Source organism: Vulpes vulpes, chromosome 8 (assembly GCF_048418805.1).
Source record: "Vulpes vulpes isolate BD-2025 chromosome 8, VulVul3, whole genome shotgun sequence".
Lineage (NCBI taxonomy): Eukaryota > Metazoa > Chordata > Mammalia > Carnivora > Canidae > Vulpes > Vulpes vulpes.
This window is the reverse complement of record NC_132787.1, coordinates 35,917,303-35,989,391: the sequence shown is the minus strand read 5'-3', so window position 1 is coordinate 35,989,391 and position 72,089 is coordinate 35,917,303. Positions and strand designations below refer to the sequence as shown.

Genomic DNA, 72,089 nt, shown 5'->3' with positions numbered 1-72,089 from the left:
ACAGTCCACGTGGGCAGATTTCCTTGACTAGACCCTGCTGTAATACCAGGTATCAGAGGTATCCTGTTCCCTCTTTATAAAATTAGGGGTGGGATCTACATAGTCTGCAGGGGCTAGTAACACCCATCTTTCTAGAGACAGTGCTCCTCTGCTGCAGAGACTTGTCACTTAGTCAAAGTGGGGTTTTGAAGCTATGGCAGGGCGAATCGATGGAACATATTGTCAGTCCATTCCTTGCTATGAAGAAAAGTTAGCATAATGTGCTATCCTTTAGTGAGCAGCTCTGCTTGGGGTAGGTGGGTGGAATGCTATATACACTGCTAGGAATGATTACTTTATGGGGGTATATCAGGTGTCTGGCCCCTTCTAGAGCTGAGACCACAACCTAGGAGTATTCACTCCTTTTGCTTCTGCCACTGTGTCCAACACATACCTTGTGGAGTGATGGAAACATATAACTCAAATGGTAGTTCTGCTTGGGAGATGCCCAAAGCTTTAATCTATTTCACTAGTACTTTTGCCTTTTCAAAGACAGCATGTTGCTCTGATCCTTGGTCCCATAGATGTCCTTTCTTTACCAGGAAGTATAAGGGATGCATGCCAAGTAAGGAATAAAAATCCTCCAAAGCCCCCAAATCCCTACAAAGGGCTTGTTCACATTCACATTCTTCGGGGTTGGATAGGCTTGCCCCTTATCAATCACAGCTTCTGGGACAACACAGCTCTCACCCAACCAAAAAACTTCCCAAAGCTTTATAGTTGTGCCTGGCCCTTGAATTTTCTGTGGGTTTGTTGTCCATACTCTCCTTCACAGATGTTCCAGCAAAAACTACAGAGTGTCCTGCAACAAAGGCAAGTCTTCACATGTCAACATTATATCATCAATGTGATGGACCCATTTTACTGATGTGGGGGAGGACAACAGGGACAGATCTTGGAGTTCCATCCTATGACATATGATGGGGTTGTGCAGGTAACCTTGGGGAAGCACTTGAAAGGACCATTGTTGCCCCTCCCACATGAAGGCAAATTAATTTTATGACTCAGTGGCCAGGGGTATACTGAAAAAGACATTTGCTAAGTCCAGCAGAGCAGGATATACTCCTAGGACCCTGGCCAAGGTATCTAAGATGGCAGTAATGTTGAGCACAGCTGCATGGATGGGGGTACTATATTGTTCAATTCTCAGCTGTTCACTGTCATCTGTCACAAGGCTTATTTACAGGCCATACTTGATTATGGAAAACACTATGGGCAGGACACATAGTGCCCACTGAGGGCAGTTCTTGCATAGTTTTTCCTATCTTCTTATGTCCCCAGGAAATTTATATTGTTTGGCAGTTACCACTCCTCATGGGGACAGCAGGCTTACCAGTTCCCAATTGGCATTTCCTCTCAGCACTGGTTTGATTACCCTAACCTAGAGGTGGAATTCACTGATATAGGTTTGCAGAGTTTGACTTTGGATGATATCAAGGCCCAATATGTTCTCAGGTATTGGGGAGATAAAAGTCTCATATTCTTGGGTTGGGGTAGGGAATACCCAATTTGCAGTGTCAAAGGCCCTCCCTGACTATAACTGTGAGCTCTTCTTCATATCTGTCAAGTTCATCAAGGGAGCCAGACAACTTCTGAGGGTTACCATGCTGGAATATCAGCTCTTGTGTCCACCAGAGCCATCACCCTTTATTTCTGGAGGACCAGTGAATAGTGAGCTCTATATGAGGTCTCAGGTCACCCATAACTGCTCTCACCTGGAGGCAATCTCGGCCTCCAACTTATACCAGGGCATAGAAGGCACCCACCCTGACTAGCATTGTGTCCCTGAGGCCCCTGCTGGAGCGGATGATGAATCAAGGATGAAGGGGGCAGGTATGGCAGATCTGAACTGTTGTTCAGGCTTTAGGGCTTTCCACAGGACAAACAACACAGAGTTTGGTTGTTCATCTATCTGTTCAGATAGGGTCTCCACAGCAATGAGGTCAAGCCATATTTGTTTTGGGTTACATTTACCTGACCCTTTACAGTCAATTAAGATAGCCTCTTGGCTTCCCGAGCTCCTTCTCTGTCTTGGGTCTTTCCCACAGCAAGATTTGTCAGTGTCCCCCAAATAACCAATGGATTCCTCATCATCACAAGATTTTGTTCTACAACTGGACTTAGCATGGTTATCAGCTTACCATACCAGGAAATCGTATTGTCAGGGGGTCTTTGTACTCACCCTGCAGTCCACAAGCATCTAACATATGCTTACCACTCCTTCTCACACAGAAGTTAATAGCCAATATGGGATTTTCCCCACAAATGCCTCTTTCCTAAGGCCATTTCTCCAGTCTTCCATCTGGCTCACTAGTTGTTGGTTCACAATCCCTCCAGGTGCTTCCTGGTAAAATCTGAAACCAGTCCTCCATATGTGGAGGGCAGGGAGAGATCAAGGAAAGAAGCAAGCCACTCCAGATTGTAGGCGGTAGGTTAAATAGACAAGGGGACTTAGATGTGCAGCTTGTCTTGGGCAACTGCATGATGAGTGAATCCCTGTACCTGCCCACCATATTTTAATAAGTTGATGTGGAGGCCTTACCTGGGTTCAGTCATGTATACCAGCCAGAAGCTTTCAATGCCAATGACCATCTCAAAGACCATGTCCTTGGGCAGCTTCTGGGAGCAGAAGCCAAGCAGAATTTGTATTATAAGGACAGAGGAAGGGATGAGGAGCCTTTGATTGAGGAGGTCGAGCCTACAGGTCAACCAGTGGTTACATCTTCTTGATGACTCACTCTACCATGCCCAGAAACACAAATGCACAAACACATATGAAGATGTGTTTGTCACTGAAGAAAAATCAGCAATGAATCTTGTCTGTGCTGAAATGTTCAAAGGACAAATGTAACACATACATTTTAATTTCTGTGAAGTTGTGGCAATAAGATGTGATTTGACTTAACAAGGATACTGACCCAGCATTATTTCATAGTAGACACAAACATATAATTTTATCTAGTTCCTATTACTGTTTGTTGGTGTAAAATGTTGTAGTTCAGAAAAAGCAAAATTTGAGTATCACCAGTGGATTATGTACTGAAACTGGGTGACCAGTTTCTAGGAGTATATTAATAGCATATGCAGTGAGAGAGATTTCATTATCCTCCTCCCCTTGAATAAACATAGGGGTGACATTTGAATCCCTTGGAATTCAGAGGAAGGGATACATTTCTTTTTAACAAAAGGAAAATAGTGAAAATTCAGATTGGTTGCTTTCTTTCCACATTTTTTTGGGGTGGGGTTTTTCATATCTTCCAAAGGTTCTGCTTATAATATCAAATAGAGCTTATTTATTAAAATATTTTAACATTTATTTTAAATTTATTTTATTTATTAAATATTTATTTATTAAAAAAGAAAAAAAACAAGGAATTTATAGAACTAGGAACACAATTTGTAAAATAACTATATCCCTAAGGAGGTATTTAGAATCAAAGGAAGCATAGAATACTCTAAAAAGCCCTCATTAAACCTCATCCACATCCTAGAAATAACAAAGAAAGTAGCCTAGAAAATACATGTTATATTATTACAGTAATTAAAAGAGTATAGTATAGAATAGAAAGGCTGGTCGATCAACAGAGTAAGTAGAGAAGATAGCAAGCAACATAATAAAGTTAGTCTCAAAACTCAGGACAAGCAATATTAGCTGACAAGAGGTTTCTGGGTAAATAGTGACCTATTTAGAAATAAAATATATATATATCATAGAATAACCTGAAATAATTACTAGGTTGATAACATTAGTTACAAATAAATAAAGTCAAAGTAGACCAAGAAGTTTCAAGGGCAATTAAAAGGGAGAAAATAAACACTGAAAATAATGATTTAAGGAATAAATCACAAAAAAATCATATAAAAAATACAATGAGTCTTCCAGACTCATCGTACTGGAAACTAAAAGGGACATGAAGCATAATATTTAGTGCTCTTTTATTGTGAAGAATTTTAATACTTATATTACTCAATGCTAATGATAGTGCTATGAGTCACACAGACACTTTATATGTAATGGGAGTTTACGCATGCACAACTTTATTAAACATCCATACCTAATAAAACAAAATAAAAACAATAAAATTACAGGGATTACTTACATTACAGAGATTAATGTCATTATTAATTTTTCAGCCTGTTTTGAAACCTTTCTTTAGTGTCTAAAACCATTAGTGCATCTACATTTAAATAACCAATTATTTTAATTTTAGTTTCTGGAGGAAATCTAAAATGATGTGATTTTAATTGAGTTAAATGCTTTAGGCAAACAGATTTTAATTAAAAAGTTAGAAATCAACAACATATAGCAGTCATATATTGAAGTCACTAAGACACAATACAAAGGAAGACATTAAAAAAAGAAATAAAATGATTGATTAACCATTAATTAATTAAATTAATTAATTATTTAATTTCTTAAGATAATATTTTGCATCTTTTAGCTTTTCTGCATTTCCAAAATGTACTATAATGAGCATACATTGTTTATTTTTTACTTTTAAGTTATAAATTATCTTTATTTTTATTTTATTTTCTTTTTAAAAATTATCTCTATTTTTAATTACACAAAGTATGTATATGTTTTCATTATTTTTTAAACTTTTTTTTATTTTTAAAAGTTACTTACAGAATAATTAACATACAGTGTTATACTAGTTTCAGGTGTACAATATAGTGATTCAACAATTCTATACATTACTCACTTGACAGATGTACTCTTCGTCCCTTTCACCAGTTACCCATCCTCACATTCACCTCTCCTCTGGTGACTATCAGTTTGTTCTCATAGTTTATGTTTTCATTGTTAAAAAATCAAAACAATAGGTAGAAAAAGCAAAGAGCAAAGTTGTTTGTAAGGAATCATAGTAGATTCCTCTGGGCTACATTCTATGTTTCAGTCTCATCGTCCACTTAGTGATTTTCTACAGTGCTATCCATTCTCCTAATCAGTCCATCTATATTTTTTAATCTTAAAAATCAATATGCTGAATTTCAAGATCTTTGATTATTTTAAAAAGATATGTTATGCACTAATTTCTGAGTATGTCAATTTTACTTATTACTAAATTCTTCTCTGGTGATCTTCAACTGTTTTCTCAGTTGTAAGCTATTTGTTTTTCAGTTTAATATCTTAATTTCAAGTTGTTCATCTTTAACATTTGGTGATTCATGTTTATGTTTGGGGATTTCCATCTGGCCTGTCTCAGAGCGCCTGTCTGTTAATTGCAATATTTCTCTAACAAAATGACACAGATGTTGACACACAACCAACCATGGTTGATGCATTGTCTTGGTCATCTAGGCTTTGGGGATTTGCTTTGTCCAGGTGTTTTCCCAGCTACCAGAGTAATTTCCTGCCCTTTCCCCAAGTATAATGGGATTTTCCTGTCTTGTACTTCTTTTGCCTCCTCTTGCTCCAATGCTAGAGGTGAAGCCCAGGGTAGGGACATAAAAAGGTCAGCCATGCCCCTTCTTTACCATTACAGACTTCCAGCCTAAAGCAGAGAATCTGGAGAATAGGTAAAACTTTAACCTTGAAGTTTAGCATGCAATTTTAGATGACTAGAATAAGACTTTCCTTATAAATGGAAATCACCAGGGCACTTTTTATTTCTAATTACCAAAAAGTAAAAATAATGTAATATACATGTAATTTGATTCATAGAGAATCGATCCTTGCATCAGGTCTGGGGAGACAATGCTTTATGTTTATAACCAGCTGTTATTGCTGGTTACACAAGCCCGGCTATGCTTCTGCACTTACTGAGGAGGTAGAAAGAAATTAGTTATAACTACCTGGCTAGTACTCCACCATACACCAGTTAAGTACCTAGTTATTTGCCCCAAAGTGACACTGTTGATCTTTGATAGTCTCCACACAGTACACCAGAATTACTCAGGAGTCACTTCCAGCTCTCATAGTGGTTTTCTCTGGGAATTCTGAACTATGATTTATCTTGTAATCATGTAATATATGAAGATTAAATCAAGAAAGAGAAATTACATGATACCGTCTGATAGAAGTTTCTGGAATGATGAGCTTGTTCCATGTTCTGTGTCTGTGCTTTCCAATTCAGTAGCCACATGTGGCTGGTGAGCACTTGAAGTGTGGCTGGTGCAACTGAGAGATCGTATTTTAAATTTTATTTAATTTTAATTAATTGAAATTTCAATGGCCACATGTATGAGTGTACAAGACACTGTGTTATCTTGTGATGTAAATAAGAAAATAGCAGTTTTTACTATTACCTAAAACAATGTGCCATAGGCATGTATTCAAATAATTACTGACATATAGTAAGAATTCATAAAATCAACAATATCATTTCACACTTTATTACCTTTGCCTTTATATATTTCTATATTACTTCTTTTTAGTTGTCATCATCTTTTTTTCTCATGTTTTTTTGTAAATGCCTCATTTTGTTGTACACGTTTTTTTAAAGATTTTATTTATTTATTCATGAGAGACACACAGAGAGAGGCAGAGACATAGGCAGAGGGAGAAAGAGACTCCCTCTGGGAAGCCTGGTGTAGGACTCGATCTCAGGACCCCGGGATCACAATCTAAGCCAAAGGCAGATGTTCAACCACTGAGCCACCCAGGTGTCCCTATTGTGCAATTTAAACTGACAAGGCACAGACATTAACTTGGAATTCAGGGTCTGCAACTAAGATACCTTTTGATACATCCATAGTCAGTTGGGTGAGACTATCAGTCAAAAGAAAAAAAACTTAAATGCATTCGTATAAAGCAGTTTTCCACTTAACAAATCATGGTTTTTTTTTTTAAGATTTTATTTATTTTTTCTTGAGAAACACAGAGAGAGGCAGACACATAGGCAGAGGGAGAAGCAGGCTCCATGCAGGGAGCCCAATGTGGAACTCGATCCCGTAACTCCGGGATCACGCCCTGAGCCAGAGACAGATGCTCAACCACTGAGCCATCCAGGCGTCCTTCTATTACTGAATTTGATTAACATGTGGATTCCAGAAAAAAGAAAGTGTATTTTATTGCATGCTGGATTTTCTTTTATTTATTCAAAAATGTCAGCAAGCAGCTTCCCAGTTATTAAGATTCTAACCTACTGATTCAAAACATAAGGATGTCTGATTCCCCAGGGGGAATTGATTACTCTCCTGTCTGGGGTCTGGTGGCTACATATTTGTAGCACTTAGCAGATTTTTAAGTTGCCAGGTTCACAAATCTAGTTTCTGCATAGCCCCCCTCTAGGGGCTTAGCAAGCTTCCATGTAATGGTGCTCAGCTGAAAGATTGATGTGGAGACCAAAGTACAATGGTTAGCTCTAACATGCTGGATTCTAAAACACAGGAAATGAAATATGGAAATATGTCAGGCATCCTGACAGCAGCTTCATTCTCTTGGAAGTCATGACTCATTTCTTTCTTTCTTTCTTTTTTTTTTTTTTTTTTTAATATTTATCCACAGGAGACATACAGAGAGAGGCAGAGACATCGGCAGAGGGAGAAGCAGGCTCCCTACCAGGAGCTTGATGTGGGACTGGATCCCAGGACCCCGGGATCATGACCTGAGCGAAAGGCAGATGCTCCACCACCGAGCCACCCAGGTGCCCCATTTCCTTTTGATCATTTTCATTATTATCACCCTCTTGTGAATAGTACTCTCCCATTATAAAACATTGTTTTAGACTATCATCACCATATTCTTACTATTTAATCTCTTAACTGCAGATCGATTTCCGTAAAATAATTCCTCTGGATTTCTGGGTGTGGGGGGCATGTGGGGGTGGTCTCTTTCCTGAATGGGTAAAAAGACGTCTCATTTTTCCTATTCTGGCAGAAGTAATGAGTAATTTTTGAAGAGGTCTTGAACTCCTTCCCCAATCATTTTATTCCTCTACTCTAAGATTCTTTTATTTTTTTTATGATAGTCACGGAGGGAGAGAGAGAGAGAGAGACAGAGACAGAGACAGAGAGAGGCAGAGACACAGGCAGAGGGAGAAGCAGGCTCCATGCACCGGGAGCCCGACGTGGGATTCGGTCCCGGGTCTCCAGGATCGCGCCCTGGGCCAAAGGCAGGCGCCAAACCGCTGCGCCACCCAGGGATCCCTATTCCTCTACTCTAAACACAAAGGGTGATTTTATGACTAACTGTAACCCAAGTGCCTTCACAACATGGCACCGAGACTCTTCCAAATTTTTTTCACCGTGACTTCTTGTTTGTTGTATGTTTCAGCAGAGCTGGATTATTACTATTCTCAACGTTCTCTTGATTCTCCACTCACAAGACTTCACTAACCTTGTTCTTTATGCTATCCTCACTCGTATCATCTCTATTCTCTACGGAGTCCCTTGGAGTTCACCGTCCCTTTGAGATGCACCTGTAGTGCTGACAGCCAATTCCCCACCCACGCGTCCCAGATCCCTTTTACTAGCCCTAGGCCCCACTCTCAGCTTCATTATGCTTCGCTTCTAACAGCTTGCCTCTGTGAACTTTTTAAGAGGCCTGTCCCTGGGGTTTTGCCACTGCTTTGGGGGTTGCCCATCACTAGTAACTGCCTGGTGATAGAATAAAAACTTAGGTTCCTTTCTTGGACATGGGACGGACTGAAGTTAAGACATTGTCTAAAATCAAATGCCCCCTTGACTGGTTTCTTTCCTTCCCTTGCTTTCCCTCACTTTTTTTTTTCTTTTTTTATAGTTTCTCCCCGGTGGCACTTTCTTAATAACTCCCTGGTTCATTTCTTTGTATCTCAGAATCTGAGTCTGGGGAAGCTGACCTAAGATAATACATCTCTTGATAACTAAAATATGAAGCATCCATAATATTTTCATTTACTTATCACATAACTCACTCATTATATAATATTCACTCATTACACAATTTATTCATTATATAATATTAAGAGCCTACTGTATGCCAAGTCCTATTCTTCCAGATATCAAGGACACAGAATTGTGTTTTGTTTATTTATGATTTCTTCATGTCACTTTGATTATGGCTCTTTATATTCTTTTCCACATACTTTTTTAAAAAGTATATTTATTCGAGAGAGAGCAAGAGAGAGCGTGTGAGTGTGCAGGTATTCAGAGTGAGGGGCAGAGGGAGCCAGAGAGAGAATTGCAAGCAGACTCTGCTGAGCAAGGAGCCAATGACAAGGAGCTAGATCTCACCAGCTTAGATCATGACCTGAGCAGAAATCAAGAGTCAAACGCTTAGCTGATTGAGCCACCTAGGCACCCCTTCTTCAAAGACTTCTCATGAAATCATTTTGAGGGCAGAAAGATTTTTTCTTTTGAATTCACCTTAGCTAGCACAGTCTTTTATATGTAGTAAAGGTTCAGTAAATTAGGAATCTTGTGAGGAATTGGGAAATATATTTAACTTTGCTGACCTGAGAGAAAGAAAAGAAGAAGGGCAAGAATTCTATTTACTTATTTACTTATTTTAAGTAAACTCTGCTCTCAGTGTAAGGCTCCAACTCATGACCCTAAGATCAAGAGTTGCCTGCTCCACCGACTAATGGGTCATAAAGCTACGAGGAACACAGAATCAATAATTAAGACTGGCCTGCCTTATTTTTGCAGATTCCTTTTAAGACATAAGAAACAAAAATGTGCATAAATACCTATGCATTTCCATTTTTAAAAGATTTTATTTATTTATTCATGTGTGTGTGTGAGAGAGAGAGAGAGAGAGGCAGAGACACAGGCAGAGGGGGAAGCAGGCTTCCTGCAGGGAGCCAATGTAAGACTTGATCCCAGGACCCAGGATCATGCCCTGAGCTGAAGGCAGATGCTCAACCACTGAGCCACCCAGGCATCCCTGTATTGCCAATTACAACTTAGAATTTCTTCAACATAACTCAAAACATCCAGAGACATAACTCAAAACATCCCTGAGAAGGATATAATGTAAGGATAGTTTTTTTGTGTGTGTGTCTTAAGAGCTTTCCTACTAAATTAATTAAATCAGAAAGCATTAGCTTATTGCAATCTGAGACATACAATTGATTTCTCCCTTACTCCAACACCATTTACTCATTGTCTTTGTTCAAGACATACCCTTCTTTGGTCTCTTGCAACAGTCTCTAACTCTGCCATTAGTGTTGCTCTAATCCAGCTAAGTCTTCCATAGTTATCAGTGCTAACCTTTCAAAAATGAGCTCTCTTCTCTTTTCTCTGCTGAAAGCCTTCCATTGCATAAATGTCAGTGTCTTCATATCTTGGTAGGCAGCTGGTCACACATTGCTTTTGTTAAAGTACTGGCCTATCTTCTAAAAGCTCCTACTCAGCCACTCCCTAGGATACCACCTAACCTGGGGCCACAAGGCACATCTTTCCTACAGTTATTCCTTCATTAGTGTTACCTATACTTTTTATTTATTTATTTATTTATTTATTTATTTATTTATTTATGAGAGACACAGAGAGAAAGAGGCAGAGACACAGGCAGAGGGAGGAGCAGGCTCCATGCAGGGAGCCCGATGTGGGACTCAATCCTGAGTCTCCAGGATCATGCCCTGGGCCGAAGGCGGCGCTAAACCACTGGCCACCAGGGCTGCCCGCATTACCCCATTTTTACAATGTATTTGCTCCTTTCCCTTTCCAAGACTATTGCCCATTATTTTGTGTTACTCTGGGCCTTTGACTAAACAAGAAACTCTCAGAAGACAATCTTAGGACTGCTGTGATCTCATGCAGCCCAGAGGATTTCTTCTGCTGGGCTCTGCCTCTAATATTGCCCCTTTACTGAAGACAGTGGGAAATCATTTTATACCACCAATAAATCAACTTTTTTCCCCCCTAAAATGCAAATTAATGATATTATGTCCTGTTTAAAAACTCTTTAATGGTCCATACTTAGGTACAGGATAAATTCAAAACTCTTCAGCACCAAACTCTTCTTCTTAAGAAGATTCTTAACTACCCTGCCCACTTTAGCACCATCCACTTCCCTACAGATGTACTTTGCTAATTTCTATGAAAACACGAGCAATTTCTTACGTGAGCCACACACTCTGTCTGTGTTTATGTATGTGCTACATCCTGTAGAATGTCTCTCCATGACTTGCTTTCTGCAGCTCTGTTTCTTCTCCTTCATGGTTCACTTTAAAACTTCACGAATCTCCAATGGAAGTAGTTGGTACTTTAGACTTCTATAATAACTCAAATATATATCTCTATTACAGAGTATCATGTTCCCATGTAAATGTTTTCTTTTATGTTACATCTGCACATGGCTGTCAGAATCTCAGAGGCACCGCTGGTATGTTTTATTCATGGTTAATTTTCTAATAGTGAGACTATTATGAGCCCTTAATAAATGTTAACACTATTTTAAATATTTAACAAATGCAAGCACCTTCTGAGTTACTTATAGCTTTTCGTCAGCTTTAGGTTTTGCATAGAATTTTGCCCCAGCTCCCAACTAAGCATTTCTTAGGGAGTAAAGCATAAGAGTTTAATTCTAGCAGGAAAGAGAACTTCTTCCTATTCACTGAACCCACCTTATGACGTGTTTGAAGCACTTTTTTTTTTAGTTTTATTAGGATATAATTGACATACAGCCCAGTATAAGTTTAAGATGTACAGTATAATAATTTGACTTACATATATTATGAAATGATTACCGCATTGTTTTATTAACATTCATTATCTCATATAAATATAAAAAAAGAAAAAGAAGAAAAAATATATTTTTTTCTCATAATGAGAGCTCTTAGGATTTGCTTGACAACTTTCAAATGCACTATGCAGCAGTCATCATGGTGTACATTACATTACACTATTCTTTTAATAGGGAAAGATACACCTCTCCAACCAAAAGTGTCTTTTGCTGGGTTCCCACTGTTGCACATTCCAGATAATAAAAAGGACTAAAGTCAATCACATCTAGTGTTCAGATGTGAAAATATGTTAAGGAAACCTAACTCAAAATTGCAGTTAGTAGGGGTGTCTGAGTAGCTCGGTCAGTTGGGCATCCGACTCTTGGTTTCAGTTCAGGTCATGATCTCAGGGTTGTGGGATGGAGCCCTATGTCAGGCTCCGCACTGGATGTGGAGCCTGCTTAGGATTCTCTCTCACCCTTTGTCCCCAACCCCCAAATAAATAAATAAATAAATATTTTTTAAAAATTGCAGTTGGCAAGCCAAGAAAAGAGGGCTTTTATGCATGTACACTTGTCACAGCTTGGCCAACAGGAAGAAGGATAGTTTTCTTTTAGCAGTAACAACAAGGTGCCCTTGTCTGCAGCCAGTAAGAAGCTACCACTGCTTCAAACTCTCATTTTCCTTCAATAAACTTTTGCTCAAAACAACTCCTCCCAACTTCCCCCTTTCCTCTATAAAATGATGCTGTCCTCATTTGTTCTCTGGATTTGCCTCTGGTTCACCATAATTTGTTTGTGTCGAATTGTGACTCCTCTGCTATTTTTGAATAAATTCAATTTTGCTGGTTGAATTGTTTACCCTTTTCTTTTACAAGGCTGACATAGGGTATGGTAAACTTAAGGAGGCATTAACTTGTGTTTTCTTCTTGTTATATTTTCACTCACCTCTTTCTAAAAAGACAGCCTCATGTTGTATATTTCTTTACTTTGAGGATTTGGGCCAAATCTAAAGAAAATTGGTTCCAGTTAGTTGACTAAGACTATGTCTTTAACCTAATACTTCTCTCCATCACACATAGGAAGCAGTTTCAGATTGGTGATCATTTATGTTATCCCTTATGAAAAGCAACAACAAAAATCTACTGCTCTTCATGTGTTTCCATTCCTTAGCATTTCTTTGCCCCTTGTCATAACACTTCCTCCAAAGTGTGACTCTGAAAGGGTACTTACATTTAGAACATTTTTATTAATTAAAATGCAGAGTATAAATCATACCAGCTGTGGGACATATCTGGAAATCAAATGTTTTCTAAGACTTTATTAATATATTGTAATTTGGATGCTTTAAATCTAACATCAATTAGAGGAAATTCAACATGAGGAATTTTTAAAATACACGGTAATTACTATAAACATTTAAGTTTGTTGAAGGAAAGGAAAAATTTGCAAGACACTTCCTTTTAATAAGGTGAATTGAATTTATATTTACACATGTACATGTAATCTGACCTGATTTGGCAGAGACAATCATAATTATTAAATATTTGAATAGCTACCCCTCTGATAAATAAATATATATCTACCTTTAAGCTAACTAAAGAGACTTCCCCATATGAGAATTCTCTAGATTGCCAATTAGCAACAAAAATTTGTAGTATCTACCCTTATAATTTTCTATCTGGGACTTATGTTTGGAATTATGGTTTATTTTCTTTTTCCATGGAATTATGATACTCGGAGAGTGATTCTCTTAATCTACTTATACTTGCCTCTGATTGTAGTTCAGTTGCATCTGACTGAGACTATGATTGCTTCTTGTTTTGAGGTGTCCTCCTGGGACCTCCAAAGTGAATTTTGCAGAATAGCCATTGTGTGTATATGTGTGCACATACACATGTGCGTGTGTGTATCTCCCAAATACACCCTCTAAATTTGGTATAGTTATCTAGCTGTTTAAATGTGAAATTTAAATGTGAAATAGTAACAATAACAGAAATATGTATGCACACAAAAATACAGACACACACACAATGTTTTTGGGATAAATTCAATGAATAAGAATGCCATTTCAACAGGGAATGCTGAACAGTTGCTTCTGATTCTCAGCTTGGGTTTTTCATCAGGCAAAATTGGTGTCACACTTCCAACATATGGGAAATTCGCCTTTTTCTATTCACATACATTCCAGTGTACATTTTTTTCATCCTGTAAAGCAGAGATTTATTTCATCATGAAGAATAAATGTGCAATGTTGGAATAAGGCTTCCTTGTAGTTACTAATAAAGAATTCCAAACAAAATCTGTTTTCAAGGTCATTGCTCTAGTCTAAAATGTATCTTGGAATTTCCTTTATGGTAAATGTTTTCAAAAGAGCAGTGGCTTCCTTTATAAAATCAAGAGAATGAGTCCAGTAATAGTCAAATGAAATATAAAGAAGATGTAAGTCCAAGTCTGTATATTTATGAATATATTGCAGTTATTGATACTGTGTGCTTTTATTTCAATATATTCATATATTTACTACACAAAGACATTTTATATCCAGTTACTGTTGTCTACATAGAAAAATTATTGAAAAGTATATAGGCAATATATACTAATAAAAAGTAAGTAGATAATAAATACTCATGAAAAGTCAAAATAAGAAAGAGGAAATTATATTTCCCATCTTAGTGAAAATATATTCTCAGTTCCAAAGTTAGTTAGTTTTGAAGTGTAACTTCTCTTCTGTTCTTCCTTTCTTGCTTCATTTTCTTTAAAGTACAGGTCCTCAGGTGGTATCTATAATTTTTAACATTACAATATGAAACTTCAATCTTAAAAAAAAAAAAAAAGGGCAGCCTGGGTGTCTCAGCGGTTTAGCGCCGCCTTCAGCCCAGGGCGAGATCCTGGAGACCCAGGATCGAGGCCCATGTTGGGCTCCCTACATGGAGCCTGCTTCTCCCTCTGCCTGTGTCTCTGCCTCTCTCTCTCTCTGTGTCTCTCATGAATAAATAAATAAAATCTTAAAAAAATAAAATATGAAACTTCTGGGAAGTTCCCTAACCATTTTGCCAACTTTAACTATCATTACTTTGCATAACATTCAGTGTTAGGGTAGAGGCTAAAGGACTTAAAGAAATCTGCCAGGAAATTAGTACAAGTCACGAGTCACGTAACAAATGAGAACTTGTCCTGCCCTCTGTAGAACCTGTTCATGACGAGAATTCTACCCATAACCTCAGTAGGCTGATATTTCATGCAGTAGATGGTAAGCAATGCTCATCTGTGTTCTTCTTTCAGACCTCTCTTTGTGTGAAGACCCACAGAGTATGTGCCTGCGGTGGGGCTCTGTCAAGGGTAGCAAGCTCACAGTGTTCTCTTCTGAGGTACTGTTACAGAAAATAATAAGGTGTCTGTAAACTTGTTTTGATTTTGGCATCAAAGTTTCTCTAGCAAGTTATAAAAATTTCCAGAATCTTTTTGCCAGTGGAGGCATACTTAGTCTTTAAGGCAGAGTGTGACTGGGAATGAATGCACCATGCTGGGAATGGTTTGCAATAAATGCAACCTCTTTACACAAATAAAGCTCTACTTTTATTGTAGCCCATAGGAAAACACATTTACTCAACTCGTCTTTTCAATATTAGTATGTGATTTGTGTATAGAATTTTCCTTCCTTTCTTTGCAAAGCAGTTATAGTGCAAAGTCTCTAGAGTCTGAAAGCCAGTGTTTGGATCCTAGTTCTTAACAGAGGAAAGACCTTGAATAAGTTACTTAAATTCCCTGTGTTTCTCTTTCTTTGTCCATAAACAAGAATAATAATAACAATATTTTATAGGCTTGTTGTGGGGATTAAATAAATTAATATATTTAAAGTGCCTGACACTTAGAAAACCCTGGAAAAGTCCCTATCAAGATATCACACATATGCATGCATGCACAGCTCCCCGCCCAAAAAAAATTCTCATTGTGAAGAACATTACTGTGAACAATAGGGGGGTTCATGTCAATCAGCACGCGTACTAGCCCCTCTTCAAAATGATTTCCCTGGGGTTAGTAATCTAGAAAGAACTTTAAAAAGGGGACATTACAAATTCTATATAAAAATATGATAGGAAAAAAAAGGCAAAGAATTGGGAAAAAAAGATGAGAAAATCTTTAAGAGCTGTATGTAACAGAATGCTGATCTTAAAAATATCAAACATTTATCTCTTCTGGCACAAATTCTGAGGAGGGTGGTATTAGCACTGGTTCAGCAGCTTACCATGCCCTCAAGGCATTTCTTTCATTCTTTCTTCTCTGCCACTTGGTGGGTCAGTATTTTTTTTTTTTTTTTTTGCCTCTTTAGTGGCAGCTTGGCTTCTACAGTAGCAAACATTATGCATTCCCAATAATATCTCAATCTTAAAGAAGAGGGTCAGCAGAAAAAGAGTTTTCTTCTCCTGAATCTCCTGAATACCTCTCTCTCTCTCTCTCTCTCTCTCTCTCTCTCTCTCTCCTTTCTCTCCTTTTCTACCAAGGAGCAAAGTCATTCCAGATGCTATACCAGGAGACATCCTTGTATAGGTCCTTAGTCTGATTTGGTTCTTATATCTCAGTGCTAGACCAAAGTAGTGATCTGTGGTGTGTCCTTTAGATATTCTCTATGGCAGAAATACTCATAATCCCAGCTGCTAGAAATGCTGTTGGCTCTCAGATGAATTCAGCTCTGAAAATCTCCCTCAGTATAAGAGAGACTTTTCATCCCCTTAAGGTATCCCATAATGGGTGCTTTTTTTTAATAAATTAATTTTTTTTGGTGTTCAATTTACCAACATACAGAATAACACCCAGTGCTCATCCCGTCAAGTGCCCCGCTCAGTGCCCGCCACCCATTCACCCCCACCCCCGCCCTCCTCCCCTTCCACCACCCCTAGTTCGTTTCCCAGAGTTAGGAGTCTTGATGTTCTGTCTCCCTTCCTGATATTTCCCAACATTTCTTTTCCATTCCTTTATATTCCCTTTCACTATTATTTATATTCCCCAAATGAATGAGAACATACACTGTTTGTCCTTCTCCGATTGACTTACTTCACTCAGCATAATACCCTCCAGTTCCATCCACGTTGAAGCAAATGGTGGGTATTTGTCGTTTCTAATGGCTGAGTAATATTCCATAATGGGTGCTTTGATGCTATAAAGACCTAGCTCCCTTACCTTAAGATGGGAGAATTCTAAAGACCCATTCTAGCACCAAAGAGCTCAATGGTCTGGGATTTTTATTGGGATTCATCACAGCTCAACTCTTCTCTCTGTATAATCCAGATTCTTTTATCCTCCACTGGTGTTATTCTTTAAAGCCCTCTTTAGTCAAACTCCCTACCCACAAATCTTTACCTCAGAGTCTATATTGTAGGGAACCTAGACCCCACAGACACCACTCCCTTTCAGTGGGAACTGTGATAATGTGATTGGCTTAATAGTTATAATTCATCTAAAAGTACCCTGCCCGAGGCCAGAGCTAAACACAAGTTCCTGTTTTTCTAGTTTTTCTCACTGTCTCAGACATCTATGCAGTTAACTTCCTCACCTCCTTCAAATCTTTGCTCAAATGTCACTGCTTCAATGAGGTTGAACGTAAATCTACCTAGTATTTCAATCCTTCTCCTTATCCCATCTCCCTGGACATTCTGGATCCTCTTACCCATCTCTACAGTTTTTATTTTCCAACAACACTTATCACCTTCCAATTTCTTAAATTTTGCTTATCTATGTTGCTGATTTTATGCTTACATTTATTGTTTGATTATATTACATGTATTGTATATCTCTCCCATTGAAATGTAAGCTCCACAAGGATAGCCATTTCTTACTATTTTCATTTACCAATATAGCCTGACTGACCAGAAGAGGTTTTTGGTGCACATAGGCACTCAAGACTGATGGTCTGAACTAAAACAGCATGGCAGTGTGGATAAAAGGAAGTGGATCAATGAGTTATTCATTTGGTAGGTGAACACTGGGTCATTATCAACAATGAATGAGTAGAATGTGAGGGACGAGGTGAGATACTTAGATAATTCTTTAGTGATGATATTGTCACACACTGAGATAGGGTATCTCAGTAAAAGAACCTGGTTTAGGGGTAAATGATGGATATCATTGAGGTGTCTGTGGGACATTTGACTAATATACAATAGACAGTGGGATTCACGGACGCTGAAAAGTAGATAAAAGGGAGATAAAAGGGAAAAAGCTGATAGAAAGAGGAGGAGAACGAAAAGGATGAGATTTCTAGGAGACAGTAAAGAGGATGTTAGGGCTTGGTATTTCATGTACTTGTTAAATGTATACATAACTTATTTCAAAATGCAAAAAGGGTGTAATGACTACATAAAAACATGATAGATGGAATGAATTATTCCTGTTGTCCAAGTACTTTGGTATAGAGGGGCAAGAGGGGCAAGTGTCATGTGATACTTGGATAACACGAGCCTCATCTAGATCAGAGCTATACATCATCCTCCATGAAATAGTCCATGGCGGTCTAGTTTACTAAAGATCCCTTCTTAAATACACACGTGTACACAGAAACACACACAGTCACATTGAAACTTGGCATTTCCCATTCAACACTCTAAACTAGAACATCTGGTATGTCCCATTTTATATTCAAATGTAGACCAAGGAAATGATTTTGGTTGTCTGTCCAATATAAACTAGAAAGAGGTTTCAATGCAAGGGGCAAGTAACAGAGCTATATTGTTCATTAATAGTCTTATTATTTAGAATATATTTAGATCCCAGTTCCCTGTCATCTTTCATACTTACCAAGAAATTTTGCAAGTATAAACATTAAATTCTAAACTTTATCTGTGCCTTGAGGCATAGCTGGTAGCAGGCCTCCCCATAACCTCTTTGGCTGCTTAGAATTTGAAAAACAATTTTATTATACCAGCAGACTAACTATTGAATATATGCTAAGTAAAATGGGGATTTAGAATTATTTACTTAGGCAAAAAAGAAGTTTCCCACAAAAAGACATTATTTACCACAAAGTAAATTCCCTTCATTTTACTTGAACCTTTAGCATAAAATGTACTAGAAGAGTCATATTTTCCTTGAGTGAAACTCTTGAGTATGTATAGAGCCTAGGGTGTTTTTAAAAACTATGAATACTGATGTCATATATAAACATATGATGTGCCAAGTTTTGATAAAATAAGAAAACTTAGAAGGCATAAAAAAATTCTTAACACAATGAAATAAACTTTTGTAGCACCAGATATAGATTGACACCAGCAGTTTATCTATGATAAATCGATTAATAAACATTTATTAAGGGCCAAGTTATAACGTGGGCACTATAAGCAGTAGACACTGGGCAGAGAGACTACAAAAATAAGTAAGTCTAATCATCATCTATTAAGACACTGTATTTTTAATTTGTGGGGCACTGATGACAGAACACTGTTTCCAATTTTTTTAACCCTACAGCTGGAGAACTAATCTGTATCTTTTTCTTGCCTGTACCAGTATTCTCAGCAGGGTTAGAAGCCTGTATTAAAGTCAGTAGAGAAATTGTTTTCATTTCTATCCTTATTTTCTCTAATTTCTTCCTGCCTCTGTTTTCTCAATATTAATTTATTGCTTTATCAGTAGGGTTAGGTTGAGCAAAGGATAGACATCGAATGTTGCTTTTCAGTAATAAGAGACAAAATTAGTACAATAAAAATGCTTTTTAAAAAGATAAAATTCCCTTGGGACGTGTGGGTGGTTCAGTGGTTGAGTGTCTGCCTTCAGCTCAGACCATGATCCCAGGATTTAGGATCGAGTCCCACATTGGGCTCCTTATAGGGAGCCTGCTGCTCCCTCTGCCTATGTCTCTGTGTCTCTCATAAATAAATAAATAAATAAATAAATAAATAAAATCTTAAAAAAAAGATAAAATGCCCTTGGATTACCCTTTCAATCATGTGTGGAAACTCAATAAATCCATCAATTCATTTATGACTTCCTTAGTATTTTTCCCCCATTCTTTGATGATCTTTCATGGAGAAGACTCTGTGTGTTTTGTGTTGCATGTGTTTATTTCCTTGAGCTCAAATGAAGTCCTCTGCAACTTAGTCTCTTTCCCTCATGTCCACTGACCCTGGCTTTCTCTCTTTTTCTCTGTATGTTGGAGGATTCCATATTATGTACATCACAATGTCTAAAAGCTTAAATTTAGAATTGATGACAATAAAGCAAATTATGAGAGTTGTCTTCAAAGAAAATCTTGAGTTTTCTAGGATGAAAATTCTGTATAATATACGGAAAGAAAAGAAAATCACAGACTTAGATGAGAAATGAGAGCATTTTATGGAATAATAATGAAATAAAATCTGATAAGAAGTCATGGCAGATTGCAGTATATTCAGTACAGGAGGTCGTTCATGGTTTTCTTCCAGGTTTGATACAGAAGAATGAGTTAGGGGATCCCTGAGTGGCGCAGCGGTTTGGCGCCTGCCTTTGGCCCAGGGCGCGATCCTGGAGACCCGGGATCGAATCCCACGTCAGGCTCCCGGTGCATGGAGCCTGCTTCTCCCTCTGCCTGTGTCTCTGCCTCTCTCTCTCTCTCTCTCTGTGTGACTATCATAAATAAATAAAAAAAAAAATTAAAAAAAAAAAGAAGAATGAGTTAGTTCATAGTAAATAGCTTTCCACCTGGGATATAAAAACAGAGTTTAAACGATGAATAACTATGTGTGTGTGTGTGTGTGTGTGTGTGTGTGTGTGTGTGTATACATATATATATAGCTAAGAAAACATACATACATACACACATACACAAACACACACATACATATATGATATATATGTGAATATGTATAAATATAGGTACATATGTATTTAATGACCTATCGATTTTATAAAACAAAGATGAGTGATTTTTAAAAATGAGACATCAGTAAAAGTCACATATATAGTTGTAAATTCTTTTTTTTTTTGTAAATTCTTTTTTTAAAAAGATTTTATTTATTTATTTGAGAGAGAGAAAGATGGAGAGAGGGAGGGCACATAAGGAGAAGCAGACTCCCCGATGAGCAGAAAGCATGATATGGGCCTTGATCCCAGGAAACTGAGATCATGACCTGAGCCAAAGCCAGACACTTAACCAACTGAGCCACCCAGGTGTCCCATATAGTTGTAAATTCTTTAAAGCTATTTTGAAGAAAATAAAATCTTAATGACTATCATAATACGCATCTAGAACACATAAACTATTCAAACTCTGTGATGTATCACAGACTTCTCTTTGCTTCATCCATTGTATTTTTTTTAGGTTTTCCTTTTAGTACCAGATGTATTTTCAATGGTTTCAATGTTTTCAATATTTGTAATTTTCTTACCTCTTCCTGGGCTTTGTTTTGTCTTACTGGGAAGCTGAAACACTATTGATGTTGTAAGAAACAAGGGCATATTCATCTGGAAAATAAAGAGTAAGTTCACCCATCTTAAATCTCCAACTTTCTATAACCAGATTATGTCAGACAATATAGGTACATCAGGCCTAATCTTTCCAAAATCTTTACAAGACAATCAATCACTTCCCCAATTTCTAAATCCAAAAATATCCTATTTAAGCTTAAGGTATTTAATGAAGTACATTCAATTAGTAAATGATAGAGCAGGAATTCAAATACTTGACAGACTTTGTATGGCATTCAATGAGAAACTAATAGCATTGACTTTCCAGGGAAAATTTTTATGGTCTTTATACATCTGAATAATTGTTTTGGAAATTAATCTATCAAGACTTTCCTATAACATTTCAAAATATTCCCCCCCTTCTCAAATCAACGTCCATAAAGGTAGCATGAAATGTAATTCTTGGCATTGACAACAAAAATAACAACAAAGAGATCTTAAAGCTCAGCAAGTATCTCAAGTTAAAGGGGAGCCCTCTCACATCACAAGGATTCTAGGCATTGAAAAACTCTGGTAACTGGAAAATGGCCCAGACAAAATTTATAGTAGGGAGAAAAAAATCAATATATAAAGTAAAAGCAGTCATCATTTAGTCTTTGATGACGGAGGATGATTTTGGAAAATGTAGAGGCTCAGGAAGTCAGTAGCTTTAGGACATAGGCATTGCTTGCCTACCTTTTTCATAATAATCATAGACCATAACTGGGGCTGGCTGAATGTTGGACACAAAGTTGGTTTGCTCAACAGTGAAAGTAAAGTGGTTTGCTGTCCCAAAAACCTGTAAAGATGCAAATTATAAATATGTCAGGTCTGCATCACACAAAGACACAAATTATAAATACATTAGGTATAAATACATCAGCAACAAAAAGAAAATCACAGAACAAATTATCTCTGGGAGTTCATTATTTACTTAATTAAATAGATCTAGGGTATCAGGATCTTACATAATGACAAAATAATGAGTTAAATGATATTAAATTATATGAAATTTTAAGTTCCATTTCTTATATTGAGGTCCAAGAAATCTAATTGAAAGCATTAGGGTAATGCAGGTGTGAATGGTCATGATGTACACATAGAAGGGATGACTCTAAAACTCTTGCTAGCCTTTGTTGGAGCTCAAGCCAAACTATAAAAGAATTATACATCTGCTCTGTAACCATACCATGTTAGATGCCGTGAGGAATGAAAAACAGGGAAATGATAGTTCTGACTTGAGAGTCACCTAGTCAAGTAGCAAAAGCATATATAAAATAATGTTAGAGTTAGTGGGGAGAAGATAGATTATCAGTGGGATTGAAGAGCACTGATCACCTTTAATGTCCCATATTTTTTGACTAACTCTGTCATATATACAGCTGACCCTCTGTAGGGGCATCAACTCCCTGCACAGTTGAAAATCTGATATAAGTTTTGACTCTCCAAAAACTGAACTACTAATAGCTTACTATTGACCTTACCAATAACATAAACAAGACATATTTTGTAGGTTATATGTATTATATACTGTATTCTTACAATAAAGCAAGCTAAAGAAGATGTCATTAAAAATCATAAGGAAGAGAGAATATATTTACAGTTTTGTACTGCATTTATAAAAAAGAAGTCTTGTGTGAGTGGACCCATGCAGTTCAAACCTGTGTTGATCAAGGGTCAACTGGATATGTTCATTTACATATGAATAAAATACAAGCATCCAAGGACATTCAGAAAAGAAAAGAAAGCCATGGGGAAAAAATTATTACTCAACTTACAGTTTCCAAGTAGAAAAGAACATGGTCATTCTTGACTTCAGTCTTCATCACTTGGCCATTGTTTTCAAGCTTTATAGAAATTGGCAGGGAGGGATGGAGATTAAAATATTAAAGAATACCTCTGGTATTGAATATTTTCATGTTTTTTACTTAACCAGTTTTCAGGTATCTATATTATGGATGTTGTCTGTGCCATGATATTTTTTATAAACACAAGTAGGGACTAAATAAAGAACTAAATTATGACCTATGGGAAAAATGACTGCCAATTGCTTCAAATTAAGAATACTTGTTTCTCCAGTGTTATAGCAAAAATAAAAATGAACTTTGAGTATATTTATGTAAAGGAAGAATTACATGACTTTGTTTGGCTAACAAATTACTGTATCTATACACAATTTCTTTTTCTGGACTGAAAGTGTAGTCTTCTGTTATTTACCTTCTCAATGGATGCCATGACTGGAGTAAATCCTGACAGCATTTTTACATCAACAAGGACCATATTGGAGTTATTGTGAATTCCAGTATACCTGAAATTTAAAAACAACACAAGTTTAGACAATAGCCTAAAAAAGTGACCTATCTTATGGCAAGGATGGTGGATACATAGATACCAACTGGCTATATATCTGGAGCAAAGGTAAAAAACTGAAGAGGGAACACCTAAAGAAAGTGATTCTCAAACATCTGAGAATAGGAACAATTAGAAAGACAAGGGACATATAAATTGGGATAAAGAGTGAATTATCTGCACCTGGAATCTCCCCAATCTCTTTTAAGCTTCCTCGGGGCCTCAAAGTCATAGCTTATAAACAAAGCTGATAAGTTTGTATCACATATACTTATGTTAGCCTTAGATTTGCATAATACTTAAAGGATATCTTTGTTTAGAAAGCAAGGTGTTGGTAGAAATTTAGAGTAGCCATGTCCCCAAGTCATGTAGATTATGTCCCTAACTCTGGATAGCATTGTTGGGACACAAAATTGAGAGTTCCATGGTGTATGCAGTTCTTATCTTAGCTCTGATGTTTAAGAGATTTCATTTGGAAATCCTAGGAAAAATCCCCCAAATGAATTGTATTCAATGTTTCCCCATGTATTAATGAGGACTAAAACTCTCTGGCACCTATAAATTATATTTTAACTCAGGAAAATTATTTTATCTACTCCAAAAAATAAAAATCTAAAATATTGCTCTATACAGTTAGAGAATAAGCGTCCATAAGTTTTCTCATGCTGGCCCACCTGTGCCTGTCTTTGGCACCTCCATTGTCCAAATCCAATGGTACTTCCATAAACATGAAACAACGGAGGCATTTCTGGAATATCAGTGATGCAGAAGCTTTCAAATTCATACTTGCCTACAGTACAATTCTCACTTGCATAAGCACTGCACTGTGATGTACACACAGAGCTAGAAAGAGACTATGCTATAGAAATGTCACCACCAACATATGAACTCATTGTGGTCACCATTATTAATATTTATTTTGCTAGTATTTGAAACAATTACTTTTTAAAAAAAACAATTATTTTTTAATCTATTACTCAGGATCTCTCTAACCCAGGAGTTGATAACAAAATGGAACACTTACTTGAGGGTTACTATCAGGTCAAAATATCTCTGAAATGTATCTGAAGAGTTTTTCTTGATTATTTCCAAGGAAAGGGAAAATCCAGATGCTTTTTTAGGTAATAGTACATTATTCCTCAGGGTAACCTAGAAAGAATGCCAAATCAGAAGAAAATCCATTCATATATCCTGTAGTAAGAACTGAAGGACTTTTCTCTATTTTCATTATTACTGCAGTTTTTTTTTTTTACATTTTTATCATTAGGGAATAAGGCAAAATGTAATTATCCAGGTTTCAGTAGACCCAAGAGTCTTTACATAAACAAATAATCTTGACATAATGGAAACATCAGAATGCTTTCTAACAGTGATGCTCTTCAAGAAACCTCAGTTATCTAGCTATGCTTAAGAGTATCTTTTTGTAAAATAACTTGCATTTTCAACTATTGAATAGAAAATATCAATGAGAGAAAGAACAGAGATAATAATGGAAATACACAATGGAAAATAACACTCCATCTGTGACTGAAAGGATAGTCTAGCTCTTTAACTGGAAAATATTTATCTTTGTCTCAGGTAGATTCTATTACCTGGATAAATGCACAACCTTGTCCTTCCACATCTAGTGTGTATTGTCCATGTGCTTTTTTTAGTTCAGAACGCTGGACCAATAAGCGATTGTCACCGTTGACCTGGAACATCTCATTGGATTCTTCACCGCTTACGGTGACAGTGTTTTGATCATTAGAGAAGGTGAACTTCATATAGTGGGTCATAGCAAGAAGACAGACAGCAGTGTCCTGCAAAGAACAGTAGAAGCAAAGATCTCAGCTTGTTATGATGCCATATTAGTCATCATTTGGCCATTAGCTTTAAGTAGATTCATAAAAATATTCCTATGACAGGTCAACAGAACGCCAAGAACCAAATCCTAAACAATAGAAAAATACATTTGCAAAAAAAAAAAAAAAGAAATAAAAAGAAAAATACATTTGCTATGCAATTGTTGTCATTTAGTCTCCCTCAACAAATTCAGATTTTAGTAGTCCAAGGATTTTACAAAGTGTAATCTCTGCATTGAAAATAGTGCCAAATCTTTTATAAAAATTGACATAATATAATATTATATTATCATATGATATTTCCATTATGTCCATTTGCTAAGTATTTTGGTTACCTTGGATAATGCTTATGCCCATTGATCTTTGAAGAAAGTATTCAGAATCAGAAAAGGATGTTGTGAGATACACTAATATGGTTTTATTCAGAAAGTAAGACTACAGTAAAGAAAGTAAGGAGGGAAGTAAAGCTTTCCTTTGAGGGAATGAAACTGCATTTCTTTCAATTTTAATTTTTTTCCGTTAAGACACAAACCACTATTCTTTTTATACCCATTTCTTCTGTTACTCATTCCTTTCATTGTTGTTCCCAATGTATATATCACAGAAACAGAGGGAAATATTTTTTTCCTGGTTGATATATAGTATCATTGGATATCTAACTTATCATCAAGACTCCAGTGCTTATGACAACAATCTCTTCTAGACCTGTATTCTACTTCTACTGTATACGTGAAAGTAGAAATTAGTAATAAATTCCTTGAAAACAGGCTTTAGTTTATTCATTTATACCAATAGAGAGTTCTTCCTAGAGTGTCTGTTACACAACAACAGCCCAATAAATAGTTGTTGACTAATAATAGAATACATAGTATCGAATATTCTTCATCTCAGAAAGCATTTTCTATGATTACCTTTGCTATCTAGATTATTGAAAAGTAGTATCTTTTGTGTTACACATATTGTTATTATTATCAAGAACAATCAATCACCTGAGTGGAAGAGAAGCCCCCATGCGAATTCATCTGTTGGGCAAGCCATTGCACAATCTTACTCGCATAGGTGAGGTCAGGAGTTTTCTTGGAAAGAACAGCCAATAGCACGTAACAAGTCTTCTCGGTCTCAGCAGAAGGTGCATGAGGAATAAAGGATGGGGATGTGTCTGTCTTGGGTTTCTTTGCCCTTTCCCAATATATCACATTATCTGAGGAAAAGGAAGAATTTTCACACAGTCCCTATAAACACCATTAATTACTCATAAGAACAGTGCAATTTCCATTCCTGACCTCTGCTATGGGCTGAGATGAGTCCCCTTCAAATTCACATTTCAAGTCCTAATCTCCAGTACCTCAGATTGTGACTGTATTTGGAGATAAGGCCTTTAAAAGGGGTGATTCAGTTAAAATGAAACTATTTGGGTGGGCCCTAATCCAGTATGACTGGTGTTCCAATAAGAAGAGGAATTTGAACACACAAAAGGGACACCAGATAGGCAGGCACACAGAGGAAAGGCCGTGTATAGACAGAAGGAGAAGATGTCCAAATCTTCTAAGCCAAAGAGAAAGACTTTAGAAGAAACCACACCTGTTGACATCTTGATCTTGGACATCTGGCCTCCAGAACTGTGAGAAAATTTATTTCTGTTGTTTAAGGAACCTGGTCTGTGGTATTTTGTTATGGAGGCCCTAGCACACTAATAAGCCTCCAATAGCAACTTCCTAAGGTTAAAAGTGGTATGTGATTAAATCCCACAAACAGTACTTTTGGTCTATGGCATGATCACAATGCTTGATTTCCTTTATTTCACTCATTTGAAGAGAAACTAGTTGAAAGGAGAAAGAAGGAAGTAGAAAATATGTAATGTTCTTCAGAGATAAAGGGGCCATTGAGAAACCCCAGAAGAGAAATAGAAACTTATCAGTGAAGACAGGGTTCCTATATGGTTGCTAAGTAAGTTTCATTGCTTTATTCTCAAGGTCATCCCCATTAGTAAAAGTGAATAATAATATTTACTTGTTTTGGTAGCAGATTGATCGAGGATCTGGAGTAAGGATTCCACTTGCTTCTCTCTTTCAGCTAATGCAAAAGCATAAGCTAGAATTGCATGGATATAGCCATTGGTGACACCATCTTCCAGTGCCTCCTCTAGGCAAAAGAGTCCATTTCGTAGAGCAGGAAACTAGTTAAGGTGAGGGATAATATATTTTAAAAATATATCAGAATACTTCATAAGCTTGCTGAATATTTAAAATAATCATTCTTTATATAGTATATCCTTGAGGTATATTTTACCTAAAAACCTGTTCATATGTACACATGTATTATACTTTATAAAATTGTTAAAATTCATTTTAATGGCAAAATTAGTATTTGGGAAATAAAATATACATAATATGAAAATAGTAGTTTTATATCTCTTCAGTAATATTTTAATTGATAATATGTACTTCTTCTATGTGGCAAAGCATATGAATTTATTTTTAGACCTAAGATATTTTACTCTAATATCTAAAATAGAGGTTTGTATTTCTAAAGATGATTTTTGACATATTCTAATGACTCAGAAAATTCCTGCTATCTTAGTTCAGAAATAGATTTTTGAGTCAGATAATCTGAATTTGAGATGGAGTGTAGCCAATATGAATCATGCTTAAGTTGAAAATGTTTACACACTCAATTGGTTAGACAAATAGAATATTAAGTTATGCCTATACATAGAATAGGGGTTCTTCACCCGAAATTCATGGCCAAACTTCAGAAGTTATTTCAATACCCAAAATGGTATGAAAAGCTTGTGTATGTGTGCAGTTGTGTATTCTCCCTATAGAAAAACTCAAGAGTGCTCATCACCAGTTTCTACGAATCAAAAAATCTTTGAGCAGTATTCATTTAAGGGGTGGTAATGAATTAAATGCTCTCTTGATGTTTCATTCAGTCTGAGAATTTCAGATCACTCTGAATCCATAATTAATTTAATGTGCATTTAAGTGACTGGAATTCAAGGATGATGGGAAGCCATACAGTGAAATTGAGTCCAGCTTCAAGGAAGGCTCCAACAACATATGCAGTGAATAAAATGTTCTCTTCTTCTCCACCCTAAACACAAAGGAATAATCAGAGGACAGTAGGTCATAAAAAAAGCTATTCTTCTGGAGTGAAACTAAGTATGAAAAAAACAGTAGAACAAATACTCTTATTCATAAAATCATCTTAAATGTAATTTTAAAATTAAATGGTTAATAACTATGCTGAATAAGAATCCATCAAGATTTATTACAGTACTGAAATAAAAAATACCATTAATCTCAAGTACATTAAAAACATAATACACATCTATTTATGCCCTAATCTTGAGCATGAATTCCAAGCAATTCATATGGCTCTATTTTACTCTTTGTTGTTAATTTGGAAACGCAAGCAAAGAATTTCTGCTGCTTGGAGAGAAAGTTTCTGGGAAGGTGCCTGAACCTTTCTGGAAAAGTATCCTGAGAAGTAACAATAGTTAGGTCTCATAGATTTCTTTTTTTTTAAAATGATTTTATTTATTTATTTGAGAGGAGAGAGAGAGGAAGTGAGAGAGACAGCATAAGCAGGGAGGAGGGGCAGAAGGAGAGAGAGACCTCTCTGAACACGGAGCCCAGCATGGGACTCAATCCCAGGACTCTGGAATCATGACCTGAGCTGAAGCAGACGCTTAACTGACTGAGCCATCCAGGTGTCCCCTCATAGAATCTTAGAGGATAAAATCAGAAAAGCATGTATAAGTTATGCAATTTGTAAACTGACAGTGAATAGAAATGCAGTGGGGAACTTAAGCATTAAGTAAACCAGCATTCACACCATAGATTCTGATTCAAAAAGTCAAGAATAAGACAGAGGGAGCTGTATGGAGCTCTAAAGATACTAATACAAACAAAACAGTATTCAGCTGGCACTGGAGATCCACTGATCTAGCATAAACCTCTTTTTTTCTCTAAGCAAAAATATGACCTCTTTCTTCTACAGAAAATGAATATCTGAGGAGCTCAGTTTTCAAGGTACAAATAACTGTAGAAGCAAACACTAAAATAAAATGCAGGAATCCATTTAAATTATAATAAGTTCTATTACCATTCCTCTACAGTATAGGTTTTTATTTTTTCGTTGCTTTTTACTCTTTTCCAATTTGATACGCACACACAAACACACACTTAATTATGGAAGAGGGATTGGGTAAGATCAGACAAACTGAAGCAGTAGTCAGTAATGAATTCACAAAGGAGAAAAATGTAGAGATGTTTTAGAAGAGAACATGAAAAATTCTCATTTTCTACATGAGAACAAGGGCTCTTCTCTACCAGGGAGCTACTGTTGTGAAGAATAGATTTGGAATAATTTAAAGACATTTTTCTACACTACAAAAAGTATAGCAATCTGAAAACCATTTGCATTAAAATTGAATACCACACAGAGTGGCCATTTGTCCATATCTTAAATATATTTTTTTAAATTTTTATTTATTTATGATAGTCACAGAGAGAGAGAGAGAGAGAGAGAGGCAGAGACACAGGCAGAGGGAGAAGCAGGCTCCATGCACCGGGAGCCCGATGTGGGATTCGATCCGGGGTCTCCAGGATCGCGCCCTGGGCCAAAGGCCGGCGCCAAACCGCTGCGCCACCCAGGGATCCCCCATTTGTCCAAATCTTGAAGTGGATTAGCTTTACATTCCCAAATCCAAGAAAAGGAATGATGATTAAGAAGGATACAGCAGGAAAGCCCAGAATATTTCAAGTGAATAGGTCATGTTAAAGTATCATGATTAGAGGAGTTGTTTCCAAAGGAAAATACAAAGATTAGGAGAATAAAAGACACAGGGGATGGAATGGAAGTGTACACCTATCTGCAAAGAAAGGAAATCAGAAGGGAAAATTTCTAGCAATTTACCTAAATATGGATAGGGAAAGGGAAAGCGTAGGTACCATTAAGGAGATAGTTCATATCATTTGAATTTTGACCTATGGCAAGCGAGGTCTTTATGCTTTGACTTGAGAAGGTATTGGGAGAGTGTTTCACTGAAATGCTATAAATTCCCAGATATGTTTCCTGAATTTTCTTGCTATCCATTACTAGGAATAGATTCCCTAATCAAGAATCCTGATTAGGATCCTTTACATATTGTCTGGCTCCAAATTTATGAATGCTATTTTCCCAGATTTTTCTTCCTTCTCTCCTGTTTTCAGTTTATACACTGAAGGAAACTAGTTCTATGGAAGAACAAAAGACAGTGAAGCAAACAGCAGATTCATGAGGAGTTAAGTCTAGATGGGGTAAACAAGTATGTAGTAGAATGATGCTGTTGACCAATATACTACAGGCCTATGCCTGGCAGATTCAGAAGGGTAATATTCACCAGAAAATATCCCTGTTCCAGATTAATTAGATCAGAGGTAGGAAAGATAGGCAATGCAAAGGGGCAAGGAGAGCCTGATTGTGTTCATCTCTTACCTCCCAGGCATTGTTGAAAACCTTGCCATCACTTTCAAAGCAGCCATTTATGTTCTGTTTGCTTGAAAGCCAGATTAAAGTCTCTCTTTGCACGTGTTCATCAATGTAAACATATTCCTTCATTCTCTCTAATGTCTTAAAAGTAAGGGCACTGAGCCTGTAATGCAAATCACTAGTTAGACAAAAGTTAGGTAAAAAAGAAATGTCATCTATTCCACAGATTCACTTACCATTGTTCCCTTTGGATAACAGATGCATCTAATTTGGCTAATATTAACTGCAAAGGATCTTTACTGATAGTGCATTTTTTCCTTTGGGTCAGTAAAATGTTATGAATATTAATATGTAAAGAAGAAGTGTAGGTCATTTTCAGCATGTTTACAGACAAAGTTCTTGCTTTATGGTTCATTAGATTATCTATACATGGAGATGAAGGGGGTATAATCAGATGCTTCTAGTTTGTTTGTTTGTTTTAGAGGGAGAGAGTCAGAGAAGGGTCGGGGGGGGGGGGTGAAGGAGACCTCAACATGGGGCTTGATCTCAAGACCCTGAGATCATGACCTGAGCCAAAATCTAGAGTTGGATGCTTAACTGACTAAGCCAACGAGGTGCCCCTTGAGCTTTCTAGTTTTGCTTTCCTTTCTCCTAACTCTACATAGGTCTCTGAGAAGTGCAGATCAGCCTGTGTCACTTTCCACAAGGTTAGATTATGGAAGTACAGGGGATTGTCAGTGAATGATCAGACTCCTTGACAAATTGCCATGGCACTCCAGGTGTATGGTTGCATTAGAATTAGAATAATCAAACACTTTAGCTTCTCTGATTCATCTCTGTAAATTCACTTTGAAACCCATTTTGCTTCCAAATCCTACCAAACTCAACTCCCTTAGACTCTCACAAGCCCTCCTCAGATCACTCCTATATAATTCAAGATAAAATTTTTTTTCAAGAAAATACTTTACCATATGCTTCCTTTCTGATTCTTCTGCCAAAAAACACTATATGAACCATCAAAGTTTTTGAAAGACAACTGTTTTTGATAACCTAAAGTAAAAGATCAGGAAATTATTTTTTTAATCTAAGAAAATTAGAAGAAAAAGAATGGCATAGTACAAGCCCTGTGTTTGGGTTTTAGACATAAATTATTAGATTGATAAATTTTAATTTCTGAAACTCAGAGTCTCTACTCTTAGTGAGAAAAAATAAATTTTACTTTCTGGGGTTTTATGACAAGATATTTATTACATGTGACTATATATATATATGTAATTATAGGCACTTAACTAATTGTTTTTTTTTTAATTTTTATTTATTTATGATAGTCACATCAGAGAGAGAGAGAGAGAGAGAGGCAGAGACATAGGCAGAGGGAGAAGCAGGCTCCATGCACCGGGAGCCCGACGTGGGATTCAATCCCGGGTCTCCAGGATCGCGCCCTGGGCCAAAGGCAGGCACTAAACCGCTGCGCCACCCAGGGATCCCTTAACTAATTGTTTAATACCGTTTCCTTAAGGTTAATTTTCTTTTGTGTTATCTTTCTGAAAAGAAAACCTGAAGAAAATTATACCCTTGGGTCTTTCCTTGATAGCATTTTTTTTTTTTCAGATTTTAAGATTTATTTTTTTATGAGAAACACAGAGAGAGAGGTAGAGACATAGGTAGAGGGAGAAGCGGGCTCCCTGAGGAAAGCCCAGTGTGGGATTTCATACCAGGACCCCAGGATCATGACCTGAGCCAAAGGCAGACACTCAACCTCTGAGCCACCCAGACATCCCTTGATATCATATTTTACAAGATTTATACATCCTTTTTCTATATACAAATCCAATCACTCCATTGCAATGTAACACAACTGAACAAACAAACAGAAGCTGATAAATGAGAAGCTGATAAATGAACTATTTATAGCTACTATTAGGAAAAACAGCAATGAACAAGGTAACTTGGCAAAATATTCAGATTAAAAAAAACTAGACTCATAATTTGAGATGTTATTGTTCTGAATTGAGAAGCTATATGACCACACAGATACTGAATTAAAAAAAAAAAAAAGACTAGTTTGGACTCAGAGCATCCCAGTTCAGAGTTCAGATCCACTGTCCCCCACGCATGATAATATATCACAGTAAGAGCTTTATGACATTGTAGTATTAGTAACAATTAATTTTATTTATTATGGACAGAAATAACTTAAATGGTCTCACCGTTAGACAAGAAAAAGAAAGCCTTAGATTTAACTTCCTTTGTCAACTGTTTAGTAGATTTCAGATAGTCAAGGACATAGGTATCTGATGCTAGTAGGGCAATATTCTGCTCTCCACATCCATAGGGCATTTGGAGAAGATTCTCCAGATTTTGCATGGCAAGTCCTAAGATATCCCCTAAAAATAAGAAAAGCAGAAGGTTACTACTGCTTATAAGTTGGCATCTCAGCATTAATAACTGTGGATAAAAGACACATAGTGGAAGTTAAATTGTACTTAAATTTATTTAAGTATTATTTATTATTAATATTATTATTATTTATATTTATATATTTTATATATTTTTATTTTAAATATTAAATATTAAATTTATTTTATTAATAATATTAATATTTAATTAATAATAATTTAATTAATAATAATATTAAATATTAAATATTACCTTTTTTGAGTGCTAAATATTTATTTTAAATATTATATATTATTTATATATTTATATATTTTATAATATTATAAATATTATTAATATTATTATTAATATTAAGTATTTATTGTACTTTAAATTGTACTTAAAAGGTGGAAACAAGGAAAGTTTTCATGAGGTAATTCTAAAGAGAAGTTAGGCATGAAAGGTGAAGTTAATGGAGTTTCTGGTATGAAAAATATTTCTGAAAATCTCATTACCAGAGAGAAGAGGAAGTTAGAATGTGTGTTTGTTTGCTTGTTTGTTCTTCAAGAAACTGACCCTGTGGATTATGAACTGTAATCCATCACTCCTAAAGAAGTATTAATGCTAGAAAAAAGTTTACCTCTTATAAAATGATATTTTACTGTTACTGAGGAAATTCCCACCATCTTTAACAAGCAGAATTTATTCTGATTCTTCAAAAGGGAATTTAATATTTCAGAAGAATGAGCTATATAACAGAAGGCTTTGTTTTCTAAATGCCAGTCATCATCCAGCAAAACAAGTGTTTCCCGGGACATAGACTTGAAAATGGTACTGTAATTCCTTTAGATCCCACATGGAAACAAGCATAGAGGATGAACCTTCAACAGTACTTCCCTCCAGCTAATACTTTAGAAAAATTTCTCCATCATGTTATTTTAAGGATTATTATTTTTTAAAGATTATCTCAATCAAAATTTTCAAAGCATCACGAAAGACAAAATTTAACGAACTTACCAATGACAGTGACAAAGGCCCTGGCTGATCCTTCTACTACATTGTTTGGCAAGTCCAAAACTACCTGTTTGGAGGCTTTGGTTCCTAGAAAGAAAATATCGATAAAGATAATGTGATAATTTTCTTTTATAAACTGTAGCAGCTGATCTGTGGGACCAATATATTAGGAAGTAGATTCCATTATTTACTTTTATTTTGCAAGTTCTTGTTAGAAAAGATAAAACTGACATCTCTGATCTAGTTTAAAATCATGGTACATACAGAAAATGGTATATATATGTTATGTATTGGATAATGGCCCTTATCTTCCATTAGTTTAGTGCCTAAACTTCTATGTATCAAAAAAATGCAAAAAAACTACTGACTGTGACATATAAAATAGCACACACAAAAGGTAAAGCTTGGAGAGTCCCACTAAAATCAGATCATCATCAACAAGATGGCCACAAAGCAGGTGATGGAGGGACAGTGATGTAGCTCTCAGTTGCTTTATCCCAAGAGTACAAAGGGCATAATCATGATCTTCCTCTGTCCAATACTGTGCCACGATCACATGACAAGAGGAACCAAAAATATATAAGATGGGAAAAATAGGCTGTGGCAGACCAATGTCATAGGTGAACTAAAAAAATCAAAAAACCAAAAAACCTCTCATACTTTTTGTTAGCCAAAATTATACAATGAAAATAAGGCGTGAAATGAAGTAACCCTCCATTAGATCCTTAAAATGTAATCACTGAAATGACTCAATATGGCAAGGGAACCAACGTGGAAGGAGAGGAAATAAGTTGACTCTGTTGATAAATTTTCTTTGGGACCAATCTGACCACTTAAAGGATCCTCTTACCTTTTGTACAGATAAGGAAACTTTGGGTCATTTCTTTTTCAATACCTTCAGGCTGTCAAAGAGTAAACAAAAAGCACAAAATGAGTCTGGGTCACCTTCTATGTAGGAAACGTTATCAAGCCTCAGCTCAGATAGGCACAATTGGCACATTATTTGTCCCTGGGAGATGATCCATTTGTTGCTCCCTTTTGTTTAAATTTGAAGATCACTGTATAGTACCCACTTTAGTCCTTGTGTTCCCACAATTCAGACAGAGATAACTTTGATGTCATTGTGGGACAATCTCCACTCCTCTGATCCTGTCTAGCATCTCCAATAGACAAATGAACATGTTTTGCAGGGTAGGGACAGGCCAAGAGGCAACATGAGAATTACGCACTGACCAGTGTTAATTCTTTTTGAGGGTGATGAGAACTACATGGGAGTGTAGGACAAGTAGATCTGTCTTGGATTTGAGAGTTGGTTTAAAAAGGGAAGGGAAGAGCAACAGGAAACATGAGTCAGGAGAAGGAAAATATCATCAAACCTTTTTTGAGTGTTAAGTTTTACTATCCAGGGGTCAGATATTAATTAAGGAAAGGATGAATTTTATTGCTGTTTTATTTCATATAAAATGTTATGTATTGTGTCAAAAGTAACTGTAGTCAATCAAGTTTATTCAAGAAGAATGTCTTTACATATTTAACTTATTTCTTATCTGGAAGGGCTTGATACTTTTGTATGTACATACCTCTACCAACAGACTTTTGACCACAGTATCTTTCCAGTTTAGATTCTGCTGCTCAGTTGCTTCTTTTGGGCAGGCACTACTTTGTCTGGACTCAGCAACTACAGTGATATTCACTTTACCTGGAAAACATTCCAGAATATAAGTTAAATTGATGACTGGTCCATCTGTAAAGGGAAATTATTAAAGTCTAATGAACCACATCTTGAATCCAATGAACTGAATACTATCATCATATTTATGCTTGACCAAAATAACTTGCTTTTTCTCCTGCTTGAAGATAATTTGGTATGTTCTGTTTTACCTGTTTCAAGATTCCTTACATTGAATGAATGATTCATTACCTTAAAAACGCAAAAAACAAATAAATAAACAAATAAGGAGCAGAATCAGACCTATAAATACAGAGAACAAACTGATGGTAGCCAGAGAGATGGGGGTGGGGGAGGATGAGCAAAATGGGTGAAGGGGAGTGGAGATCCAGGCTTCCAGTTATGGAATGAATTGTCATGGGACTAAAAGGCACAATAGGGGGAATATATAATAATATCATCATAGCCTTGTATGGTGACAGATGGTAACTATACTTGTGGTAGCACAGCATAACCTATAGTGATGATGAATCACTAAGTTGTACACCTGACACTTATGTAACATTGTGGGCCAACTATACTCAAACAAAAAAATTTTAAACACCAACCAACCAAAAAATAAGTGATTCATTTACTTAATTAAAAAGTAAGAAATTTTAAGGAAAAATAATAATTTGCAAAGCCAACAGAGCCAATTCCCTGATAATTGATTGTTTATGAAGGTTACATAGACCAATATGCAGACAAAACATCAAATAACCAGGACTCCTAACTTTCCCCAAATTTGAACAAACAAAAATAGTAAAATATGACATGGTGGAAAGGGCGTTAGATTTAAATTAGTGTTAGCAAGGAGTAGTTTTTTTTTTTAACTTCCTGTGAATCACAGATCATGAAATTAAAACTGATCTTCAGTTTCCTTGTCAAAATTAGAAGACTGAAAAGGATCATTCTTTTGGTTTAGTATTACTGTATGCCTAAACACCAATATATATATATATATATATATATATATATATATATATATATATATATAATATATTATAGTATATATATTATATAGTATACTATATATAGTAATATACATATAATATAGTAAATATATAACTAGTTATATATAGTAAATTATATATATAATATATATACTATAATAAATATATACATAAGTATATATTTACTATTCTTGTTTTTGCTTATGGTTGTGTTTTGTCTCATTTGCTTCTTTTTAAGAAAGCCTTTGATTCTCCATTCTTAGAACTATGTCCCCCACTTAGTGTCATAAAAGTTGCCATAAAAAATGCCATGTAGTATTCTATCTTAATTGCCAGGTTTAGATTTTTGAAGACCTACTATAGTCAGAACAATTGAGAAACAAAATCTAACAGGAAAACTAGTTTTAATCAGACCAACCTCACAGGTGAACTAAAATGATCTCATAAGTAAACCCAGTGCTGTCCCAAATAATACAATGAATATGGGACATGAAATAAAGGAAATTTAATGACAGTATTTTACATAAGTGATAATGCATATCATGCCTCTACCACATCTAGTGTTTTCTGTTTACTAGATTCTTTTTACCTTTCCTTTCCCTTATATTTTCAACAAGATATTTTCAAATTTATTTTTCTATATTGCAGACAGTATAAGCTTGAAGACAATACTCTTCTCAGTGTTTGATCTCCATCCAAGTGTTCAGTATTTTTGATGTCTCATGATATAATTAGTAAACTTGCAAATCCTGGCAATCATTGTGATTGAGGAGAAATTTTGGTAGGTTACATGTTTATGATATAGGCGAAGGAGTAAGTTAGAAGTGAAGGAACTAGGCCACATTAATGAAAATATAATCTTCTTTTAGTATATGATGTGCGGATTTGATAAATCATGAAAATTGGCATTTATATTGTATTTCAATCACATTATGCTTTTATGCAATTGAATGGTAGTTTTGCTCTACATAAGCATAAGCAACTGGAATTAGATGATAAAAATAGAATTTTTTTAAATAGAATTTTTAATTGAGAATTTTAAAAAAGGGGAGGGAGAAAATTCTGTTTGTGCAGAAGGTGTAAGGGAAATAAATGAAAGGAATAAAAATAGGCTGGTTTCCCCCTTCACCTATTTTACCCATCCCAAGGATTAAGAGTATACTTATCATGATGAGCCTTAAATAGCATATAGAATTATTGAATCACTATATTGTGCACCTGAAACTAATATATGTTAACTAATTGGAATTAAAAGTAAAAAAAAAAAAAAAAAAAAAAAAGAAAGACCCTGGCTTTCCATGAGACATTGGCATATACATAGCTGCTTACCCAATATTTTAGGTAATAGAGTCCAGACATATGTTTTCTTCTCTCCAGCTTGGATAACCTCGCTGCCATTGTTTATAGGGGTGCTGATATTTGCCTCAAAATCCTGGGATGCTTCCAACTGAACAGAAATCTAAAAAAACAGTCATGCAATGAGGGTGACACTCTAAATACTTTACTGTTACTACTCTTCTTCCCTTCTTGAGAAAGTTAACTATTTTAAGTTGGCAAAAATTAAAGATACCAAATGACTTCTCACAAGAAGAAAAATAGGGTAGAACACTCATCATTATGAAAGGACATTGTCAAGTAGTATTTAAATCTTTGCTGTGAATTAAAGCAACAGTTTTTGTCCAGGGAATATGGAAACAGGTCTCATCACTTTGTAGTACCATTTTGCACTTGAATAGAAAGAAGATGGCAATAGTTAAGGAAAACATTGAGGGATCTCTTGGCCATGTTAGATTTTTGTCTCCATGTCAAAGGCAGCAACTTACCTCTACACATGTGTTCAGGTAGCTGAAGACATTGACAATCAAATCAGATTGTTCATTTCGAACAACTGAAAAAGGCAAGGTCATTTCAACAAAGAAAGGTTGGGAGATTTCCAGGGTAGCTGTTGATGAAATGCCAAATCCAGCATCACCATTCACACAGAAGCCATTTGCCTGCCACTGTGTTATAGTATCAGGGATAACGAAGGACAGATTTGCTGAGCCTGAGGAACTAAGGAGAGATCATTGATAAAATGCATTCTTTATCTAAACAAGGAAACTAAATTTAGTCCAGAGCAAGCAAAGGTATATTAACCAAAGGTTAAAAGTAAGTTAAGATGTTTAGACAGGGCATTAAAAAACAATCTCGAGAGCTGGATTTCTATGAAATTTATCCTTAAAAATGTCACATTTCTTTAAACACTGAATTATTTTTTAAAAATTGAGGCAGCTTACATCTATGTGCATGAGATTAATAAATGAGGAATGTTAGGGAAAAAATTGAAATATGGGGTCAGTACATACAAATGAATATATTACATATTTTACAAATATGGTATTGATTTATATATCCAGAAATAAATTTGAAGAAATAACCACAAAAAGAAAATAGAAATAAAGACACAGGAGAGAAAACTCAAAAACTCACTCGACACTGACAAGGTCCCATATCCATGTCTCTGGAAAGTTTGTCCGTACTGTTTCTATTATAGCCTGTCCTACATTGTCAAAATTCTCCTTCAAGCTTTCATGAGCTAAAAGAAAAGAGAATGATTTCTTTGGAGAGAATGAAGGTATGGGTTTCAATGGCACACATCTATCAACTATGTCTTTATCCACACATGGTCAGTGTGAAGCAAAATAGGGCTTTGCTCCTGGCATTACTGGCATTGCCAATAAATGTACATTTCAACCAAGGCATCAGCATTTTGATGTTCAAATCTCTGCCACTACTAAAAACAGCAACAAACAGACAAAAACAGCAATTGGTCTACATTATTTTTCCACAGCCAAATTTAGAGAAAGTTATATTCATTTATTGAATTGAGTTTCTCATTTGACAATATAGTGTTAGTTCCATTATGCTAACATTACTTTCCCTAAAGTTTCTAGGGACATTAATATTACTAGTTCTAAAGAACACTTTCTTTCATTTGCCTTGCCTCTAGTCCATATTTGACATTCTTCATCACCGTGTTCCTTTCAAACTGTCACTGTTGTTAACCTCTGTGATAGCACATCCTTCTAGTTCTTTTTCCTTTGCCACTCTCATTTTGCCATTCTCATTTGAGGATGTAATTAGTCCCTCTTCGACTTGTTACTAAGAGCTCTGTTTTAGGTCCTCTTCTTTGCGTTATACACTGTCTCCATATACTCACACATGGTGCCATTACAATGTGTGAGCTGATGACTGCCCCCCCCCCCCCCCCCCCCGCCCCATCTCTGTGTCTCCTGCCTGGACCTTTCTTCGGAGTCCCAGACTTATGCATGTCGTACCCTTATACACACATTTCTTCTAAAATGCTTTTTAGGCATTTCAAATGAAACTGTTCCAAAAGTAAATGGATTATATCCTCCCCCAGTATTTCCTGTCTCCTTGAGAGGTACCAAGATCCACTTGCCCAAATCAGAAACTGAAGAATTGTCCTTGATCCCATGCCCCATCCTACGTTTCCCATCCTAACCAATCGGATGAAAACTACTTGAAAACAGCTCTCAAATCTATCCACATTTTTCTATTTCCAGTGTCTTTTTATGGTGGTCCAAGTACCGCCATCTCTCAATTTGATTACTAGCATTTAGAATATTTCATACAAACAGCCCAAATCCCAATCCCCTTTTCCATAGAGCAACCAGAGATATCTTTTAAAAACACATATTAGATTGTTTGCTGAAAACTTGTCAATAGTGCATTACTGATTAAGATGCAGTCCAAACTCTTGGAATGTCCTACAAGGTCTACATAGCTATCTACCTTCTTAGCTTGTCTTTCAGAGTACTTTCTCCCTGCTTGGAATGCCCTTCTATCTCTTTCGGTGGGTGGTGTCTTACTCATCTTTCACTTCTTGGTATAAATGCTACTTCCTTTAGGGGCATATAATAAGCCCTTGGAGATTTGAAATTAAGGTCTTCTACTCATATTCTTTCCATATAATGCACTCTCCCAAGGCTTTTGGAATTACCTGTTTCACTATAATGCTTCCCTGTTAGACTAAAAGTTCCAGGAGAGTAGAAAATAAGCCACTGCATTTACAATGTGTGACTCAGTTCCTGGCCTCAATAAATGCTTCTTGAGTGAGTTAGCAAATGCATAACTGAAGAAAAAAGAGATTAAAATGAATGATTCTGGGTTTCAAAATATTTTATTGAAACATACTAAAAAATTGAAATGTTTCTGATAAAGTTTACTGAATATGGTGTCATTGAGTAGCAGAAAAATGGAAAGCCCAACCTCTTGATTAGGACTTCAGAGTAGTTTCAGACTCTGGACTTCATAGGGCTTCTTGATTCCTCACTGAGTCCACCCTTGTTTAAAGTTGTCAGGCCTTTCACTTTTCTTGAGGAGTTTTAGTACTCATCTTTATGATCATCCCGACTTCAATCACTATACTAATTCAATGTTATGTAGAAGGACTTAAGGGTGTTATTCAAGTTTTTTCAGACCTGGAATTCAGCTTCGATTTTAGTTCCACTTTGATGATCTTGTTGCATTTTGCTTCCCTGTCTAAATTTCTGTTTTGAAAATCTTCTTGGCTACCTCATTTATCTAAGACTATGGCTGACTTTTTGTGCTTACAGCCTTTCCAATAGAAAGTGGACTGGTATTTGAACATGCTTCTCTGATGCCAGCTTTTTGGCTCTCTGGGAGTTAAAATATCTTTGCCCTGAACTCTATGTATTATGGTTTATACATAATAAAGGAATAAGGGCCCTTTAAGGACACCTCATTCTTCTGTCTCATAATCACTTGTAATGACTGTCTTCCTATATCACTACACGTTGCCTACTTTCTATGCTCTTCTGATATTGTGTTCTACCAATAAAAATAAACTTTCATAGTTGAAGCAAATTTTTTCTTAAAAAAAAAAAAAAAAGCAAAACAAAACCATTTCCGGTCAGCCTTATCCTGCTTTATTCACTTGCAGATGGATTTCTAATTGTAGCCAAAGACATGGCATAATTCACATGTAAACCCCAATTTTTATAGCTTTATCCCAAATACACCCAATTCTATGAATTCTTTTAGCCATCTCCCAGATACAAAATTCTAGATTACCCACATGCAATTCTGGATGGGGCATAACTGTATATCGGTGCATATTCTTCTGGGGCTGAATATGATGGCCTAGAGAATGGCAACCTTCCCTCCATTGAACATACTTCTGGTTTCCGGTAATGAAGATTGGTAAAGACTTTCAGACCCATACCCTTCCAAGAAACAAACAACAAAAGAAAGTTGTGAATTTCTTTCATGTAAGATCTAAAAAAGGGCTATTAACTATATTATAATTATAAGTAGATGATAAATACAGGTGTCCTCCACTAGCAAGGTCTGGGATTTTCAAGTCACCTTTATTTGATGTATGGAAAGTTTTTAGTTTGGAACAAAAATGATAAGCACTAGGATTTGTCTAGCATTTTTGTTCTAGGATTTTGCTAAGTATTTAAAATTGTTCCCCATTTAATTTGATGGGAGAAATACTTATGAGATAAGCACTATCATCACCCTAATTAACATCAAACACAAACACACATACACACATAATGCATAGTCAGTCTTGTGGAGAGCTGGGACAAAACTAACATCTGTCTAATTATATGCCCTTTTTCTCCTATACATCTAACTTCAATTATAAAGATCCCTTTGTGGAGGCCTCAGCATACCTAATTGATAGCCTAGATATAGATGGAGCCTGCACTATATTTTAGCATCTTCATTTGATGATTTCTGCATAATATTTATTGCAATAAATTGACTGTTTCATTATTTAAACATGAGATTTCATAACTTCATTGTCACTTATTTTTAACAAAAGAGAGAAAAATCAACAAAAATTAATATCTCCTTTTAATAAGACAATTTCTGAATGATCTTTAAACAAATTATGGACACCAATCTCTACAAATAGGAAGAAAAATATACAATGAATAAAACATAGATATGCACAATGAATACTAAAATCAAAATTGAGATGAAACAATTTTAAAAATATTAAATGATCTTACCCTGAGAATATCATAGATGTCTCCATCCCCATAGTTGCTTACAGGTATGTAATACAAACCATTGTAAAACATATCCTTTTGAGGAATGCAAGGTTCAAGCTTGCCATCATCAAGGTTGAGACCATGATGGAAATAACCATATAGTTCTATATTTGGAAGCAGGCTGTACACCTATGAGAAAAATCACATGGTTCACAATGATTTTAAGCATTCCTTTTATTTTTACAAAATTGGCAAGGTTTGTGCTGTAATGATTTGTTCTTTTCTTTAAGGAAGTAACCATCACATAGAAGACATGAATAGCCAATTTTCTAAAGAAGCATCCAGATGGTTAACAGAGACATAGAGAGATGTTCAACAGCACTCATAATCAGAAAAATACTAGCCAAACCAGGATGAGATACCACCTCACACCTGTCAGAATGGCTAAAATTAACAACACAGGAAACAACAGACATTGGTGAGGATGTGGAGAAAGGGGAACCCTCTTGCACTGTTGTTGTGAATGCAAACTGATGCAGCCACTCTGGAAAACAGTACGGAGATTCCTCAAAATTGAAAATAAAACTACTCTATGATCCAGCAGTTGCACTACTAGATAAAAACCCAAAGGATACAAAAATACAGATTCAAAGGAGTACACGAACCCCAATGTTTATAGCAGCATTATCAACAATAGACAAACTATGGAAAGACCTCAGATGTCCACTGACTGATAAATAGATAAAAAAAAGATGTGGTATATATACACAATGGAATATTACTCAGCCATCCAAAAGGATAAAATCTTGCCAATCACAATGGCATGGATGGATCTAGAGGGTATTATGCTAAGCAAAATAAGTCACTCAGAGAAAGATAAATACCATATGATTTCACTCATATGTGGAATTTAAGAAAGAAAACAGATAATCATATGGGAGGGGATAAAGAGAGAGAGGAAAATCATAACAAACTCTTAAAGATAGAGAACAAATTGAGGGTGATGGGTTAGAAGGGTGATGGGATATTAAGGATGGCACTTGTCATGTTGAGCACTGGCTGTTGTATGTAAATGATGGATCACTCACTGAATTCTACTCCTGAAACCACTATTGTACTCTATGTTAACTAACTAGAATTTAAATAAAAATTTTGAAGGAAAAAAAAAAGCAGATCCAAGATATTTAATCTAACACTTTTGAGTCAACTTATCCTTTCAGAAGAGGAAAATTTCAATTTTTTTTTGAGGTGGTCAATTTCATGTTCATAACATTTTTCAGGTTTGGTTAGGACTTAGGATAGCTTGTAAGAAAGAGATGACTGAAGATCTGTGGATTAATCCAAGGCCTAGTTTACAGATGATCCATTGCATTTATAATGCTAGGACCCCGAGTCATCTGGTAGCTGATTCTAAATCTTCTCAAATATCCTTCCAAAACAAATATAAGGTCAAAGAGAAATAATAACGCATAGATGTATCTTTAACATTACTAGGATATAGATAATACCATGACCTTCAAATTCCTTGTCAGTAAAGAAATTAACACCAAATTCCAACAGAGCTCCATACTTCTGAAAATCTGAGGGTATGGAAAGTTGGAGGGAAGACTTAACTGAGTATAAGGAGAAAGAAGAGACTAGATGGAGAAATGAGAGGAAATACAACAAATCTACTCCAGATAAAGAAAACATAACATTCTGTATCAAAATATGAGTCCTAGTTTTTGACTCAATATAGGATACAGGAAAGGGGATTGAAAAGAATCTGCCTGGAAGTGGCAGCTCCCAAAAGCATAGCTGAAGGGAAATAGATAATTAGAGCACGTGTGATGTCCCTTGGAAAGAGAAAAAATTTGCCAATTTCTCCACCACTATTTCCTACATTAACATTTTTTAAAAAAGAAAATGCATTTCATTAAAATAACAGGAAAAGGCACTCTTTACTCAAGAATACTGTCCAGAAAAATATCAAGAACTGGAGAAAATTAATTCCATAGAAAATTGAATAAGATAAAATAGAAAATGCAAATTGAAACATTTTAGCCAATGTAACTTTTCTGCTAAAGAAACTAACTAACTGAATAAATAAGTACACAGAAAAGCCATCCCAAAACACTTTGTATAAATCAAATATTCTCAAACATTCATTTGGGGTATTAAAAAAGCACCATGAATTAGAAATTCAATAAAGAAAAAATGAAAGTGAACAAAACCTAGGAAGAAATAAAATGGTAATTTATTAAAGTTGGAAATAGTCAAAATAATATCAGAAATAAACTCTATAAGAAGTTCAAGAAAAAATAGATTGAAAGTGAACTTTAAAAAGCAGCATATAAGATAGAATGAAAATGAGAGAAAAAGAAATTAAAATGAGGCATAGGCAGAGTAGTTGAATTGGAAAGCCAGCAAAGAAAATCCAGTAGAGTTACAGAGTTTTTCTAGAAAGAGGAAAATAGAAAAACTCATGTTTAAAATTATAATTCAAGACAAAATCTGGAAATGAAAGATGAATTTACACAATGCATAGGTCTACTGAATATCTGGTAAAAATTCTCCCAAACAATAGATTCTGAGAGATGTTTTATTTATTTTTTATCTTTATTTTTTCTGATAGATGTTTTAATAAAACCATTAGACTTCAAATATAAAGGAAAAAAAGCCCAGGCAAATAAATAAATGAGTTTTCAGTGAAATGCTAAATACAAATATTATAGAATTTCTAAAAAATGATGATGCAATTGCTATAGATCAGAATCTAAGGGATACATTAAAAGTATACCTTACTTTTTTTTTAAAGATTTTATTTATTTATTCATGAGACACATACAGAGAGAGAGAGAGAGAGAGGCAGAGACACAGAGGGAGAAGCAGGCTCCATGCAGGGAGCCCGACGTGGGACTCAATCCCAGGTCTCGAGGATCAGGCTCTGGGCTGAAGGCAGTGCTAAACCACTGAACCACCCGGGCTGCCCAAAAAGTATACCTTTCTGATGGCTGAGTAATATTCCATTATATACATATGCTTAAGATTCTCTTTCTCCCTCTGCCTCCTACCTCTTGTTCATACACTCTCTCTTAAAAAAAACAAAAAACAAAAAACAAACAAAAAAACCTATTTGGCTTATGTTCTTCAAAAATAGCATTTTCACAAGTGACAAAGAAAGACTGTGTTCTAGGTTAAAGGAAACTTAAGAAAAATGAGTATCTATATCTATCTATCTATCTATCTATCTATCTATCTATATCTATCAATCATTTATCTATCATCTATCTATCTATCTATCTCACTTCTTTTTTATCCATTCATCTGTTGAAGAACATATCAGCTCCCTCCACAATTTGGCTATTGTGGACAGTACTGCTATAAACATTGGGGGTGCAGGTGCCCCTTCGTTTCACCACATCTGTATTTTTGGGGGTAAATACTCAGTAGTGCAATTGCTGGATCATAGGGTATAGAGCACACAATTTTTAAACATCATGAGATTTCTTTGCACTTTTCAGTACAAATAAATTTGAAAGGCTATATGAAAGGCTTACTTTTTTTAGGAAAATAAAAATTGCTACAACTGACACCAGTAGAGAAACAGTGCCTAAGCAGAGTAATTTCTATAAAAGAAATAGAGGAGGTTATGAAGAAACTACCATGCACAAAAGCAACAGGCATAGGATAGTCTACCAGTTATTTCTGTTAAGGTCCAGAATAAGGCAAAAATGCTATTCCTCCTGCAATTTAACATTGTGCTGCAATTAGGTACAAAATTTAAAAAATATAGATGCATTGGGGAAAAAGAAGAAAGAACATTATCTCTATTTGCTGATATAGATCATATACCTAGAAAGCCTAGAGAACCATTGATAAACTAACTAAATCAATAAAGGAATTCAGTAAGTCATCAAAATATAAAATTACTATGCAAAGAATACCTCCCATATACCCAAACAATAACAAGTTAGAATGTATAAGAGAAGAGAAAATCTCATTTATAATAGCAACAAAAGAGTTAACATGCTCATAAATAAGCTTAATAGGAAACTATATAAAAATGATTTAAAATTAAAGTTCATGAAAGACCAAAAGTAGACTTAAACAGATGAAAAGACATTCCTTGTTTTTGATATGACGTCTCACTATCAAGATGTAGTTAATTTGATTTATGAATACCATGCAATCACAATAAAAATATCAGTAAACTTTTTTTTTTTGAGTTAGATGAGTCAAAAATAAAATTGCCATGGGGAAAAAAAAATCAAACTTGGAAAAATAGCTCAGGAAATTCTAAAACCAAAAAGCTGAGGGATGAAGATGAGGAATTGATTCCTACCTAAAATTAATGCACACTACAAAGCTTCCATAATTAAAACAGTGTGGTCCTGGCACAATAATAGATAGACCAATGAAATTGAATATAAATTCCAGAAATAAACATAATTACCAACGGAAATACAGTATATGAAGAAGGTAGTACCACAAATCAGTAAAGCAAGGATAATGTATCAATTGGATGGAAATTAAATTTTAAAAGGAGAAAAATTAAATAAATGCTATTCCACACTCAAGTGGTCTGCTTGAGATTCTCCCCCTCTCTCCCTCTGCCCCACACCTTAGCACCTCCCCAATTAAAATAAAATAAATAAAATATTTAAAATTATTTAAAACTAAAAAACTTACAAAACATAATTTTAAACGTACTACAAACAATATGAATTGGAACTCATTTATATAACATGACTTACAGTGTTAATATTGCTATAGATAGTAAACAAGGGCAACTAGTTTTGGCTCTGTGTTATATTCTGGTTCACTTGAATCTTCTGGTCTGGTGAAGTTCTTCTGGAATTTTCTAATGATGGACCCTTCATGGTTTTTCCTCAAGATGGTCTTTCTAAGACCTTGCTACCTCCAGTTGTAGTAAGAATGAGCAGAAACTATTTATTCTTGTTCCATTAAACTCTTAGAAAAAAGTATATATACATTTTCCACATTTATAGGTAAGTTTATCCTTTATCTGTTGATACTTTTCTGACTCTGAAATCAGTTAGAAGCTTCTTAGCTCCAGTAAGAAATGTAAATGTACTTAACTTTTAGATTGGGGAAAAATGTACAGTTTATGTCATGTTTAATAATTTTTAGTATAGTTATTAATTAATTTTTATACTTTATATTTAAAACTAGGTCTACTTAGTATGTTGAAAGCAGAATGCAAAATTGCATTTTTAAGTGAGATCTCATTTGTAAAATGCATATGCCTTCAGAAAAGAGATTTAAACAATTGCATCAGAAATGTTTATTTCTGTACAATAAAAGTCCATTTTGTGAAATTTTGTGAAATAAAAAATATATGTCTAAGTGTTAAGATTATAAATGATTTTAAAGATTTCCTTCTTTATGCCTTTGGTTTTTTTTGCACATTTTCTAACTACACAGGTGCTGTGGTCTGAATGTGTGCATCTTCTCAAAATATACATGTTGAAATCCTAATGCTCAATGTGATGGAATTAGGAGGTGAAGCCTTTGGGAGGTGAATTGGTCATTAATGTGAAGCCAGTAGAGAATGAGATTAATGCCCTTGTGAAAGATGCCTGAGAGATGTCCTTTGTCCCTTTCACCAGGTGAGGATACAAGGAGTCTACAAAACAGAGGAGGGAACTCACCTGACCATGCTAGCTCCCTCATCTCAGAATTTCAGACTCCAGAACTGTGAGAAATCTTTTTGTTGTTTATAAGCTACCTAGTTTGGGGTGTTTTGTTATAGCAGCTCAAATAGTTTAAAGCAACAGGTATAATTTTAATAAGAAGAAAAAATGTTAAATTATTAAATTAGTTGTAAATAGGATCATACATCTCAATATTTATATGTCCTTGTGCTAAAAAAAATAAGGAAAAATATTCAACTGTTACTAATGGAAACAATTTTGATGTGAAACTCTGAACCACTGGTCTGGAAATGCATATGAAAATATAAGATCTGGGGCAGCCCGGGTGGCTCAGTGGTATAGCACTGCCTTCAGCCCAGGACCTGATCCTAGAGACCGGGATCGAGTCCCGCATCGGGCTCCCTGTATGGAGCCTGTTTCTCTCTCTGCCTGTGTCTCTGCCTCTCTCTCTCTCTGTCTCTCATGAATAAATAAATCTTTAAAATATGTATTTATTTTAAAAAATGAATGGTTTTAAAAAAAAGAAAATATAAGATCTGTTAATAGATAACAACTTTAGACTGTTTCCAAGCATATCCTTCAACACAGAGGTTTAACTCTAGATTTCAAGAAAAATAAAATATATAGTCCATGAGGGAACAAAGGGAGAAAGTATTTGATATTCTTAACATGTTTCATCTTAAATAAAAACATCAGCTGAAGGGTAAGAGGTCCGGATGAAAATGAGGAAGTCAGAGAGCTTACACTTTCAGCTGACAGCTGTTGCTCTGATTTCAGTAGAAGAACACTTTTATCCACAGCCCGGAGTGCACAGAATGAGTCAGGGGCTGCTTGCAGATAGAAACTCGTATTGGAGCCTGGTAGCCCCTGGTCCTTTGAGAACTTTATGCTAACCTAGAGTGGAGGAAGGAAAAGAGAGTCAGGTAATTTAAAAGATAACTTGAATAAATAAATTTGATACATGAAAAATAATTTGAATAAACTCAATCTTTTCCAAATAAGTGTTTTTAGATCCCTGTACTTATGTTTTCCCTGTTCGTTCTCACCCTTCACTCTCTGTGAGGTCATCTCCTTCACCATCCTCCTACCATCTCAGTATTGGCATTGCTGCCAAGGTTATTCATTCTGCTTGGGGGTTCTTTCATTTCTAATAATTAAATTACACCAATATTTAGTGTGAGATCACCACGTAAAGCTGATGGTAGTCACATAAGAAGACAACAGGGAGAAAACTGCCCGCTGCTCTCTCTCGAGACAGACAAGAAATAGAAGAAACATCACCTTGTTTTTAAAGCACTTGTCAACCTGGAATCTCACACTGTCAGCCACGATTTCCCCACTGGGGTGAAGGGTGTAGACAAGCACGACAGCCACGGGGGCCAGATCAGCAGTGATGTTGATTGGGAATGAGAAGCTTCCTTTCCAGGCTGTGTAAATAAGAAATGTCACTAACAGATACAGTGCCCAAAGTTTCCTGGCTCATTGGCTACACTGAGCTCAAAGAGAATGGCATAGGAAGAGCAAATTGGGCTTTATTTTAAAGCTAAATCAATTATATAATGAGAATGATGTACACAAATAAAAAAGACTGCATAATTTAGGCATTAATGATATTTGGGTTTTGGACATCACTTTTCTATAATGTGCTTGATAATCTGGCAATAATAGAAACAAGTTGAAATCTTTTTTTGAAATATTTGAAAGGATACCCTGGGCCATACTACTGCTTTCTAGCCACTGATCATTAACGTTAAGTTGCTCTTCCTAACCTCTTGACTCTATCCCTATAACATTTCCTTAAAAGGAAAGAAAAATGAAGGCAGAGTACATAGGAAAAAATGAATGCATTTTGTATGCCTTTGTTTCTGATGTCCTTTTGTCCACCGAGGAAGAGAGCTCCTTTTACCATCACCTGTGCAGAATAAAGAAAACACAATATTCAACATCATATAGCATTTAATAGACATTAAAAATGGATAATGAACGGTCTAATGATAATTCTCTTTCAAAGATAAGGTAGCTTCTATGAACAAGTTCTAAAAGTCAACTCTGCACAACTTGGAAAAGAACACAGAAACGATGATTAATTGTAAGCCTATTATGTGCTAGAAACTTGGTGAATAATATGCAGTGCGCTGTGCAAGGGGCTGTACAAAGCTCTGAATTATTTAGTCTCTCTAGCTTTGAGTAAGCCCAGTCATTTCACTTCATCACTGTTCTCTCATTTGTAAGATGGAGGCATCCACAGGGCAGCAAAGTCTAGCTTTTCACCTTTCAATATGTCTGATAAGGACAGGATGGATAAATATGGGGACAGAACCAAAAGGGCCAATTTCTTTTGCTTATCAAAACGAGCCTTCCACTTTACTCTCTGGCACCTGCCTAATGTACTCTCATGAAGGGTCATAAATACTTGACATGAATTTTAATGGAGTGCTTAAAATGGACTCTGAAGAGTAAGTTTTTCAACCGTAGGGAAACTGAAATCACCTTGGATCTTTTAATGTGCTTATTCGTTTATGTGTTCATTTATTTGTTTCTGTGTTTGTTCTTAAAAGATCCAACAGTATTCACAACAAAGTGAGAAGGTCAGCTTGCACTCAGCTACCATGGCATGATTGACCTACCTGTTCTAAGCTGCATTATGCTAAGCAGACAATTAGACAAGACCCAAGGATCCAGCAACTGAGACTTACCAAGTAGAAGAAATTGATATTTGAATCATCCCTATATGCTTCCCCATTTAGGGAGTAATGCACAGTAACAATTTTCTGCTGATTGCATCTAAGTTGCTTTGGCTCAGGAACAATCTTCAGGAAGCTACTGGTTCGGGAGTAAAAGCGTGAAACTGAGAAATGAGCATCCATATACTCAGGTGCTAGCCAGCTGGGAGGATAGCAGCTTGGAGGAGTAATATATGCGGCCTGGTAAGAAAAGGAAAGCACAGGATCTTAGAGCTATAAAGACTTTTAAGGACAGAAATTATTCCAGAATGGAAGGCTTCTTATCTCCTCAAAGTAGGGAGGAAACTTAGCATGTGGCTGAGGTTTCTAAGATCAAGTTTTTGGAAGTAAAAAAATAACCTCACTTCCTTCTTTTTTGTATATAAAACATGACCATAATTGTATATATATGTTATTAGGCCTACCCTAATTTATTTTTATTTTGTAATTGAAGTCAGAGAATAGCCTTATGCCCTGTGTCTTACAGCTGTATTTGTACACAAATTGTTCAACTCCAAAATTCTGTTTAAGAAGCAGACAAATAGAAATCATAGCATGTCCCTTATCTATGCATCAGATGATCAAAGGGGAACCAAGGGCCAAATTACTTTCATGAACTATCTCTAGTTTCTCAGAGGAAAATATTGGTTGGTAGAGACTTTGTAACAATTGTACCAGGCTATTATCTCATCCTCTTGAATAAGTATTCTCCTGTGTTATTTAATGAACAAGCAAACAAAATACTCTAAAGTTTAAAACTTCATTAAAATATATTATTTTTAAAAAAGATTTATTTATTTTTAGAGAGAGGGGAGGGGCAATGAGAGAGGGAGAGAGAGTCTTAGGCAGATTCTGAGCTGAGCACGGGGCCCTTGGGGGGCTCGATCTCATGACCCTGAGATCATGATCTCAGCCAAAACCAAGAGTCAGTTGTTTAACCAACTGGACCACACAGGCACCCCTAAAATACATTCTTAATACAAATGATCTTTTAAGAGATTCGCAATGTTCAACATTCGTAACACTAATACTTTCTGGGATCTCGTCTGCTCTTTGATGTCTTACTTTCAGGTTGAACTCTGGATCGAATATATCGGAAGTGTCAATGGAGAATAGAGCTTCCCCATTCTCATCTGTGGTGTAGTTGCCTATAAATCTGTTATTGAGTTCCAATTGCAATAACTTGTTCACCATCGGTATGTTATTAGGACCGGAAAATTTAAGCTGTCCAAAAAAAAAAAAAAAGGCATTAATTTTTAAAACTCAAATTGTCACATTTCTAGAGAGAAGGAATTTTTCTATTCATAAATATGATCATTTATTTGTAATTTTATGATATTCCTATAGGCAAAAAGATGTTCTATTAAATAGATAACATAAAGTGGAGACATCTATAATTGTATTTATTGCTTTCTTTTCCCCAGGGACTTTTTTTTGTCTATCAGATGCAGGAAGGCTGCAAGGGTGTTAGGAAAGTAGGAAAATCGTGTCCAGAAATGTTCAAAGGGCAATCCGTGATCCAAGAAAATGAAACGAAACCATGTACAGACTTACAGTTCCAAGATAAGAAATTCCTCTTCTATAGAAAGGATCCATGTTCTCAAAGCTCACACTCCCGAGCAATTGGGTGATAAAAGTAGAAGCTTTTTCACTGATCTGCACACCTGTACGAAATGAAAATTAGTGTGAGGGAGGATCAAGACTCTCAAAAGAAAAATAGCTTGGAGGACATATGCAAACTTCTGTACACAGAAGTTTGTAATTCTACATTCTTGTTCTACATTGAGAGGAGGTTCTGAATGCTTTGGAGCATGTTGCAGAATACTACTCTATATCTATCTGGTTACAATATACATCAAACTGAATAATGTGATTAATATGAAAGTATTTGAATCAGAAGAAGGAGAAAATGCTTTTAATTTCCTTTCTCTGACCATTCGACTCAGTTCTGGCTTGTAACTCCTTTTATGTCACAGACATCTCAAAAATAAGGCTTTCACTTCCTTTAAATCTTCCTTTAGCCTACCAGTTAACTCTACTTTTAGACTTTCACCAGATAAGAAAAGTATCTTACAGCAAAGTAAATAGAAATGCACTGTGGTATCAGCAAAACATGTGATAAGCAGAGGTAAACATATCTAGCTAAGTTATAACATGAATGTGACAAACATCCAGAATGAATGTCATCACATTATTGATCAAGTACATTTATATAAAGCACTTTATAAATAATATTATCCTAATCATTTTTATGTAACAAGGAATAATTAATAATTGGTTTTCTCCATCCCAAATTAAATTTTACTTTCCTCTTTCTCTTTTTTAAACTTTTAACAATTATTTATTGAGCACTGACTGTGCAATCTTGTAAATGTCTCAGTAATATTTTACACTTGCAAACATCTTCATTTGTATCAAATTAGAGGTTGACAAACTTCCTCTGTGAAGAGGATCTCATAGTTATTAGTCTAAGCTTCCGAGTCACTAGGTTCACAGCTATTCAACTTTGTAATTGCAGCTTTTAAGCAAAGTAAACAAATGTGGTCCTGTTCCAATCAACTTCACATTAGTAAGCATGGAGCTGGATTTGACATTCTAGATATAAATTGTGAACTCCTATACTAAATCAAAGATTAGACCCTGGCAATTGGTTATCAACTGATTGATACAAAGTTAAAAAGTGATCCATAATTCATTTGCCTAGCTCTACTACTTCAGAAGAAAGCTCCTCAGTCTTATTGATGCAGGCACAGAAGCAGATATAAATGTATAGCATTTACATAATAAGTTTATTTTAAATATTATGAAGAAAATCTTTTTCAAAAGCAAACTTCAAGTTGGCCTATTGATAAATATGCTCCACTTAACTATGTTGAACAATTATTGATACCTATTTGGTGAATATTGCTAACTCAATAAACTCCTGAGTAAGCTGCATATATCTCCAGGTTGCCCATAAAATGCGATCATTACCTGTCCCAAATTCCGTAACCGTTACAGTGGTATGAAATGACATGAAAAATCCTGAACGGTAGAGTTGGAAGACTTTTGTATTAACAATTTGAGTAACACAACCGTTTCCCAACTGAAAAATGAAGAGAAGGTATAATGAAAAGATTAGGGATTCAAGAATCTTAAAAGGATGTAGAGTTTTAGTGCAGATTTCTAGCCCCCGTACCCTCACCCCATGGCTTCATCTCACAAACTTGTTGACATGACCAGGAATTACAAAAGGGGTTGGAGTTCATCAGTAATTAAAGCAAGGGGGTAATGTATACTTTACAGATTTCAGGGATACTCTACTGAAAACAATGTAGATGGGAACAAATTAAAGGATGAGTATGGAACTGAATGATATTTTGAGAATTAGAGTTTAAAATCATCTCGAGTCTTCAAGTGTATAACAACACCAAAACACTTTTTAAGGTAAACTGTTCATTTAAAATTAGGAAAAATCTATAGATAATTTTTCATTGGTGACATCAAGAATTAGAGAAATATAGATTTAATTTTATTTTAAAATAGTGTCTATTAATTCTAAATTTAAAACGTTAGAGGGATATATTAATTCATTTGATTCTCAAAGCTGCCTTATGAGCTAGACACTATTATTACCTCCATTTATGGATGAATAAATTGAGATATAGAAGGTTATATAAGCTGCCCAAGGTCACACAGATAGAAAGTGGTAGCTAGCCATTGTGCTCCTTTGAACTATCAACTATAATATTAACAACAAAAACAGATTTTACTACACCTATTTATAATACAAATTAAAAAGAAATGTAATCAGAAGAATTTTAATTTCCTTGAAACTAACAGAAAACATTTTTCAGTAATCCCTGAGTCGAAGAGAGAGGAATTTCAACATTAATACCAAGGAAGAAAGTGCTCTGTATGAAAATCTATGGTATTAAGCTACTGTTAAAGGAAAAAAATTGCTTAAAGGATAGAAGGTAATATTTATAATAAAAGTGAGTTTCAATTTCACATGAGCAGGAAAAATGGATAATTAAGAGTTATTAAGAGGACAAATTCAAACTGATAACAAAAATATGAAAATATGCTCAAATTCATAAGTAATGCATATTGTGGTGAATATGATCAGGGATTCATTTATTTAGCAGATAACTAATGATTCCAAGCAGAAGATCAGAGACGTCAGTAGACAGTATATAAAACAAGAAAGCCAATAAGATTTTTCAAATTTAGCAATTCTATGAATCCATGGGTGGGTAACAATTTACATAGCCTAGAGAATAAGAAACTATTGGTAGAAATTGTTCTTCATTTTTCACCTTCTCTAGCTGAAACCTCCATTAGCCACAAAATGAAAATGGTGTTGTTGAATCCTTTCTTAAATGGAATTGTAGAGCCCAAGGGCAGCCCTCCCCAAACATGTCACTTTGACATATTGATTATTTTAAATAAAAGTTATTTAAGAAACAGCCAGTGCCAGAACACTCAGACCCTCCTCATTCCCTGTGAAAGCAAGAGACAAATCTCCCATATGAAAGGCATTCTCGCTTCACTAAAAAGTAAAAAGACATCCTAACCCCTGGAGAGAGGGACTTTAAAGCCCAGCAAGCTGTGGAAATGAACCCTTGTTACTTCTTTTCTAATCTACTACCTCAGCCCAAATTCTGAGCAGAATTCCCTACTAATTAAAGTTCCTAAACATCTGTTTTCTTTATCCTGTCAATTCCTCACAAATTTGTCTCTTTGTCTAAAAAAGTATAAAAACTACCTGCCTTAGTCATTTTGTTAGATCTGTCTCATTATGGGGCCTCTGTGTACACCTAATAAAACTATTTTTTTCTCCTGTTAACCTGCTTCTTGTAAATTTAATTTGGTTCAGTGAAAGACCTTGAAAGGTAGAGGGAGACTTTTTCTTTCTCTACAGAATCAAAGAATAATCATGAAATGAACAAGAATTTTTTTTCGAGTAAAGATCATGATCTGTACCTCTGCAATAAATTGTTCACATATTTCATTGCTGTTGTTCTCACAATTCCTTGAGGAAAAAAATTCTCTGCACACCCGGATTTTGGCTTTCCCTTGCACAGGCTGGCCATACGTGTACCTGGTAGGAGAAAGTGTACATAATTATAGATGAACAATAACACGGGAATATTTTATGGGGTTCTTCAGAAATTGTATATAAAATCTGTTGTCTATGACTACCCCAATGACCAAATTCAATTAGGAACCCCCATCTACTGGTGCTATTTTTCCCCACAGAATTTGGGTTAAATTAGGCATGTGATCTGTTAAGAGGATTCAGCTGCTTTTAAAAAAAAATCAAACTCAGGGGGCACCTGGCTGGCTCAGTTGGTAAAGCATGTGACTCCTGATTTCAGGGTACTGAGTTCAAACCCCATGATGGGCATACAGCTTACTTTAAAAACAAAAAAGGGAAGAAAGAGAAAAAAAATCAAATTTAAGGAAATGTAGAATCTAAAATTTCAGTGAATAGGATTTAATGATTAAATTGAGTTTTTATTTATTTTTTTTATTTTTAAAGATATTTATTTATTTATTTATTTATTTATTTATTTATTTATTTATGACAGAGAGAGAGAGAGAGAGAGAGAGAGGCAGAGACACAGGCAGAGGGAGAAGCAGACTCCATGCAGGGAGCCCGAGGCAGGACTCGATCCCCAGTCTCGAGGATCAGGCCCTGGGCTGAAGGCAGCGCTAAACCGCTGAGCCACCCGGGCTGCCCTAAATTGAGTTTTTAAAATGATATTTTGGTTTGATAGAAATATTATTAAAAAATTTTCGCAGCACTTTTTCTTTAGCAGAAAATATATATGCATATAAGTAACATGTGTTTTTTTTTCTTAAAATACTTCTAGATCAATGCCTTAAATGACAATTCTCGTTATACGTTCAATAAATGAAAAAGTATGGAGACTGGCATAAACTAGATAAACTTTGATGAAAAGTATGTCCTAGGGTGGGTTTAAGTAAATAACTAATTTTCTTCTAAAACAAAAAACTATAACACAAGTGTTTTTAAAGTTTCAGTCAAAGGCAAATACAGTTGATTTGGGGTTTTCTTGTTACTTGAGGATTGTTTCCACTAAGATTTAGGAAAAAAAAAAGTTTACTAATGTGAGATTAGTAAATACTAAAATTGAATATAATTACATTTATCAATGATAATATTTTTCCTAATTGTTGAACACTAGTATATACCCGATGTTTACATATTGTTTTTTAAGTGATCCTGAGATGTATGTATTATCTCATTGTACAGATTAGTGAATTGGGATCAAGCAACTCACTTCTCCATGTTGTAAGATATGGAATTAAAATTCAAACTGAGGTCTTTCTCTTCCCACAGTCCATGCTCTTCCCTTTCCACTAATTGGTTTTTCTCTATTTAAAAGTTCTCAGTGCTTCAGAGACTCTACCCAAATCACTAAAATCCTCTGTAAGCTCTAAATATCAATTACAGGTTTACACTCTAAACATCAATTACATGTAAACCTGAAGCAAGATTGGGACGCCTGGGTGGCTCAGCGGTTGAGCATCTGCCTTTGGCTCAGAGCTTGATCCCAGGTCCCGGGATCGAGTCCTACATTGGGCTCCATACGGGAGCCTGCTTCTCTCTCTGCCTATATCTCTTCCTCTCTCTAATGTGTCTCTCATGAATAAATAAGTGAAATCTTAAAAAAAACAAAAAAACAAAAACAAAATAGAAGCAAGACTAAGCTCAGGCTACAAATGTTATACCTGCTTATATCTTAGTTCTTACCAACTTTTGCTTACAAAATAAATCCCATATTGTTGTATTATATATGGGTTAACACATGCCCATGAAATATGTAGCTTATTTTCATACAGAACAGAAAGAATAAACATTCTCCCTTTGTGATTTGAAAAGTGTTTGGTGGATACTAATGCAGTTTATTAAAGTGCTTTTGCAGTAAGTTTTCTTCCATTCTAAAAGCTTGATTCATGTCTGAGGTTCTTAATCCATCTATTTCTTACTAGGAAAACAAAATCAAATAGCCTACGTGTTATGTAAAAAATGAAAAGTTATTTTGGTCTGGTCATATAGAGATATGTTATGCAAATAATACATTTGCTATTGTTCAGCTGTCCCAAGTCAAGTTCCAGGGAATATTAAAAAACAATGCACAGACACAGCATATACAGCCTCAAGTAGGCAACTCATTCACTCTTGTTAACTTCTAGACATACTGATTTCATTCATCATGCTCCTGTAGCCTGCCCAGAAATAACCTTATAGCCAGCAGAACTTCTGTCTCAACTGCCTGGTCCTGTTGTAGGATATTGACATGCCATTTAATCTTAAATCTAAGTGGAATATAATGTTAAAGAAGTGTCAAGAAGTCCCAATTCTGTATCAATACCAGCTTAGCAAGTCTCATATGAAGGTGATACTTGATAAATATTTTGGCTCTCCTGATACGTATGTTGAACATTTTTAGCATACCACTGGGCAGATGAACTATAGGTATTAACCCCATTGACAATTCTGGTTCCATGTAGGGTTTTACTAGTGTAACTAGTTTAGGATTCTGGATTTTTTGAAGCTTATATAGATTATCTCACTATTTTTAAAAACAATCTCCATCTCTCATATATTACATTTGTGAAATTCTGGCACATGTCAGCTACTCTTTCCTGAAACAAAAAAATACTGTTACAATTTTCCTTGAGCCCAAAGGACATTGTAAAAACTGTCAGCCTTTTACTCAATGTCTTTAAAATACTATGAATATTTTCAAAAAATACTTTGAAAATATTTTAAAAAATTTTAAAATACTTTGAAAATGCTCAAAAGTAATTTCCATGTCATCAATTAATTTAAAAGTTTAAAAAATAATATCAAATATTAATTTGCTAATTGTTTATATAAATTATAACAGAGGTCCCATTAGCAGAGTACATCTGAAGCCAAATAGTATTGGTTTAAATCTAATGCTAGGTCTGCCATTCAAAAGCTCCATTAGTATTGATAAATTATTTCAATTCTCTGTGTCTTACTATATTTCTTCCTAAAATAGAGATAATAATAGCTCTCATAATAATAGTGTTATGATAAGAATATAAATGCTGTGCTAAACATAGTAATTGGCATTCATTAAATATTAACTATATTAATTATTATTAGAAATTTGAGAAAAGGCATCACATTTTTAAAAATATAAAAGACTTTAGAAATAATTTCTCAAAAAGAAAAATGAAAATTTCTCAAATCATAAGGGAAAAAATTCACATTAAAAGGATTCACATTAATCCTAATTAAATTGACAAAATATCTTTATCCCCTCCATGACATTTTCAAGGGCTTATCCTTTCTTTCTTTCTTTTCTTTTCTTTTCTTTTTTTTATGAAAACGCCAATGATGGTGAGGATTCATTGAGGCAGATACTTCTGTATCAGCTGATCAACTGTTGGAATTGTAGGCTGACATAACATATTTAGTGAGTAATATGGCAATCACCTTTTGTCTTGATAATTCCAATTCTGGACATCTTTCTTAAGTAAGTAATTTTTAATTCAGAAGCTACTTCTTATACACTTGTACACAAAGATATATACTATAATAGTATTTCTTACTAGGAAAACAAAATCTAATAGCCTACGTGTTATACAAAAAATGAAAAGTTATTTTGGTCCAGTCACACAGAGGTATGTTTATGCAGCAAGGAATTGGAATTCATGAAACATTGGTAAATATTAAGACATGTTTTCTTAATTACAGTGGGTAGAAAAGTATGATTGCAACTGTGCAAAATACTCATAAAAGATTAGAAAAGAATACATTACAATTTAAATGGCCATTGGTAGAATTAATTATATGTAATTTCTTACCTTTTTATCTTTTTCAAATATTTTTCAATGAGAATTCATTACTTCTCTAATAATCTTAATGTAAGAATATAAGTAATTAAAGTTACATGGTTAATTTCATTTCTCATTCTTTCTGAGTTTTGTATTGACCTATGGAGTCAATACTGAATACTCACTTAGCACATACATTCACTTGGAATTCATCATCTGAAATCGTCACTGTCTGTGGTGCGTTGACCTTAACTTCAAACTTGGGCAACACTGGAAACACAAAGAAATAGACTTCAGCCCTTACAATCACTAGTGAGAAAAACTTATGCCAGTCATGTAACTAAGTATCCCTCCGTGCACAACATTGTCCGATGTATGCATCTGTACAGACCACATTTCAACTGCACAGTAAATGATAGTGTTTTTCCTATTGTCAGAACTTTACATTAAATAAAATGTAATTATTGTAATCTTTTACGTTGTGTAGACAATTGCCTGATTCTAGAAGAGGAGATTTTCCTAGGTAGAAGAGTCAGAGGTTAGAATCACAATACTCGGCAAGGAGTGAGTAACAAGAAAGGAGAGATTTAAAACAAAACACCCCAAGAAAGGGAAATGACAGAAAACCAAATCAGGTCTCATAGATTTTTGCCTAAATCTAACATAAAAACTGTTTTGTTCAGTCATTTGAGCTCCACATCTACACGGAACAAACATAAATAGTTGGTTACCATATCTATCAACAGTAAATTGGTGTGTCAACGTCTTTCCTGATTTCCTTTTCACAAAAATAGAGTAATCTCCAAACATTGGTTCTGAAATCAGTTGGAATGAGAGTTGGGTAATATTTTTAAAAGAGGTCACATTTTGCCACTGAAAAATCCTATTGTTTTGAGGATCCTGGAAATAAAGAAGAAATAAAAGCAAAGGTCATAAAGAGTATTATGCTTTCCTTCTTTACCTTGGGTATTTCTGTAGTTATTATAAGCAAAGAAAGCTATACTTTATTAAACTAATATCACAAACTGTAAAAATTATATAACTTTCTCAGGTACCCAAATTCAATTAATATTAATATTCAATTAATATAGTATAGCTCTGTTAACCCGCCCAACCAGATAAGAACTATAACCTGTAACGAATGCTTTGGATTTTTGTCTTTCTGAACCAGAGCTGCATAGTTAAAAAATTTAAAACTCAGTGTGCCTGCTCCAGAGTATGCTTTCCAAAGTAGAGTGGATCCACACACATGCACAGGGAGGAATTTATCCTAACAGATACTTATAGAGTGTTATTGATGTTCATTTGGTCTGTAAGTAAATTAGTCATGAATTTTCGCACTGCATGAAAGAGATGGGCAGTGGAAGTTCTACAGTAAGAAAGGATTGATAATGCCACCTTTTCTTTTTTATTTGCTTTTAGCATATTGCACCTTCTGTGAGCCTGGTTCCGTAAATTTATTGATATCATCCAGTTGTGATTAAAGAACTCCTGATTAAAAGATTTCTACAAAGAAACAAAAATGTTATTTCCTACTTACTTAATTTTAATTGTCTTTTTACCCTCTATGATAAAGCCCATAACACTAATTTTCCAGGCTTCCTTTCAGGAAGGATTGCCCATGTAACCAATTGAATGTAAGTAGAAGTCACTGGGTACTTATTTCTAAAGGAATCAGATGCAGCTGGCATTGAGAATAAAACGACAGAGGATGGCAGAGAGGTTAAGTAGAAGAAGCCTGGATCCTTGGTAATATAATGTTGTTACTGTCCCCACACTTAAGCACCTACACTCAGACGTAGGGGTTTGTGAAAATAAGCCTTTTACTCATTGAAGCCAATGTTAATTAAGTTTTCTATTGCTTTCCGTGGAACACGATGCTAACTGAAGATAATACTATTTACAGATTATTAATAATGCAGAAAGCATAAAAATGGCTGACTTGATATTTATCCTGCTAAAAGGATGAGCTATTTGCCACCCATATAACAAAGTAAAAAAAAATTAAAAAAAAGACCATTTGAAGTAGGCATTTACATACATGTTCATTAATGATGATCTCAGTGTATTAACACTTAGACTTAGTTAATAATAGTACATGTTGCATGTAAAAATTAAAATATATATGTTGGAGTTGCTTACAAATGATTTACTGACAGATGTTAAGATTTGAAATGGGTTTGAACTGCACTAGAAATTTGGATTGGTAGGAGACCCCATTATATTTTTTAAAGCAAAGTGTCCATTTTGGAATAATATCACCTAATTTATTTCAAATCTTTAGATGTTTATGTTTAATATTTCCTTAAAACAAGATGTGGTTAAATTAAGATGGAGAAGGGCCAGTAGCCAAAAAACTCCCCTCAAAAACCTGAGCAATTTTAAATATAAAACTCTACAAGGAGCCCAATCTTTTATTTTCTGTGAAAACCCATTACTGTACCTGCCACATAGGACTTAACACTAAAAGTGGCAAACTTTTATTTGAGTCTTCCTCCGATGCCTTACATTGTATAGATAGATAAAGATTTCTCTTCCCCTTGTTTCAATTATCTTAATTTATAACTACATGTAATGAAAGCTAGACACACATCATTATTTACTGAATATTTTAAAAATGAGTGTGATAAAGCAGATCACTTACCTGAAGTGTGATCAATGGATACTGAAAAGAAAAAAAAATGCAGGTTAATATTGTAATAGAGCTTTTCTTTTTTTTTCCCCAGATATTGCATTAATAAGATTATCTGACTTAGTGTTGACTTAACATTCTCAGAAGACAAAATTCCTATAGCTAAGAATGACAAGAAAACCCCAAATGTGAAAGAGATCCCGAAACTCATCGGGGAAGTAGAAAGTAGGTTCCATGCATCCCATTTGTTTTTTCATTATATGTCAAGAAGACCTAAAGGGTATAAATTAACTCACTATAAAGGAAAGTTTTAAATTGGGGGGTCAGCATTGAAGCCATATCTATATAGCATTCCATGTTAGAATGGATTTCTGTACTCATGAAAAGCTTCCTGATGACACTTTTGGTAGCAATGAATTTGTTTAATTTGCTTAAATTTCATTGTACCATTAGACAATATTGAACATACCAAATCCTCAACAGGTCTGAACTTGGTATCCAGTGTCACAATGCGAATTTGAACTAAAAGAAAAGAGGAAGAAGGGAAAATATTTTTTCTTGTTATTTTTTTCCCAGGTATGATTTCTTATAAATAGATACAGAAATTAATTGTCTTGCTATTACAGAATATTATAAACCAGTAATTTATCAAAAGAGCCAAAACAAAGTTCATATCCTTCAGAATCCTAGTTTGGTGTTTCTTCTGCTACCTTTTATTTACCACAATAATAAAGAAAATTAGAAGGACTCAGCTTAGGTTAACAGATTTGTGATTATTTCTACTGGTATAAATAATAATAATAAATTAATAATATTTATGGAGTCTTTACTGTGTGCTAGCTACTATTTTACATTGGCTAGCTTATTTTATTCTCACAATATTTCTTCAAGTAAGACATTTTTAGTATGTCTATTCTATAGAGGAAAATAATGAGTCTAAACAGAGGATTAAATATCTTACTTGCCCAATTAGTAAATTATGGAGCAGCAATTGAAACCAAAAAATTTTGTTCCATGTCCCATGCCCATAGTCACTGTATTATGGAAGTCTGTCACTAGTATTTTTTAAACATTGAACATGGCATGCACAAGTTTAAGAAGCAAAGCATTCAATTAATGAATTTGGAGGCACTGTTTCATAACTGACCTAGGCAACCAGTAGAAATTCTAGAAATCCATGATCCCATAACATTAAGAATAAACTTAAGACTGATGTTCACATATTTGGATTGCTCTAAATCTGAAGAACGTGTTCCTGAGGCTAGTGACACAAAGGAAACATGAACATTGATTTACCATTCTCTCCAGATTTGTAGATGGGCTTATCTGTCTGCATAAACGTTGCCGTCTCCTCTGAAATGATTACTACAGATCTCCTCTCAGAGATTTTAAACGTCTTTCCTTTAGCCAACAATGTCACAAAAGCCAATTGCTCAGAGGACATCTGAGAAACCTGTTTATGTTAAAGAGCAGAGAAAGGGAAAATAATTTTTAGACAGAAGCTGGTAAACAATGTCTTAATTTGGCTTCTCAGGCTGAGAGCCTCCACAGAGCACATTATTTCTTAATGGGAGATTTGGAGACCACTTATTACAATTCCTTTATTTAGCACGAGAGCAGTTTCTAATAAACTTATTTTTATGTCTATTATTTTTATGTCTATTTTCCTTTTCTTGGTGTCCTGAGTCCCAGTCTTGCTCCTCTTTACCTGGATTCTCTTTCCTCATATTGTTAAATGGTTCCATCTAAAAAAAAAGTAATTATGTTTTATTATCACTCCCTATGAAAGAAAAATGGCAATATTTCACAAGTTTTGTTGTAGGGGTCCCTCTCAGGATTTCTCTAATTCTACTCTCTAGCTTCCACAATTCGTTCCTAATCAAAATTTGTTATCTCTCTCAAAATAACTTTTAAGTAATAATTTCATCACCCCAACATAAATTCTGAAAAGGCCAATCCAGTGCCTCACCTGGAAATCTGCACAAGTGTAGAAGTTATCCTCTTCCACAGACTGGTCAAAAATAGTGGTATTATATCCATCATGTTCTAAGACAACACTCAAGGATACAGATTCATTAAGGTTTAAAAGGTGGAGACAAGCCTTTTCGGTAGAATGACTCTGTATCACCGAGGAGACCCATAGGATATACTGCCTATGGAAAGAAAATGATCAACGCTTTAAACAAGTGTAACAGAAATGCAGAACATGCTTAAGAAACAATTACAGCTAATCGAAATATTCCTGAAACATTTTTCATAGTACTACAATAAACTTGAGTATGCAGAGAGAGTTCTCCTAAGAAAAAGATGTTGATTTCCTTTATACATTCATTTAAAATTTATAAGGCAAATCAGCACTCAGTCTCAGAAGTTGAAATGGTGAAATATAATCAAATCTGAACACAGAATGCATTTGATAAGGTCACTTTGCTACTACTATAGTAACGATAAAGGGTGTAACATTTCCTTACGGTTCTGAGGCCACAGAAACAGTAAAATGAAGCAAAAAGGTGCTCAGAATAATGATGGGCACCATTTTAGCCCACTGTCTGAACAATAAAGACTTCAAGGCTAATATTTAATCTCTCTCTTTCCTTCTTAATAGATGTTAGCTGTCCCAACTATCCACTTTCTTCTCTTCCTTCTACTCTGCCTCTCCCTGTACTTCTTTGCTTTTATAGTCAAGTACACTGAAGGATCAGTTACTCTTTGGAACACGTCACATGGGACCCATCAATCACATTAAATGGCCTCTCCCATTACTTCAATGCAGGACAGGGGTGGGAGGGTGGGGGACTGACTTCCTTCTTAAGAAGTTCAGTGTAAGAAGCTGTTCTGGTTTTGGAATCAGCAGTACAGGTTGGACAGGAAGAAAGAGAAAACAAAGAAAGCTGTTGTGTGACACTTAGGAGTATATTAGTTTGGTTTAGCACTTCCCCCCACAGGGCTGACCACAGTATCAAAAGCATTAATAGATAGGAATTTGCACTTGGAAGAAAAATACCTCTCCAAAGAGCTGTTATCAACGCAATTGCCAAATGGTAAATTTTTCAGGCTGCTGAGGAAAGTAGTATAGTATATCTGATGTTTTCAAAACACAGATGCAAATAGATATCTCAAGATAGGCTTGTTTTACAGATAATTGGGATGGTTGTTATTTTTTTATAAATCCAAAGAAACTAAAGACCTCTTGACAATGTCTCTGGTGTGTTGATTTTCCCATTTTTTTAGACAGTATTTTCTATTTCAAGTTTTGATAGAGTTAGTATATCTGCCTTAAAGAATATCATATTATGCCACGAAGGGGGAACTGGTTTCAGTCTTTATTCCTAAAAGAAATAGGCTGGCAGGGCATCACACATACAAAAGGAAAAACAATAACAATTATACAGATGAGCAACTATACACATTCTCCGGAATGTGAGAGCAAGGCTGCTTGTTGGCTGCACTTTGTATCCTAATGCAAGATTGTGTTCACGAAAGCTCTGACTGATCATGTTGCTCTCTCAGTACATGTGAGACACTGCTCAACTTCCTTATTTTTTTGTAGGACTTTTATTTTTGTCTGCCTTTTTTCTAATCATGCATAGGAAGGGTTAGTTCTCTTGAAATCTCTGTTTCAGTACTAATCCTCAATTGTTAACCTGTCATAACAGTTTTAAGATTTAATTTCTTTCCACTGGAACCTCAAACTGTTCATCTTTGTTTTTTGACCAATACCCTAAGCTTTGATAGCCAGTTAGGCTCATTATCAGAACCACTCTGTCCACTCCGCTCCCCAGACTCATAAGATACATTAAATCACTAGCTTCTCAAACAATTGAAGCTCACCAGCTTTCACACACCAGTATTCAAGACAAACAGTACCACAAGGCAGATTGATCACAGATCAAAGCAACTAATTCTTTATTCCCAAGGCTGATAAATCCAAAGAATTGAAATTTCTCTACAATAGTTTGTTTTTCCAAATATAAAACTTTTAGGCTGTTTAAATAATTCTGTTTATTTTAACTTTAATCAAGGCAATTTACTGTTAACAAAAATGTATGTTTTACCCAGTTGTTTTAATTCATCTTCTGGACTAGCATGCTTTTACGATATCTTTTTCTTTAAATATAATTTTATCTGATTAACATGGTCTTCAGGTTAATGGGCTTTTATCCCAGAGACTTCAGGCATGACTCCAATGTTACCTATTGAGTACTTGTGATGTATTGGCCATAGTACTAGGTTCTATAAATCAAAAGATGACTAAGACTCAATTCTCTAAGGTAGTTTATCTTCTAGTAGAGAAGGGAATAAAGGAAGGGATGAAGGGAAGGAAGGTGGAGAGAAGGAAGAAAGAAAAGAAAGGGAAGGGACAAAAGAGAAGAGGGAAGGATATGGAAGAAGGGAAGGAGAGAGAAGATGAAGGAAGAGAGGAACTATAGGCAAGAAAAGGCATTTCCTAAGTACTTGATATCTAGCAGGCAGTGTACGAGGTGCTGTTATTGACAGTATCTCATTGAATCCTCCCAAAATACAATTTTAAATGTATTACTTATTCTCATCTTACAGATAAGAAAATACAGTATCAAAAAAAGTCATTAATTTTCATGGGGCCTCTAAGACAGCAAGTCTTGGAAGAATTTCTTTTTAACAATCATAAGTTGAATGAGATGGAAGGGTATGTTCATGTGCAAGAATATGAAAGGACATGGATTAATATACTCTGTTCTAAGTACTCAGTTGGTTTTTGCTGAGCAAAGGCATATGCGATGGAAAAAAAGATATTACATCAACATTTGACAGATTCAATACTATTTAAGTTATTGGTATTTACTGCTATAGGAATACCTCTATTCACTCATTCATTTGGTACATATTTATTAAGTGCCTATTATCTGCCAGAATTGTGGTAGATGGTAGGAATGAAGAGGTGAATATAAGTTTTAGAGTTATTCTATAGGAAGGGCAGAGGCTCAATAACTAATAATTCCTTACAATCATGGTAAGTATCACAGAAGAGAAACAACTACAGGGCACTGTGGGAATGTATGTTGGGGAGTACTTAGTATTAAACCAGGTCCTGAAAAGAAAATAAACTGGATCCTGTTGATAAACAAATGTGTAAGGCTACTTCTTTTCCCAGAATAGTTCTCTGTCAACTTTGTAGGATGTGTAAATGCAAATTGCAAGGCCACGTGATACAAAGACTATCTTATATTGGAACTATGAACAATGCTCAGTGGACTCACATTAAAACAATAAATTGGAAAGTTGGGAAAGAATTTAACAAGAAGGCTTTGAGTTGGAAATATTAACATGATTATGAATTTTCCAGGTATAGTAGAAATTGAAGAAACTGATACTGATGTGACAGCTTAAAATTTTAAAAAATCAAGTATAATTATTAGGTAGTGTTATATTAGTTTAAGGTGTACAATATAATGATTCAACAATTCTGTCCTTTACTTAGTACTCGTCATGATAAGTGTACTCTTAATTCTCCACCTATTTAACCCATTCTCTCACCTACCTCCTCTCTGGCAAGCACCTGTTTTATTTAAGATTCTGGCTTTTGGTTTGTGTCTTTTTTTCCTTTGTTCATTTGTTTTGTTTCTTAAATTCCACATATGAGTGAAATAATATGGTATTTGTCTTTCTCTGACTGGTTTTACTTAGCATTATATCCTCTAGATCCATTCATGTTGTTGCAAATGGCAAGATTTCATTCTCCTTTATGGCTGAGTAATACTCCATCGTATATATGTATACCACAGTTTCTGTACCCATTCATCTATGGCTAAACACTTGGGTTGCTTCCATATCTTGGCTATTGTCAATAAGGCTGCAAGAATTATAGGGGTACATATATCTTTTGAATTAATTTTTGTTTTCTTTGGGTAAACACCCAGTAGTGGAATTTCTGGATCATACAGTAATTCCATTTTAAATTTTTTGAGGAGTCTCCATACTGTTTTCCACTTGGTTGCTCCAGCTTGCATTCCCACCAACAGTGTATCAGAGTTCCTTTTCAAAACTTCACCAACATTTGTTGTTTCTGAAATAATAGCTTTTTGAAGAAAATTATAACCAAATATTATGTGTATTAAAAAAATAATAGTATCGGAGAAAACAGTGTGGTATGGAATGACATTCAATAAGGAGATTGACAAAGGTTGTGGTTGGCTTGTGAGAAGTCTTTTTCTTATGCTAAGAAGACTGAATGTTATTTTGAAGGGTAATGGAGATAATGACTCTGTACTCCATAGAAAATAGAAAGAAGTAAAATAGTGGCAAGAGAAGTATATGTAAGCCAGCTCAAAGACTATTCTAAGTTACAAAGGTAAGGGACTGAACAATAGGAGTATCTCCTCAAGAAACATTTTGTATACTCCAGTTGAGCAAAATTGACAAAATAGGGATGACAAAACAAATATATAGATGAAGTGATGATTTAAGTTTGGTATATACTAAATATAAGGAACTGCAGTGCAGCAAAGATGGAATACCCAGTAGACAGGTTAAATAATAAATTTGGTGCTTTTTAAAAAGTTGGATCAGTGAATATAGATTTGGAAATCATTACATCATATATATGATGTTTAATATCATAGGTTGCTAAAATTATAGACGAAAATCATTAAACAAAGGTAAGAAGGTAGCCAATGCTACCAGAAAGTCTGATGAAGATGTAGCTTCTCTGCTACTTCAGTTAGGTGATACTCATCAGGTATGGGGCAATACTGGTTTATTTCCCTAGCACCATTGAGATTAATCTGAGGCAATACCTTAAAATGTTTTGACATTTTATGTTTTATAAATTCTTTAAACAGCAAGAAAACATTTTCTTGATTTTAGCTACATAATTAATAATAGTCCATTTTAAGTGTCAGAAATTTAAAATCTATTTCAGAGTTCCTGAGAAAATCTTGAACTTCTAGCTCACCTTTATGAAATGTTTAAGTCAACATTACAAATAAGAGTATTTCTCAAGACCAGTAATTTATAGGCACTTAATTATGTTTTAAAATAAAACTATTCAGTTCCTGATGTTGCAATCCATTGAAAAGGAAATCACCTTTTCGCCTAAAACAACCTGCTTGACAAGTAAAATTACCCTTCTTGTTCTCAGATGTTTATTTTCTGCATCACTGATTGGTTGATAAGGTTGCCAAGAAATTTCTAATCACACAATACCCACCTGTGGATGAGTGATTAAAATAAAAGTAATGGGGAAAACCAGGTGGATGATGAATGGCCACCTGAATACTTCTGATGTGACAAGGTTTACAAAACCATATTTTTCAACTCTGCAAACAAAATTCAACAGGGTCAAAGGTACACTTTTCCAAGATAAACTGTGGCCAGTTTATCCTTCTATTTGCTTCAGCATCCACTACCAATCCTAAATAATATCACTCCACCCAAACAGACAAATAAATTAACAGAGAAATGTCAAATGGAGTCATTACCAAATGCTACCAGCCATATAGTGGTTCAGACACGTTCAGTACTACAATTCTTTTCTTTAATAGAGAAAAAGTTTGAGGTGAAGTGTGGATGAGATGAGGGAAGATCCCACCAAAAAGATGTCATTTAAAGATCTTCAGGTTTTCAATTTTATTTTATCTAAAAATCAGAAGCTTCAGTTAGATGTACTCCCTATCCAGAACTACTGTTATACTTTAACTTGAGTAGGCTGAATAGTACCCCAATAAATGGAACTTGAAAGACATTAGATTAAGAAGAAATTCTAGGAACCTGGATATTAGGCATGAGAAATAAGGTATGATTCTTTCTTCCCCAGAATAAAGGGAGATAAAGGTTAGCTAACCCAGGTTTCTGAATTCCTCTGAATTGGTAGAGTTCTTTTTCCTTCTATAATCAACTAGATTAATAAAACCAATTTAGATGGCACTTTTTTGAAGATGAAGATGAAATGGGACACTGTGTCCTTATTTTCTTGTATATGTTTTCCTTAGCTTCCAAAATGAAGAGTTATAAAGAGAAATAACCTAAGCTGAGTGGATCTGATCTACTTTGTTGTGATTATCTGGGCAAACTACCTTGAGTAACCCTTCTGGTCTGGATACCTAGCTCATAGTGATGACTATGGTGATATTTATACGTGATCTTAGCCAAAAGGCTGAGAAGCAATGACTATGGTGATGTTTAAAAGAATATGTTTATATATGATTCTTGCCACATTATTTCATATAATTTTATGCATTAGTCTTTCTACTACTTTCTAATAGGACAATAATACAGGGATGATATGTGTAATGGTAATCTGTATTGGTATGGTCTGAGTTATAGTTTCAAACATATTTTCTCACTGCCTGTTTTGCCTTAGGCCAGTCCACATTTCTTTCTGACATTGTTTTTCAGATGGTAAATCTCAAGCACAGTAAGCTGAATCGTTACTCTGACACTCATTGACAAGAGAAGACATAATTCAGTAATTTGGCTCAAATGCCATTCTTCAACCAATCCATTCATAGTTAGTTGATCATCATCTTTCAGGGATACCCCTGGGGCATGATTGCCAAATTGCTACTCCCATGTAGCACATGGGAATTTGTCATTTCCCTCTTGTCTTTGGATTCTCGTCAATGCCTATGAACTAAGTGTTGCTTGAAAAGACCTACAGCTAATTATCTAGGTAAGGATATAAAAAATGGGGTTCATTTAAAAGCATTTGTCATTTATTTAACAAATAATTGCTGGATATCTATTATCTGCTAAACCTTGAAAAATGTATTGGGAATTCAGCAGTTAACAAGGTATGAGTGACTCCCACTCTAAAAGGCTTTACAACCTAATGGGTAGACATTATATTTTGTTTATTTATTTTTAAGATTTTACTTATTTCAGAGACACAGGTGGGAGTGGCATAGGGAGAGGAATAAGCAGACTTCTCACTGAGCAGGGAGTCCAACTCAGGGCTCTATCCCAGGACCCTGGGACCATAATCTGAGCCAAAGGCAGACACTTAACTGACTGAGCTTCCCAGGCACCCCTGGAAGATACATTTTATTTTATTATTATTTAATTTAATTTTATTTTATTTTATTTAAAAGATTTTATTTATTTATTCATGATAGAGAGAGAGAGAGAGGGAGAGAGACAGAGACAGAGACACAGGCAGAGGGAGAAGCAGGCTCCATGCAGGGAGCCCGACCTGGGACTTGACCCCGGGTCCCCAGGATCACGCCCTGGGCTGAAGGCGGCGCTAAACCGCTGAGCCACCCAGGGATCCCCTGGAAGATACATTTTAGAAAGTAGTTATAAAACAGTATGACAAGCCCCTTGATAAGAGTAGTGCAAGGTGAACAAGGAGTAAGTAAGAGAGGTGGCCAGGGCAGCAGGGAAGTCTACCTCCTTAAAAGTGTGATACTGCTGGTAAAAGACAGGTACATGTTTGTAATGGAAAAATATGTCTGTTGTTGGGGTAAGTAATAGGACTCAAATGAAG

General features: G+C 35.2%; 1 protein-coding gene across 2 annotated transcripts; it reads right to left on the bottom strand.

Annotated features, from left to right (window-relative positions):
* Positions 1-13,665: 13,665 nt before the first annotated feature.
* LOC112917506 (ovostatin homolog 2-like) lies at positions 13,666-65,347 on the bottom strand. 2 transcript variants are annotated; one of them, XM_072766048.1, is made up of 36 exons: positions 65,101-65,347; positions 64,599-64,782; positions 63,926-64,082; positions 63,099-63,151; positions 62,642-62,662; positions 60,729-60,897; positions 60,183-60,267; positions 56,140-56,257; positions 54,148-54,259; positions 52,729-52,838; positions 52,240-52,398; positions 51,148-51,375; positions 50,309-50,363; positions 49,733-49,878; positions 49,196-49,345; positions 42,813-42,983; positions 41,867-42,014; positions 39,235-39,340; positions 38,589-38,817; positions 38,095-38,224; positions 35,685-35,803; positions 34,955-35,006; positions 34,108-34,191; positions 32,922-33,098; positions 31,680-31,761; positions 30,718-30,874; positions 28,255-28,329; positions 27,247-27,412; positions 26,226-26,437; positions 24,985-25,194; positions 24,417-24,541; positions 23,261-23,351; positions 22,822-22,890; positions 21,740-21,842; positions 20,986-21,061; positions 13,666-13,837 (listed from the first exon to the last, which is right to left on the bottom strand). In XM_072766048.1, the coding sequence occupies exons 1-35, from the start codon at positions 65,163-65,165 to the stop codon at positions 21,009-21,011; spliced, it is 4,371 nt and encodes a 1,456-aa protein (XP_072622149.1). In that variant the 5' UTR covers positions 65,166-65,347; the 3' UTR covers positions 13,666-13,837; positions 20,986-21,008. The 2 variants fall into 2 exon arrangements, with proteins under 2 accessions (XP_072622149.1, XP_072622150.1); XM_072766049.1 differs by lacking the exon at positions 13,666-13,837 and adding an exon at positions 19,936-20,224 and having other exon boundaries at positions 65,101-65,302.
* Positions 65,348-72,089: the final 6,742 nt, after the last annotated feature.

Excerpts from the sequence above, each read along its gene's own strand:
- LOC112917506 (XM_072766048.1), bottom strand. The coding sequence starts at position 65,165 with ATGGTGCCCATCATTATTCTGAGCACCTTTTTGCTTCATTTTACTGTT. Across the intron at positions 52,839-54,147 it reads GGTTACGGAATTTGGGACAG|GTGTGCAGATCAGTGAAAAA; the intron begins GTAATGATCGCA and ends CATTTCGTACAG. Across the intron at positions 28,330-30,717 it reads TTTTCAACAATGCCTGGGAG|GGTGGAGAAGAAGAGAACAT; the intron begins GTAAGAGATGAA and ends CTTTGTGTTTAG.